The sequence below is a fragment of the Trachemys scripta genome, chromosome 6 (genome assembly GCF_013100865.1).
Source record: "Trachemys scripta elegans isolate TJP31775 chromosome 6, CAS_Tse_1.0, whole genome shotgun sequence".
Classification (NCBI taxonomy): Eukaryota; Metazoa; Chordata; order Testudines; family Emydidae; genus Trachemys; species Trachemys scripta.
This window is the reverse complement of record NC_048303.1, coordinates 46166496-46238584: the sequence shown is the minus strand read 5'-3', so window position 1 is coordinate 46238584 and position 72089 is coordinate 46166496. Positions and strand designations below refer to the sequence as shown.

At 40.2% G+C, this 72089-nt stretch overlaps 1 protein-coding gene across 2 annotated transcripts; it reads right to left on the bottom strand.

Moving 5' to 3' along the window:
• Positions 1–12895: 12895 nt before the first annotated feature.
• On the bottom strand, positions 12896–50419 carry ZNF366 (zinc finger protein 366). Of its 2 annotated transcripts, XM_034774620.1 has the most exons (6): positions 50272–50419; positions 30919–31000; positions 27353–28665; positions 24700–24891; positions 18259–18433; positions 12896–15791 (listed from the first exon to the last, which is right to left on the bottom strand). In XM_034774620.1, the coding sequence occupies exons 3-6, from the start codon at positions 28652–28654 to the stop codon at positions 15256–15258; spliced, it is 2205 nt and encodes a 734-aa protein (XP_034630511.1). In that variant the 5' UTR covers positions 28655–28665; positions 30919–31000; positions 50272–50419; the 3' UTR covers positions 12896–15255. The 2 variants fall into 2 exon arrangements, with proteins under 2 accessions (XP_034630511.1, XP_034630512.1); XM_034774621.1 differs by lacking the exon at positions 30919–31000.
• Between the last annotated feature and the right edge of the window lie 21670 nt (positions 50420–72089).

Genomic DNA, 72089 nt, shown 5'->3' with positions numbered 1-72089 from the left:
CCTGCTTTGTCATGGATACTAACCTTCTAGATGGGTGAAATCAGTAGATATGATATATCTTGGTGGGGGTTTTTTTGTTTTTGTTTTGTTTTTTTGTTTTCTAGTGAGGCTTTTGGCACAGTCCCACATAACATTTTCATAAGAAAAGTGGAGAAATGTGGTCTAGATGAAATTACTGTAAAGTGGGTGCACAATTGGTAGAAATACCATACTCAAAGAGTAGTTCTTAATGGTTTGCTGTCAAACTAGGAGGGCATATCTAGTCGGGTCCTGCAGCAATCAGTACTGGGTCTGGTACTTTTCTACATTTTCATTAATGGCCTAGGTAATGGAGTGGAAACTGTGATTATAAAATTTGAAGATGACACCAAACTGGGCAGGATTGCAAACACTTTGGAGGATAGGATTAGAATTCAAAATGATCTTTACAAATTGAAAAATTGGTCTGAATTCAACATGATGAAATTCAATAAAGACAAGTGCAAAGTATTACACATAGGAAGGAAAAGGCAAATATGCAACTACAAAATAGGAATAAATGGCTAGGCAACAGTGCTTCTGAAGAGGATCTGGGGGTTATAGTGGATTACACACTGAACAAGTCAACAATGTGATCTACCTGCAAAAAAGGCTAATGTGATTCTGGAGTATATTAACAGGAGTGTTGTATGTAAGACACAGGAGATAAGTGTTCCATGCTACTCAGCTTTGATGAGTACTCAGTTGGAGTACTGTGTCCAGTTCTGGGCACCACGCTTTAGGAAACATGTGGACTGATTAGAGAGAGTTCAGAGGAGAGCAACAAATGATAAAAGGTTTAGAAAACGACCTGCGAGGAAAGGTTTAAAATAAATAAATAAATAAATAAATAAAGACCAACCTGGGCATGTTTAGTCTTGAGAAGAGAAAACAGAGGGGGTGACCTGATAAGTCTTCAAATATGTTAAGGGCTGTTATAAAGAGGATGGAGATGCATTGTTTTCCATTTCCACTGAGGATAGGAGACGAAGGGGCTCAATCTGCAGCAAAAGAGATTTAGGTTAAATAATAGGAAAACTTTCTGACTCTAAGGACAGTTAAATTCTGGAATAGGCTTCCAAGGCAGGTTTTGGAATCCTCAGTATTGGAGGTTTTTAAGAACAAATTGGACAAATACCTGTGAAGTCACTGCTGAAGAGATGCCATGGTAATGAGCATTATAGAATTTCCTATACATTAATATATACATCAGTAAAACAACTTGCTCAGCTAGGATGGAAACCTAGAACATTTTTGTAGTTCGAGTGACTTCTACAAGTCACTGCCATAGGGTGACTGAGATCTGATTGTGATTGCTTTTACTAGGAATCAGCCTCAGAAGAAAGCACTGATGACTCGTGCCCCCTGGAGAGCAGTGTTAATGATGTGTGAGACTCTGGGAATCAGGAATAAGACTTCAAAAGCAGAAGAGCATCTCTGAAACTTCAAAACATACAAAGTGGAATTTATTTGGAGTGTTTCTCTTTGTGCCTGAAGAGGAGACCAGGATTATTATTATTATTATTATTATTTTAAGTGAAACAGCACTGGTGTACTCTTGGGATATAGTTCTCTGTGGTATGCCTGCTCTAATTAGGGGGTTATTGAAGGGTTCCCCCCCCTTCTTTTCAATCAGCCAGACTCAATCTTCTTATATACTAGAAATGATGTAGAGAAAAGCCAGAGTGGCTGAAAGGGTAGGCTAATCCAGATTTTATGTGTTTGATTTACATTAGTTTCCCCCAAAATTACAATGAATAGGATATTATAGCTGATCTTGCATGACCATAAAATCAGTAGATTTGCAGTTGTAGAACTCAGTCTGTGTACTACTTCTTAGCGTACACGCAACATGCCTCAGGCAGCACGTACCAGGATTCATAACTGAATTTGTTCTGCTAGTTGGATCACTAGCTTCCCTGGGACAGGAGGGGTACTGAGGGGGAGTGCGACTTGAATGCTGATCCATGGCCCCTGGACTCTGTGTAGCTGGCTGAGACTGAGAAAACGGAGGCCTCACATAGTCCTACTTCTGTTCAGATTTCCTCACTGATCTTGGGAAAATAGTAAGGACAAGGAGGTGGGGAAATAGGATTTATTTATCATTAGGCTTGCTACCAACACAGAAAAACCTAGGATAGATATATAAGTTAGGGAGTGGCAGTTGAAATTAGTAGCCTGCCTCCACAAAAATAGATAATAATTTTGCCCAGGCATGTCACGTAGCCTCCTTTTGTCTGAAAAGCACCTAGCGTATTGTGGTGACTGACAGCACCAAGTTGTTACCACTACTATTAAGGATACAGAAAATTTTGTTATCCACAGAAATTTGCTTATGAGTAGATGACACTCTAATTTCAAAACTAATTAGAATAAAATTAACAAGTAGTCTTGATCATTTGAATTTGGGTCAAACAGCGATGTCAGTCCACTTTGTCAAAATAATTAGAACTAGGCTTGGTCCAGAATCTCATTTGAAGTGAATGAAACTTGGTTGGCTCAGCCATATTAGAGACTTGGGTCCTAGTCCTAGCTGTGACCTTGTACAACTATCTGTTGTTCCTTATGTAAAATGAATGGCTGATATTTGCCATCCTCCTAAGGCAGGCATATGCGGCTTTTGCTCAATAAGACGTGGGAAATATAGAGAATATTTGACACCAGTTGGAAGAGGTGAATTTAGAATTCATGAGTGGGGAGGGCAGTCGTAGGATCCATTTTGTCTGCCGGTCCAGTTCTGTGTGACTGCTTCTGACTGATGCAGGAGGCTCACGAGGGCCCAGGAGAATACACACTGCCGCTGGAAAAGGAAGGGACCAGCCTCCAGCACATTTTGTTAAGCATGTGCAAATGGTAATTTTTCCAGGATGTTCAGTTGGTCAAAAGGCTACTCTCTGATCCCAGGGTGAGCAGGCCGCCCTTAGGCATACGCAGCATACCCAGCTGCATAGGGCACCTGAAAATTTGGGGCACCACTGCGTCTTTAGTGTCCACCCTCCCGGCTTTTCCTATCCCTGTTCTGACCCTTCCTGCAGGCTCCCACCACAGCTGGCTGCTGCAGCCTGGTGAGTCTTCCTCCGGAGGGGATCTAGTAACTTAAAAGTGAAAAAGCCTTCCTGCCTGCCAGACCACTGCACAACCTGCCTGCACAACACTGAAGCTGTTAAAGAGCCATTCAAGTGGTAATGAAGCCATTTAACAGGCATTTGCCAACCCCCAGGTATATACTGTCAGTTTCTGAATTTACTGACAAAAACAGTTGTGCATTACTGTAATATTTACTCAGAACATGTTAGTCTACAGGACCTTAGTTTAAAATTTGCTTTAAAAATATTTCATTAGTGAGTCGGTGAAGATTATAAAATCACATCTCTAAAAAATCCTTGCATAGATTTTTAGATGCACAATCATCTTTAGCCTTAAATGCTTGGATCTCCAGACATATAGTTTTTAAAATAAATCCTTCAAAAGACCACCCTTATCTAAAATACACATTTTAATTTTAATGACTATGGTAAAAAAAAAAAACTTGCTTCCAAAGTCTACCTGTCCTTTCTGTCCATCCCTTTCTCCCTTCACACACATCCCCATATTGAAGAGAGCCCTTAAAGGGACAACACCCCTTTCCTTCCAGATAGCTGGACAAAGAATTTCCCTTTACTTCTGACTATCTGATGAACTAGTTTTAAGAGAACCCTCCAGCAAAATCAGTACCTTAGTAAGATATAAAATCCTTTGTTATGCCTAAAATCTTTGGAAACATATTTTTAAAGTTTGTGAAATGTCATAAACATGTCTATTGTTATGGAGATCACACAAAGTAAATTAGTGTTCTCTTTTTCTAAAAGCAATGAACATTATTATGAACACTAAACCTCTGTGACTGATTAATTTAAAATGTCTTTCAATAATGTCAATCAATCTGGAATAATTACTTTATGAAGGCTTAAGAGTACATTTAAAATATAAAATCAGCTTAGAAATATTGATTAAGAAAATGTAAAACAGAGAAGAGCTGCATCATGTATTCCATAATATTTAATGTTGTATTCAGCAAGACAGCTGACTCGCCCTTACTACAAAGCTTTTGCAAATAAATCTCTGACAAACTTCAGGGTATATCAAAAAACCTGTGACTGACATTTTTTATTCCAAAGTTTAGTGCTTTTAATTACATACCTTCTGCATGTCCAGTCTTCACCATCTGGCATGCAGTAGAAAACATGCTTCATTTTCTTTAGAAAGAAATGGCAGAAGAGGGTTTTTTTTTTTCTTCAAATGTCATTTGCTTCATTTGGGTTCAGGGATTTGGCTGGAAAGGGGTGAACAGGGTGGGCAGGGGAGGGAGACAGTGGGAAGAGGGCAGGGATGGGGCAGAATGGGGCGGGGCCTGGGACAGAGTAGGGGTGGAGTATGGGCAGGGCCACATGCAGAAGAGGTGGGCTGGAGAGCTTCACATCGTCCATGACAGCAGGTAAGAGCCGGTTGGCTCCCGCACACTCAGCATGCACTTGTAGTCTCCTTAGGCAGGGGCCATATTCACAGAGCCGAACGCACCGGCGCTGCACGTTCTGCATGAGGGAGAGGGTGTGGGGGTCTCTGCGGGGAACTGTGACTCTCTGCCGCCATGAGGCGCGCCGGGCGTCTCGGTATCCTTTGCTGCCTCTGTTTAATAATACTGTGTAGGGCCCCATAAATCCTAAGGACGGCTTTGAGGGTGAGACTCTGTCAAATGTCAAGATCCTGCTCCAAATCATGGAGGTGTTATAGCGTTTCAAAAAATGAGTCAAAAATATTAAAATTTGCAGAATGACCTAATTTTTTATCAGCCTTGTTCTCTAAAATAGCGACACCATTTTTGCTCAAACTTTCCACCAAAAAAAAAAAAAATAGTAGTAGTTTCAGGCAAAGATCTAGCATTAAAAAAAATCAGCCTGAATTGTTTGGATTTTGCCAAAGTTATAAACAATTGAAAACAGAGGATTGTAATTGGAAGTGTTGGAAAGGTGAAGCTCCCTCTCCACCAAATGGCCGATTAGCTATTGGGTCAATAGGACCTGTGCCCAGGGGTCCCAGCTAATTTGGGGGCCCCATAAAAATGGGCGCCCCATGCCCTGACCCACTCCATCTGTCTGGTGCACCTGCCAGGGGGCAGCAGGGTTGGGGTTCAGGGGTTTGCTCCGTTCCCCGGCAGGAGCGCTGGGCGGGCGGAGCAGGGCAAGCCCCCAATGCCCCAACCCCACTCCCTGGTAGGTGGGCAGGGGAAGCCCCCATGCCCTGCCCCTGCTCCTCGGCAGGGGTAGTGGGAAGAGACTACAAGCAGAAGGGGTGGGGAAGGCCCCCACTTGTTCTGGCCCAGGTCCCCACAAAACTGTAATCTGCCTCTATCTCCACCTTTAATATAACGTGAAAATGCTTTCCTTCTGTTAGGCTCCGGGCAACCTACCAAGCACAGCTGGCTTGTAGTAGGGTGCCTGATTGGCTACACTGCTTTGTTGGTTGGAAGAGTCTGGTTCTTAAGCCTAGAAGCAGCAGCAGTTCAGTGGCTGCTCAAAGCATTTGTCTATGGCTGCAATAGCTCCTTTTTCAGACCCAGCTTTAGAATCATAGAATATCAGAGTCTCATTCCTGGTAATCTGGCTCTGACCCTTGGCTCTGGCACCTGGCCACTGACTCCAGCTCTGACTGCTAGGCATGACCACCCATATCTCAGTCACTGACACTATCCATCTGTGACACCACAGCAGTTCAGGTGCTTGAACCAACACATTCTCTGGCTCAAGGAGGGAGCATGTTATTTTCAAAAAAGAGACCTTGACACTGGAATTTAATTCACTCCCTTGTTCCAAGAGGCTGAGTTGGCTGACTTTAACTATTTTGCCAGGCTTTTGCCATGGAATGGTATGAATGGGATGTGGGGACAGTTAGCAGCCCTGATTAGTTGAGTGTATTTTATGGTGGATATTAGTCTAGTCTGAATTTTTTGCACAAATTTTAATCAATCCAATTTATGTGGGAATACTGTTGGTGCATTGTAAATGTATAGATCCTTTAGCAAATTATCCCATATACTCAGGTATGGATATGTTAAAAACAAAAGAAGAAATCTTTATAATATGAGCAAATACTACAAATCAAAATCTTGCACTGTGTATTTGTGGTCACACATTCTTGTTCTTTTAATCTACATAGTAAAAAAAACACTCCTTCTAAGTTTCCTAAAAAAATTAAATTTGTGTCTCACTTTAAATCAGAACTAGTTTGCTATAATCTTGGTGCTGGTACTTGAGAATATTGGAGTGTCTCTGTAATACTGTCTGATTGTCCATCACTATTGTGATGTGTTCTCTTCCCTTGAGCGGTACTTTATGGAATTCACATGCAAAGAATACAAATGACAGTGCAGATGTGGGTCAAGAATAGGTCACTTTGGAGTGGTTGTGTTCTACAGAAAGCTGAGTAAGTGTCTCATGCAGCAAACTGTTAAACAGATAATATGAGAAAGTGAAATGGAAAAGGGAAATATTTCTTTAAAAAAGGAACCAGAAGCAGGAGAAATTATATTTTACTATTTTAGCAGCAGCAGCTAAAGACCTGGGACTAATTGCTTACTACCAGTAATTTTCATCAGAATGCAGAAGGTAGTCCAGTGTGAAAATTAGTTACTATATAGATCTTTCAGGAGCACCACAAATACAGATTTAAAATGTTGGACAACTCTATTTTCTAGAAATATATGATTATGAGGAACTGAGAAAAGGAGTTCACTGAATCCTAATGCAAGTCATGTAGATATATTTCTGTCCCTAAACTACATGTGTTATTTTTCATATTAGTCTCTATTACAGCACGTCTTCTGTAGCCACAAAAACCTAGGCATTCTTATTAACCCAGCAGAGTACAGTTTTAGGATGGGTTAATGCTGTGTGGAGATCAAAAATGTAGAAATACAGTTCCAAAGTTAGAAGGACACGCTGGACATATTGGTCCCGATTTCCACAAGAAACGTATGTGTCTAACTTTGGGGATGTGAATAGTCCCAGTGGCTTAAATGGGACTACACACAAGCGTAAAGTTAGACATGTGCTTAAAGTTCTTTGCTTAATCAGAATCTTGGATAACTGATCTAATACATGTTGTCATGAGGGGGTAACTTTGAAATTTTTTGCGTCCAGTAGGATTTAGTTTCTTTTCCAGCTCCCAGCTAATATGTACACGTCCATCTTCAAAAATAATACCATCTTGGACAACAGTTCCTTCAGTATCATTTTAATAGAATTCCAAATAGCGTGCATAATCCTTCTTCAATTTTACCGTGACTTTCCTTACAGAAGGATTCTGTCATTGCTGGTTTTCTTTATATTTATTTGGATGGTTGGGGAATTAATTCTCTCACACAAATATGTGTTTTACACTGAGTTTAAAAATGATCTTGCTCAGGAAAATAAATCAATAGTTATATGCTTATGAAAATGTCTGTAGAGTTTAATAGAGAATAGCTTTTCTGTTGAGTTTTTAAACCAACCTGTAGAATTCCATAGAAAGATATAATTTGTATTAAAATCTGTATGTTTTTCTGTCCTATCTTTATGGATACTCAATGTCCTCTTCCTCCAAACACCAACGTATCTCCACGCTTTTTATACTAATTTCTGTAGTACCCTAACTTCAATAGAATAACTGGTTTCATCATTATTAAATTATATAGTACTTTCCCATAAAGGTATAAACAGCCTGCTTATTATCATCAATCTTAATCCTTTTAGTTTACCAAATCCTATGTCTAGATATGTTAATTAGTATCTCAATTATTTGTTAGTTTTGCTATTGAGTGCCAGCAGTGTACACAACATTTTACATAATAGGTAAGACATGATCCCTGCCCCCAAAGAATTTAGGGCCAAAATCTCTGCTGGTGTGAATTGGCACAGTGCCCGTGTACTCAGTGGAGCTGTGCTAATTTACACTAGAAGAGTTTGCTCCTTAAAATCTCAATCCAACAAGTGACACTGTGGGCAGACCCCCAGTGAAGTTCATGGAGCTTCATGAAGGTGCAGGGATCCCCTTCTGGAGTCTGTTGCAGGATTAGGACATACCCTGAACAGACAATTCATTTCAGACACCCATTGGTAGTGCAGGGACCAAAAGGCTTATTCTAAAAGGTGTTGTTTTTTCTCTCTTTTTTTCTTTCCTCATTTATTCCTTCTTTGGAGGATTTTCATCTGAAAGGTTTGTGGATTGTGGTGAGATATTACTGCATAGGAATCTTTTAGCAATCTTCTCTACCAGGTGTTGCACTACATGCAAATACCAACTTTGCCAACACTCACATACCCTTTGGACCAAATTCTAAAAAATAACTGCAGCCACTGTCACTTTGTAAAAATGTGGGTGCAGCGGTACTTTAACATGCAGCTGTGCGAGAGAGTGGGGCAATAGTGAATGAACATGAAGGAGTGCAACTCTATGTGCATGTTTTGCACATGTGCCGAGATTTAAACCTAGTGAAGCTTTGATCCTTCATAACTTGTAATGACACTGGCAGTAATTATTGCTGTGCTCAATAATGACTATCCTTCTGCATTTTTTGCAATAGCTACAGCTAAGATAGTCAACAAATGCAACTGTTTTTGTTTTAAATAGTGTCCTCACCTTTCTTATTTTTGGTATAAAGACAGTTTCCTCTGACAGTTTTTGTTGTTGTTTTTTGTTTTGTTTTTGTTTTTCTGGTGCTACATGACAATAGTGTAGCTATCCCAGGACTTTTCCCACATTTCACTGCAAACATAGCAACCCCCTAGGGGAAACTAAGAGAAACTCTTTCTCTTTCATTTCCTCTTTATTTGTTTGAAGACACAAATGAACCCAGTTCATTTTCACTGAAAATTACAAGGAAAATTGTGAAAAGGGCCAACCATAATTTTTTCTAAAATATATTGTTGCATATAGCGAAGAGGAAGTGTTGAGAGCCACTGATACTGAGCCACAAGGGAATGAACTAGGTCACTCCCCACCTATCAAAGAGGCATATCTTCCTCCACATGCAGAACTAGTTTATAATGCTCGTAATGGTTACCTACAATTAGAAAAAAGGTTTTGCTTCTGATCTATGAGCTCTCTAGATTTATATTGTTGAATCATATGCATAAGTCCCACATTTTAAGGGATATTAGACTTCTAAATCACCACAGAATAAACTTATTCCTCTGACAGTCAGAACACAAACATATCTGTTCTTGTTTTCCTTCATTGTTTGAACTCTCTCTGTGCATAGCATGACAGATGCCAACTCTCCATTCAAATCACTCCTTAAATAGGCTCTGCAAAGTCTGCAAGCACTAACCCTGGTCTCTAAAAATCCTCTCATCTCAGCATCCCACCAGAAAAAAAGAAAAACTAACAGCCTAGTTAAAGGTTTCAGAGTAGCAGCCGTGTTAAAGTTAAAGTGATGGTTTACAGTATAACCATCCTCTGGGTTTCTCAGGGCATTTTCACTAACCATGCTTAGTCTACTTATTTAGGCCTTGAACCTGAAGAGACTTTCATGCATACTTTAACCTTATCTTTAAGCAAGTGTGGAAATCTGCAGGATTGAACCTTTGATTGTAAATTATCTGGGGGTAAGGACTGGCTTTCTTTTGTGTCTTGTACAGGGCTGAGCATGTTATCAGTAATTAAATAATAACAGCATTGTATAATTTTCTCTCTGCAGTCTGTGATGATGAGGTGCTCCACATATCTGAAGGAATTTTGAAAGTCCTATTCCCTTTGCTCCCCATTTACCTCTCCTCCATTCCTGTAGGTGTCTCATCACAACCATGGTGCTTCTGGCTCTCAGAACAGTCAGAGAGTCTCTAATACTTTCAGTGGCCAGGAGGAGTCACTGTGGAGTAAAGTGAGGCCCTTCCCTGTCAGATCAGGGTCCGAGTACACTATGTGAATTATTGTACAACATAAATGTTTAGTTGTTTACTTCTTGGTGGGTTTCAATGGTTTAACAAGAACTACAGCAGCATCTTCCGTATATCTTTATTTGCTTAAATTAACAAAATACATTTTACATGTTATTTTCAGGTGAACTGCTTTTGCTATCGAGATATAATGCCGCAAGCTGAACATTCACAACTTAAATTGGTTCATTCTTTTGAGTTTTTGTTTTTAAATAGCAAACCAGCATTCTGTAGGAAATAAACATCTACTGCAATATTTTTTCCAAATCCTCTGAGTACAAAATGTTAGCTCTGTTACATCTTGTTCAGCTAAGCAGACACAACTTATTACCAAAAAACATGTTAATACTTTATTAAATACTTTTTGGCATAATAAATACAGTACTTACATTACACTTCTTAATTATACACCAGCTGCACCTGAGTCCAGCAGCACCAGATGAATTATGAGATTAGAAAATTGGCTACACAACCAGCACAGAGCTCTAAAAAGAGGACTGCGGTGGCAGCATGAGAAGACCACTTGGCCTGTCTGATAAACAAGCTATAGCTAACATGTTATAAAAGCCAGGAAGTGTATGGTAAAGCCCTTCTAGGAGATGCTCAGCAGCCTGCAAAATTGAGGCCATAAAAGATGTTACCAAATTCTTCAAGGCAAAGTTCAATGCTTGCTCAGGCAGCAGCACATTATCAATAATGCAAATTTCTTAGTGGATGTGCCATAGCTCTTCATCCTGAGTTTAGTTTGACACCTGAATTTATTGCTTGCTTACTCTGCTCTGTACAGTACCTTGCAGAACTCAAACATCCCAGTGCTGCCCTGATAATAAAACTACCTATTTATAACTTATATGTGTCCTGCCCCCACTCCTGCCCACACTCCTGATGACATTGCCAATCTACCATTCTTCAGTAGACTTCTATGGAGCTCCTTGAGCAAGTGCTCTGCAAAGAATTTCAGTCAAGTAAATTTGTAGACACTTTGAACTCACTATTAATCAGTTCTGAAGGGTGGAATCAGATTCCAATAATAACCAAGGAAACGAGTATGATCTAATTGGATCTATAGCTTTCATGATAGCTGAGCTTTAATTTGACCTACTGTGCCAAAGTGGCCACTGAGGCAGTTTGGGAGAATCAGGTAGAGGCCACATCGAGGCATCCTCTAAAACGTTTTAAAAATTTGATACATTTATAAAGGTCCAGATTATAGAAAATGAATAAAGTGAAGCTTCCTGTGCCACCTTGCACTGTAGGCCTCCTTTATAATCTAAACCTGGAGCAGTTCCATGCCTGTAGGCAGAACAGATGATCAAACTTGAGCACATAGAAATTAGATCTGGAAAAGACCTTCCTTGTCAGGCAATTTTTATTTCTACAAGAAATTTTTAAACTATTAAAGACTCTTAATATCCATTCTTCAAAAATAGCAATGTAAATAATGTGAAGATCAATTAAAAGAAAAGCAAGGTATTTCCCAATGGAGACTCTTCTTAATTTGTTCCTTTAGACCCACGTATGGCAGATTTCACAGCTCCAGCTACACTATATCCTGCAATATGGAGGCATCTACAGATGGACTATTCTTTCTGCATCTCTTTGCTTGTGTCACTTTTTGCCATGCCCTTATCATTATCTCAGTAATCGTTTTGTTTGCAATTCCTCTGCCATTCTCTGATTCATGGATGCTTTATAGATCTAAGATGAATTAGCATGGGATGATTAATGGCTGAGGGAATGAGTAGACTGGGACTGCCTGAGAACCTCATGGAAAGAAAACTGTGGTGGTCTTTGCTTTCTGGGACAGCTGTGAGAAGAGGGGTTTACATCAGGTTTCAAACCATACTGCTGGTTCCCAAATGGTAATGCCATTTTGGAGAAGACTATCCTTTCCTTTCAACTACAGGACTGCATCTCACTGTTGTTCTGAGGGGAAATGGGATTATATGAGCAGGAAGGGGGAAAGCTGATGACAATTAAGGTGTTGTTGGAAGCTTTGGGCTACTCAGCCAGGCAAGTTGATGTAGTTGCAGTGACTTATTTTACAAAGGGCCCACTTGGCAATTGCATTTGGTGGGGTCTAAGACTATGTAAGTTTGTTGAATCCTTTTCCACAGCCAACGTTTTAATGGTTATGTCACTAATTCAGCATCCAGACCTTTGTAGCCAAATTTTCAGAAGAGCTCAGGGCCAGATTTCAGCATTCTCCAGTCACGGCTAGATGTTTAAAAACACTCACCAGCACTCTGGGCACTCTTGAAAATCTGGTCACTTACTTTGGTGCCTACGTGGGAAGTGAGTTCTCTTGAAAATCTGGCTGACTGTGAGTAGTGAGCTATAAAAAATCTGGCCCATCTTGCATAAGATTGTGTTTGGGTGAGTAGCTGCTGTCTTGTATCTTTTGACTGGTGCACTTCATGTGACCTTTTGTCTCTTATCACATAATAATAATAATACCTAGCTTTTAAGTAGCATTCTTCATCTGTAGTTCTTGCTCAGTGTGACCCAGCAGTCTGGTGGTAAAGCCAGGAACAAAACTGCAGTATGATGATGCAAGCCCATTATTTTATGCACTAGGCCATGCTAACTCTGCAACCATACTGCTTTCAAGATAGACACCTAAACCTAAGGCCCCTTTTTGAATGTAATGACTAGAGTGGACTGTCTCACAATGAAAAAATGTACAACTTATCCATATGATAAAAGGGCATGGACCCATCACTGAATGTCTGCAGGTCATACCTGCACAGTCAACCTGTGGAACTCTTTGCCAGAGGATGTTGTGAAGGCCAAGACTATAACAGGGTTAAAAAAAAACTGGATAAGTTCATGGTCCATCAATGACTATTAGCCAGGATGCGCAGGGATGATGTCCTTAGCCTCTGTTTGCCAGAAGCGGGAAAGGGAGACGGGATGGATCTCTTGATGATTACCTGTTCTGTTCATTCCTCTGGGGCATCTGGCGTTGGCCACTGTCAGAAGACAGGATACTGGGCTAGATGGACCTTTGGTCTGACCCAGTATGGCTGTTCTTATGTTCTTTCAAATGTACCTCATTTTGGGTGGTATCATTCATTTTAGTCCCAAAGTTACCTGCATTCCACACAAATTTGGTTTACCCGGGCTTTTATTGTTAAAATTATTCACATCAGAAAGAGTTAATTACACTATAGAAATAGATCCACCATCCTTAAGTTTCCTGGAGGAGTAATATTTTTGTGCTCCTCATTCAGAATATTTGTTATTTGTTGTGTCCCATATATTTGCCTTGGAAGGTGGACAGAAATGACAGCATATTTTTCCTACGGAGTCAAACTGCACAAACCCAGCATGCTACACCATACATGAGTGGTATTTCCCTGTAGTGGGTGACCAACAGAAAGGATGTGAGAACTACTTCCATGAGCCAAGAGGGTATCCTTTAGTGGTAGAAGACTGAGATTTTGAAGCAGATGCAATCAGAATGTGTTTCTAATAACCCATGAACATATTTTCTATAATAGTTGTGTCTCTTGTAACAAATTCATGTGCTGTAGACATCAAATATTGCAGGGGTAAAACACAATCCTAAATTGAGGGCTTGACAGGTAGATAAAGGGAAATCATTTTCATATATTTTTCAAAATATATGTATCCATATGTAAATCTAAACATATTAGGTTATTGATTTTGAAACTCAACAGGACACAGTTAATTAAAAAGGTATTAGAACGTTATCATTTCCTTTTCAAGTGACAGTATGGCTTTGGGCTCTTTGCCATATCTTTCAAAGTTACAGGAACCAGGGCACTGATTGGAAAAAAAAAATTCTACATTTAAAGGAATGTGCATTGAGAAATGCTTTTACTATTGACCAGAGAAAAGGACATAGGGTGCTCTGTCAAAGTACTCCACGTATACTACATGAATACCTACTAATACTGCTTAAAAATAAAGTGCTCCCTGTCTGGGACCTGATACAATATAATAAGACATGAGTCCAAGGATGAAAATTTGGGACTGAGTTATTAAGAATAGCCCGAGTAGCACTCTATTTTCCATTAATCACCTGAAAGTGCTGGATCCTATTGGTCAGTTATATTCATGGGAGAAAGTTTATGGGTCAAATCAAGGGAGATTTGAAGTACAACAAGACCCCAGTGATTTTGTGGGGTATTTTTGGGCAGGGCAACGGGTATTTTGTTTTGATGTTTCTTTTAAAACAAAAGCAGTTCAGATATTGGATTTCAAAATAGCACAGCTCTCCAAAATCAAGGTGAGAGATTAATGGGAAAAATTTACCATTGTGCTCAACTAAATTAATTCTCTCTTATTGCTTATGTGCAATTATAGCAAAACTTGCAAATACAATGTGCTGCTGCTCCTCAAATGTATTGGCCTGAACAAACAATAAAATAAAATGTCAGCTCAGTCCATGATATTTAATTTCAAGAATTGTTAAATGCTCCCATGCTGATAGAGATGCAGCAAAGCATTACTATACCCTATGTCACAGAAAAAAGGCCTCTAAATAGGGTGACCAGACAGCAAGTGTGAAAAATCGGGACGGGGGTGGGGGGTAATAGGAGCCTATATAAGAAAAAGACCCAACAATCGGGACCGTCCCTATAAAATTAGGATATCTGGTCACCCTACCTCTAAACCAATTCTAGTCCTTTCACAAGAGTGTGAATTATAAAGTTGTTGCCCATCTGACAAGACATTAGAGTTTCATCTTATTTTGTTTCCCATTTCCCACTGTAAACATATGCATTAAAGCAGTCATTTTCAATAACTCAGAACCTCTTGGTTGTGTTAGTTCTGAGATGAATGACAGACAGTATTTTCATCATGCATATTTAAAATACTTTTGCATATGCTGTAAAATACTTAGCATATTTTGAGCTCTTGAAACCTGCAGAAATAAGTGTTCTTATTTATTCTTTAGTCAGCTAATACCTCAAACACTACAGTACACTGCTTTTTGATAACTAGAAAATTGTGTATAAGTTGGTATTGTCCTAGATAAAGGAAATAAAACCTCGATTCCCACCCTATTGTCTGCTTATATATCAAATGAATACATATGAAAATGTTGATGTATATCAGAAGAACAAAGCAGTCAAATTACACCAGAAAATACAATATTCTATATTTTTTTTACCTTAAAATGATCTGTATTGATTTGGCTTGTTCATCCTGAAAGACTTTTACAAGCTGCCAATCTTTGGCAATCACAATTCATGTTAAGAGCCATGATTGTACTGCCTAGTTCTCAGTTTCCAAGTGTAACTTAAAAATTGTCAATTTAGATGCCTATAAGCATTGCTTGTTTTTCCATTTTCCTTTCCAGTAATTCTTTTAAACTGTTCTTCCTGTGTTTGAAGTATAGGTAATCAGAGAGAGAATGGCTGAGTCTGGCTTTTTCAAAGGGTCTAAAGCTCAGGCATTCCTTGTTATTCGCAAAGCCTCTCTCCTCTTGGTTCTCTTCTTTGTCTTGATTTCCTTTCCCCTTCTCCAGTCCTACTTCTCTCAACATTTCCTCCTTCTCATCACAGTAGGACTCTTTGAAATCTTTCACCACGTAGTCTGGTTTGCTAGACAGATCTCGGGGCATATATAGCTTGTTGTTTTCATGATGGTACATGACAGGACTGTACTGCTCTGCTTCATAGCAGTTGTCTTCCTCTTCCTCCTGACATGAGCTTCCCTTGGCACTCTCACCATCAGAATGAAATGAAATTCCTTTCCCTTGGCTTTTCTGGGAAAGGTCAAAAGGCTCTTCCTGTTCCAAGTTTCTCAAGACACCTGTTTGGGACAGTGTAATTCTTCCTCTTCCAAAACCTTATGGTGGTTTTAAAAAAAAAAGTTACAATTTATACATAACAAGTTTATTTAATACTGCCTTTCTAGTCAAAGCATGGTTTGGGCTTAGATTTAAAAAAAATAAAATAATGCAATTTGTGTGAGATGGCAGAATATTTAAACATTGAGGGCCCTTACAGAGTATCCTTCACCCAATTAGCTCCAAGCTCTTAATAAACATTGGTCTCTTGGCACCCCAAGAGTTACTGTAGGAAAGCACTATCTTACCCTTTTACAGATGAGTAAACTGAAGCACACAATAGATTATTGAACTTGTCACAGTCGGTCAGTGACACAGCTAGGAACAAAAACCAGTAGTCCTGACCTCCAGTTGACTACTTTTGCTACTAGATTTACCCACTTCTTTCCCCTTTCATATTTTTAACTACACCTTGATCTTGATTGTCTACATCACAACCAAAGTTCTAATATCTGCCCATTCATTGGGAGGAAAAAAGGTATAAAAACCTGTTAACACATTTTATGGCTACTCTGTTTCCAAGGCAATGCTATTAAAATGGTAGACCTTATCATTTCTAAATAATACATCTCCATTTAGTTTGCTCTTCCTCATTTAGTGGTGCTGAAAACCTGCTATGCATTATTCCGTACTTCTGCTAAGTTACTGGGGAAATCATAATCAGATGATATTTTTGAACTGTGTCTTAGTTTCTTTCTCTCCATAACAATACTCATATTTGTCTTGTCTCAATATTTGCCTGAGCGTCTGCTCTGTTTGTTTCTCTTCTGCTTGTTTGAAAACAGAAGTGAGCCCAGACTATAACCTCAGATCCAAAAACCCTCCAACTGTGAGGAAGCTCAAATCAGGATTCCAACTTTGCAGTTTGGACCCATCTTTTTTTTTTTTTAAATCATTAAGTGAAATCCTAGTCCGATTGAAGTCAATAGCAAAACTCCCATGGACTTCAGTGGGGCCAGTATTTCACCCATTAGTTTTATTTCCTCTGTACCTGGCAACAACTTCCACAGAATGCATGCAGCAGTTACTGTGTGACTGGTTTTGTTTCTTGAAAGGGTTTATCGCCTGGTGGAAACTCTTATAAATTCATCTGTTTCATGGCTGATAAGCCTGAGGGGGTGAAGAATCTGTATGCACTGAAATGCACATAACCTGCTTATAGTTTTGGGTAAATTAAACTCCATTGTACTGTAAGAGACAAACACGGGGGAGAAAACCCTGTACCGTAAATATCAGGTCAGCTAAACTGTTGCATGTTAGGACCCACTTCTGATTCATTTTAAGACATTATTAAAATCATGTATTCCAGGCTATAGGCATCCTAGCAACTATTAAAAACACACTAACAAATTCCACCTAGCTCAAAAAGCCAGTTAAGAAAATCTAACTTAATAAAATCTCTCTGCCACCCAGATTCCCAAATGAAACCCATGCCCCAACCACCTCAATTCTGCCCAAATGCCTGTTTGAAGAAATGGGCTTTGCAGCATGTTCTTCAAGAGTTAACTAACGAGGATTGTTCAGACCAAGGTGGGGAGTAGATTTCAAAGGTGTGGGCCCTAATGGAGAAAACTCTCATGAATGCTCATTTCCTTGTAAACTCAGGGAGCTCTAGCTTGATCTCTGCCCAGTTTGACCCAGCTGTCTCTCAGGTGGGAAGATTCTAGACCATTTGGGGCTTTACAGGTCAAACCTGATTCTTTGGAAGCCAATAAGCAGTCAGTGGGGATCATGGGGCACTGGTGCCCAAGGCTTCCCTGTGAGATACTGCAACAAAAAATCTGCTATATCTTGTACCAGTTTCGAGCCTCTGAAGGATGTAGCCCCTTATAGATCACCGCTGTAATAACCAAATATTATAGTGACCAAGATATGGCTCATGACAGCATGGTCAAAATCTGAGAGGAAAAAATTGCAATCTCCTGACCACATGAAGTTGGAACAAAGTCCACCTGGCCACTGCTCCGATTGCATGGTCTAAAAACAGCTGGGAATCCCACCAAATGAAGTTGCAAATTTTACTAAAAAATAATGGAACTATACCCTCAATCAGGAGGGTCAATATAATCTCAGCTATGTCCTCCGATTGTTTCTTCAACCCACCATGATCACCTTGGTTTTATCAGGACTGACTCCCAACCAACTTTCTCCCATCCATGGCCCAAACTTATCAGTGAGAGAGAAAATCTACTGCACTATCTAGGCTCGACAAGATGGAGATACAAGGATGATGGATATTGGAGAACAGTGACAGGTCAGGCTGTGGGTAATGTTTAGAAAATATTGCTGTGGTTCAATAAATCTCTCTCACTCTAATATAATCTCCCAGCAATATGAGTTCAGTAACTTCTAGTATCAAAAGCAGAGAAACAACTGTATCTTCTGAGATCTATGTTACTGTGTCCTTTACAGTGTTGTTATGTGCATTCAAAACATTGCAAGAACAACCTTCTTGCTAGTTATTACCTTGAGAATGAAATCCTCTTTCCATGACCCCGTGTTTGACTTTCATGTGTCTGGTGAGGTTTCCCTTCAAGGTGAATTTGCTGGGACAGTAGAGACACTTGAATGGTTTGCTGTCTGAATGCAAGTGCATGTGTCCCATTAAATTGTGCATTCTGTTAAATTCCTTCCCGCACAGCTGTCAAGAATAATGGAAATGAAAATGATTTATTTTATAGATGCACCTACAAGGCAAGCAGGTAAATACAATCTCCGCTTGAGATGAGAATGTACTGCAGCCCAGACAGCTTCTGCCAGGAACTTAATTTTATCATTCCAAACTGTGTCCAAAGAACAAAAACAAACTGTCACTATAGGAATGTTTGCTTGGGCTTATTCTGTCCAGACACATTCATACACAGCTAAGCAAAGACTTTTTTTTTTTAATGACATAAGAATCAAAATCAAGGCCCCTTCAGAATCAGAAAGCCCATAGAATGGGGATAAGAGGCTCAGTTCTATAGGCACAAGTGCAAAATTCTGTTCAGTCAGGCCATATACTTTCTGCTTTTTTAATCTAGACCTTAATCAGGAACAATACCATACCATGATGGAACGTGGAGAACTTTTGATGAAAGATCAGACAGGTGCAATGTATCAGTAAAGCAGTGAACCTGTGTATATCTTCCCTATCCATGGACTTCAAATAACAGAAGCTTTTAGCTGAAAGATAGTAAAAGCAATTCCTTCCCTTCCCGTCCCCTCCATTTTTCTCTGATCCTCTCCTCTTCTGTGTACTAGCTTCTGTATTTTATGCCTGTGATGAGTAAACTGGAGTTTAGACAGTCTTGTGGCTGCAACAATGACTCAGGTTTCCCTGGAGCATGTTAGTGCCAGCTCCAGCCATTGATCCAGCAGGTTTCCCTTTGATGAAACAATATGTTGGGGTTTTGTTTTGTTTTGTTTCTAGATGTCTCCTTTCATTACCTCTTCCCCTATAAACAAAATGTGCTCTCAAACACACAGGCGTTTGTTAGCCCTGTTATAGACTTCTGGACTTCCAATCCCTGATAAGGATGTAACAAGTAACTTTATTTCTTCCTTTCAGATTGGTGTCTCCCCCAGTCAGGAATGTTTCCAGCAGCTGTAGAACCTGCTGCATGCTGTCCATTTGAACTCCTTTTTGGAAGAATTTTAGCCAAAGACTTTTCCAAGTTGAACTGATTAATCTGCATCTTTGTATTACATGAGCCCAGGGGCTCCTTAGCTAAATATAGTGCTTTCTATAGGAAGAAAATGCTAAAAGAGCATTTCACTAGATTTAAACTAGAAACCTTGGTTTCATTTGAATTTGGATTTAGATATTTAACATAGTTTTGGGAAATCTGCTATACCATTGTTTGAGGGATTATTCAAATTTGTCAAGCTGTCTACCAGAATATCTGCTGTTGTGGGGGAAATTTAAAATTGTGGGCTGATCATGAGTAGAATACTCTTCCCTCTCTTGCCCCACCTTTTTTTGACACTATAACTGCTCCCCACTTTCCTCAGAGAAAAGTTAATTGGACTATTAAAAACTGCATGATATCTGAGTATTATTTTAAAATCTACGATGATAGAGTTGAATGAATACTGAAAAAATCTGAAAATAGTCACTTGCATTTTTAAATGATTTGCTTCCGCTGTGTTAGTCCTTGTTTTGCCTTCTGCAAATATGCTAGCAAGTTTATTGGCAAAAGTGTTTACAGAAAAAAACAGTTTTAACTAAATACTTCAGAATACTCACAGAAAATGAATTATTAGTTTGTAACTGTGAGTATTCACACAGGACACTTGATTCTAAAAGTTATTCATCCAATTAGGAAACCGGACTGTGTGTACTATGCATCCAAGAAAAGTAACAAACCTTATGGGTTATATTTCAAATTTTGATTATTGAATATTTGCAATGAACAGGCTATGCACCATTTATAGTCAAGAATTATTTGTAGGAATTGTAACAAATCATTTCAGACCTATACATTCGACAGTTATAAACTGTTCATAGACAACTGACTCATTTTCTGCTTGTGAAATCTTGTTTCGTCAATTGAATAGTTGCCCACTACTTGACCACCTCTATTCACAGCAGATTGTATACAGAAATAATAACATATGCAGATTTCACCATGATCTGGATCTCTTCCATCCTCAGATTGCTGTCTGATGCTTTTTTAATTTAGTTTTTTGCTAATCTTTTGTAGTGGTAGTGACTGCAGCAATTGATTTACCATAATCTGTGTGATCAAATACTACAGGATCAAACTCTGCTCTCATTCACATTCAGTGAGCAATCCCTATTGAAATCAATGCCTCAAAAAGCATCCTAAATATGTTGGGAGGGGAATGGAGAGGCAAAGGAGTGTTGATTAGCTTAGTAAAATCTATGAAGGGCAATAGCTGCTCTTGACAGCAGCTGGACCAGCCTATGATATATTGATGGTTCTCTGAATTTAAAAACCCCTCATAGAGATGAACTGTGTTTTGCCAAACAGATATTTTTTAGCATGAGGTCAACTATTGTTCATGTTACGGCTAATCTGTTTCTCAGCCTAGTAGATACTAGTACCTATACATCTAAAACACTAACCAAAGAAATGGAAGTAAAACACCAGTCTGGGTAATTAAAGTAGTTATTGTATCTAGGAATCTTTATAAGATATTGGGTGTAAAAATGAGTTCTGTAAGAACCTTTTTGGCCAGTAGTACATATTTTTGCTTTCTTTACTCTGGAGGAAACAAAAGGGCATACAATATGGCACAACATGGGTTTTAGTTTCTGGACAAAGAGGACAGGGTTTCCATTTCCCTAAATCATTCACAGTTTCAGGGATGGAACACAGCTAAATTTGCTACTGACCCTAAAGCCACTTTTAGCTAGAGCTGAGGAATGTAGTTGGAATCTGAATCTGTGATGGGGGGAGGGTGGGGGAATGATGCCAAGAGAAAACCCATGGGAGAGGTGCTACAGGAAAATAAAACAAGGGAAATAAAATTATATCTTTTGGGTAGAAGGGGTGGCAGTGAAGGGCACTATTACATGGTGAGCTGGTCCTCTGTGGGGTTTTGGGCTCAGTTCCACTCTCTGCCAGGCTTAGCCTACCTTCCCAACTGAAGGGAATAAGTTCCAGGGTCACATGGTAGAAGATTGTGACTCAGAGTCAGATCTGTGGGGATATAAATGGCAGCCTGAGTTCAGGGAACAGGCCAGAGAGAAAAAGGGAGCAGAAAGGCTCTCCTTAGGTCCCAGACAGACAGCCTGGGAGTGGAACCCTGCTGGGAGCCGGCTAGGAAGGCTGGAAGACAGTCTGTTGGAAGAAAACTCCATCAGAATGTAGTAAAGAGGCTCTTAATTCCCAGGCAGTGAGATCAACAGGGAGCAGACAGTCTACTGTGAGAGATCCCAGGTCAAGGGAAAGGACATGGTTTACATGTGGAACTTACGTTAAACTGGTTTATTTGTGAGAAATAAAACTCCGTCCCTGACAAAAAGGAACTGAACTCCTATAGCTGCTGAGAGAACTGCTGCTTTGATGCACTGGCCAGTGAGTTTGGCCCACTGGCTTACAGGTACTTCATTACAAAACTTTGAGTAAGCTGAGCCATTTGTTCATGCTGTGCAGTAATCCACAGCAGAAAGCACTACCCTTAGAATCTGTCAAGCATTTTATGGGTCTATACAATTTTTTTATAGCATGATTTCATTGTCATTGGCTACTGGTTTGAAACAATGCTCTTGGATGTAATGGGGAAGCTTGGTATACACTAGCACCCTCCTGGGCAGTCTTGGAAGAGAAGCCAGGGACTGAATGAGCATGAATTAATCTCTTACTCCAAGATGGAAGCTTCCAAGTGTACTTGGCAGTATTGGAGAGAAAACCATATTGTTCTATATTAAAGGTCCAAATGCTATTGATTTCAGTGCCGACGGCAAACTTCCTATTAATTTCAGTAGAAGCCGTCCTCACATTTTACTATAGCAATAGTGTATCATTGGGAGCAATTGCTGTAGAATACTGTAGTATTTTTTTGTTAATAAGGAAGCCTAGACTTTGTTTTTTAAAAGCTTGCAAGGATCTTCACTCTTCAGAGAGCGAGCCAAACGAGATTACAAGCTGCAGCTGGGTGAGGAAACACAAGGCACAACTATTTTCTACTCCCTAGCACCAGATAGTCTGTGCGTGACTGTGATTAGACATATAGGAAAGCCTTGTGTTTTCTTTTGCTATGAGAAAAAAGCCATGAAAATTGCGGCCTGCAGTGAGATAGAAAGGCCACTGCTGTGCTGTCCTTCCCTTACATTCTTCTTCTTTTATTTTTTTTTTCTTCATAAGAAGGGTGTTCCTTTCCTCACAGAGAGAGAGAGAGGGAGAAAGACTGTAAACTGTCCAAAAGGACCGTGAGAAAACAGGAAACTTTGAAAAGTACAAGAGAAAGCAAGATGAAATCTATTTGCAGGCGGTTCCCTAGGGACATATGAGCCATTGTTAAGCAGGCAGTTCATGCAGCTATATCCTTCCTTCTGCTGAGGAGGAGCTTGGTGCCAAAAGGCTGCTATCTGGTCATTGCCTTAACCCTCTGAATACCATCCAAAAGGGCTTGACTAATCCAAGTTTCCTTTGGGGATTCTGCCAGACAGGCAAGGGAGATCCCAAAAGCTAGGGCCCCAATATACTCCTCACTTACAGCAGTACAACTCCATTTGATTTTAGAGGCATTACTTCTGATTCACACCAGTGTTGTGGGAAGAATCTGGTCCACTTACTTGTTTCTGTTCTGAGAGGGGACTGGGTGGAGCTAGGAAAAAAACAGGTGTTCCACTGAAGCTTTTGCTACTAGCTGAAAAACATGTTGCTTACTACTCCAGTTTGTTCTGAATCAGAACGAAAGGCTGAAAGTTTTGAAATTTCCCATAGATCAAAAATTTAGAAAATAATGTATTTGGTACCATCAAAACATTTTGTTTTGATAAAGTAAAAACGTTTTGTTTTGGTAGTATCAGGACAATAGAATATAACATTAAATACAATATGCTATAATGTTAAATATTACTGTAATAAAATAATATTGTAATATATAAAAATATGAACAAGCAGAATTGAAATGAAAGTCAAAACAAAATGTTTCAACATTATTGAAACAAAACAAGAAAGTTGAAACAATTTGTTTTGACTTTTTTCCATTTAAAATTTTAATTGAAATAATTATATTCCTGTAAAACATTTTGATTTTGACGAAACTGCAGTTTCCAACAGAAAACTATTTAATTGAAAATTTTTTGATTAGCTCTACTCTTGGTTTCCCTTAAGAACCAATCTAGTTCCAGACTGTTGAATGAAGAATTTACAGAGATTGCATCCAGATCCATCTCCAAGTGTTTATGCAGGAACTGGAAAATATTGCTTGCTAGGCATTTAAACTTCACTCAGTTACTGTGTGCGTAATAGTTACCCAAGTGAGAATGAAACATGCAAGTTTGAGAATTTTAAGATAAAGCTATATTACTGAGTCAGGTGGTCAGTTAAAAGAAGTAATACATAAAAGAATAAAAAAGGATGATTGTACAGGCCAGCTTTAAGCAGGAAAAGAAACTTGAATAGCGTCTTCCCTATGAATTAGAGGTGGGTGTAAACCAGAACCACAAATCCAAATGGCTCCAAACTTAGGGGAAGTTCAAATCTAGGTGTGTTTTACATCCCTTTAATTTCCTGTGTGCTGTCTTGATGGAGGTAGCAATCCTGCCTAAGATAATCCTATGTTATTTGGTTGACACCACGAATAGGCAAACAAGTATTTTTCAGAAGGCTGTTTTGTTAGAATACTAATGTCCTGGCCAAATTTCAGTTGTAATAGGGCAATTACATTTGGCCTATTCAAAATCTCCCTGTAGTTCTGTTTTGCTATGATGTACTTTGTGTCCTGCACCAGCTATGGTGTAGAATTATGGTGCACTGTTAACATTGGTACATTTCTGTGACTCCCAGGGTCAATGCCTTGATCTGTGTGTTTAATGGGCGCATCAGGTTGTTGAGCACTTTGTCTTCTTTTAGAATGAAATATGCCAGATAAATGTCAGGTATTTTTATTATCATCAGACTAGCAACTACATTAGTACTCACTAAGGAAACAATACAATTTCAAGATTGAGAATACTGATAATATTTAAGGGTGTGTGTGTGTGTGTGTGTGTCGGGGGAATGAAAAATAATCTGGAAGTTCTCCTACCCCTTTTTTTGGATGTTATTCCTGCCCTGAAACTACTTGGCTTAAGAAAAGAAACCAAACAATTATTTTGAAAAGTGAATTTAAAAGAAGATATAATATTCTTTTAGGCATTGCTTTTCCAATTGCATCCGGCCACACGTAATGAAATCTCGGGAGCATTCACTGATGATGTACCTCTGCAAACTCATGAGAAATGCTTACCTTGCATTTAAAGGGCTTGACATCAGAGTGAACAATCATGTGTGCCTTCAGAGTCTGTTTCTGCACAAAGCTCTTGAAGCACAGGTGACACTGGTAGGCTCGGATATTGGTGTGGATCAACACATGTCTCTTCATGTTGGCTAGCAGAGTAAACTCCCGGCCACAGATCCCACATTTGTGCTCTTTCACACCCTTATGGAAACAGAGAGTCAGAAAACTGAATAGGTGTGCCTGTTTCAGTCATTTATTTTCAAAGCCGTTATATGAATATATATTCAAGCTGTGCTAGTGAAACCATGAATAAATTCAATTCTTGTTAATATCACCCTGCTGAAGTGGTAGATATTTGGATACTTTTTTCTTCTGGTCAATTTCTGTAAGATTCTAAAAGGTGTAAAAAGAAACCATAAAATGTCTATACCACAAAACAGTATAAATAGGACTGAGGAACAATAAGTGTCACTTCCCTCAATAAGTTTTACAGAGCAGTCATATCAGGTTATTCTGCCTCAGCTTTCAAACTCTGTTTAGCTAATATTTTGCACTTCTATGGAGCTTTCATCCAAGGATCACAGAGCACTTTATGAATATTAATGTAGGGGAGCATGTTCTCCATTTCACACATGGGGGAAAACCAAAGCATGGGGAAGTGAAATCACTTTCCCAAGGTCCCACAGGAAGTCTGTGGCAGAGCCATTAAACTGAACCCAGGTCTCCTGATTTCTGTTCTGTGCCTTAGGCACAAGACCACCCTGTAGGCTATAAGAGCATCATGTGATTTTGTTAGTGGTGAGAAATGATTATACAACACTGCAGGGAAAATTTTCAGAAGTATCCAACTCAGTGGTTCTCAAATTTTTCTGCTGGTGATGCCTTTCACATAGCGAACCTCTGAGTGTGACCCCCCTTATAAATTAAAAACACTTTTAAAATATATTTAACGCCATTATAAATGCTGGAGGCAAAGCGGGATTTGGGGTGGAGGCCGACCCCCAGTCTGAGAACCCCCAATCTAACTCCTTTTAGAAAATGGGTCATAGTAGCCTGTCGCTTGCTTTTGAAAATTTTACCCTGTATTAATATCATTAGGACACCCAAATGACAAACCAATGGCAAAATTCTGCTACCCTACTGTATAGCTTAACTACCAATTGCATGTATACCAATAGCATGTCAAACATGTATAAACTAATTAAGTGAGACATAAAATAACTTGCCAACATCTGATAACATTGAGCCTGGGATAATCTCTGTTGAAGTCATTGGTAAGATTTTGACTTCAGTGGGTATTGGATCAAGCCCTATGTAACAAAGAAAGAGCCTGCCTCTATTTTGAAGAAAAATATGGAAAAATAGTACCTGCTCAATTTTTGTAAGAAGCAAAGAGTCATGCAATTAAGCAATAATATTAGTGGCACTGGGCATTTCATGGGGATTATTGACCATCCCTGGGGATAAGACATTAACTGTGGATACGAATGATAGCTTTGAGATACCCAACTACCTGATCTGAGGCTGCACTCAGGCAGTTAGACAGCTAAGTACTTAAATTGTGCTCACAACTGACCTCACCTGACTAATTGTGGGTGAAAAGTAGAGGCTCTTTCTTGGGCAAGAAGGTGTTGCATTTTTTAATTGCAAGTTTTTATTAGACTTTTAGGTAAGTTTAAAATTATAGAGTAAATCCAAAGAAGGGTTGATTCTACAGAAGCGACAGTAGGGGAATTGGGAAGAAAACCAGAAGTGAAAATAGAGATTATTCTTTAAAAAATTAGCTTATAATACTTAAATTTTGCAATTTTCTGTGTTCTTAATGTTTAAATTTAAACATTAACCCAAAGTAGACCCCTGGGGGAAAAAACACAAATCTGAAAACAATTCTTCATAAAACATATGGGTGTATTCGTTAGTTTATCAGCACTAGTCTATTAAAATGCATTTTGATTGTTAGATTAAAATTGATCTTTACAATATGTTTGTGATGTTGGGATAATTCTGATTTCAGTTGTTACACATAATGTTGAAAACTCTTTTTTGTTTTAAAACAATCTTCAGTTATTCATTCCAAATTATACACTTAATCCAAAACCTATTGACTCCAGTGCGAAGGCTCCCATTGATGTCAATGGGCTTTGGATCAGGCCCTTTTTTGCCCAGCTCTAGTCACTTGTACTCTGGATTATTTCTACATAACATGGTCCAGGTTGGTTTGGTTTTTCTAAATATAGTGCAGAAGCTGCTTATACAAAATCTGCCAAGCAGTAATATACTTGTCTATGCACAGGTATAAAAAAAGTTCTGTAGAAGTTTCATTGCTAAAGATCATTATACAAAACTATGGTTTTCATGAAGATAAAAACCAAACTGGAGCAGAGGATGTGAATTGAAATTTGGGAAGTAATACAAGCAACTTGATTGAACTCCTGGTTATGGTCTTTTTCTTGCATTGCCTTTGTTAAGACTAGAGCCAGTTTCTGTTATTGGCCATACTGTTCTGGTTCTCTTTGCATAAAATTCAGATCCATACAAAGGGCCTCTACAAGGGCCTGTATACCATGTCAGTTCTTTTGGGAGACTTAAGTGGGACTTTAATGGTGCATAATCCTTCTGCTGGCCTTCAGAGCTGGGGCAAATTTAATCATTAGTGACTTACCTTGTGGGTTAAAGAGTGTTGCTTGAGATGGTGGGGCTGTACAAACTCCATGCCACATTCAGTACAGATGTATGGACGGATGTCTTTGTGCTTCATCATGTGATTTTGCAGCTGGCTTGGGTACTGGAAAGTTTTATCACATTCTGTGCAATTGTATTGTATAGGACCTCGATGGGTTGTTAAATGTCTCTTCAGCTGGGCCAGGGTTGGAAAGTCAAGACCACATTCCACACAAATGTTCTCTCGGCCACTCTCATGCTTGGACTCATGGGCTTTCAGTTCACTTGGATAGGCAAAACCTCTGCCACAGATCCTACAGTTGTAGGGCTTGATGTCACTGTGTTGCATCATATGTCTCTTCAGGTGACTGGTTTGGGTGAAAGCCTTGTGACACACCTGGCACTTATGTGGTCGAGTGCCCTGGTGTGTCAACATATGAGTGTGCAAGTGACTCAGCTGCTTGAAAAGCTTGCCACACCGAGTGCAAGCATGAGGTTTGATGCCGCTATGTCCCAAGATGTGGGTGACCAGGTTGTACTTGGAAGTGTAGGACTTTTCACACATTGGGCATTGCCATCGTTTTTGTTCTCCCCCTACATCAACATAATAGCTGTCGTCAATCTGGAGGTTGACATCTACTCTTTCCACCTTCTGTTTACTGTCACCACTTTCCCTCAGTTCAGTCCTCCTGAATGCTGGCTCCAGGGGTCTTTTCAGTTGGAAGGAATTCCTCAAATGGAAGTTTGGGGGCATAATAAAAGGAAACATCAAGCCAGGGTGGACTTTTGGGTAATAAGAGTAAGGAGTCTGCACAAATGCAGAAGTGTTGGGCCACATCATGTTGGGCTTTACTGGTTCTTGTTTAATGGGCTTGGCTCCAAAGTGTTCCAGATTTCTGTAGAACTGAAAGCCAATGTTACAAAGATCAATCATTTGGGAGTTGTATTTGGGCTGTGTGGGTTGTTGGTACATCAAAGAAAGACTGGGGGAGCATACGTTGTTGTTTTCAGATCCATGTGATGGTGATGTAGGATCTCCTGTGGGGATAGTGTGAGGCATTTTTGTGGGCATGCTTTTGCGTTTCCGGGACCCTCCTTCTAAGGATCCATGAAAGGTTTCTATATCCCCCAGGGAAGGACCATACTGGAACTGTGCAAGCTGTGCCCTGAATTCTTCACTGAGTGGTGCAGTTCTGTGTGACTTCACATCAGGGTCCATTGGCTGCAGGCAGTGTGATGTGTGTGTTTTGTCAACATTGAAACATACATCCTCATTTTTCATCGTATTTAATTCCTTCTGCATTGTCTGCCTTCCTTCAAAAATAATAATAAAGAAATTCCTTTATTTTTTCTCATGTTCTCCTAAGGCCGGTATTTTATTGTGTAGTTTATTTTTTTTAAATTAGGCATTTATAAAATAGTCTCATGACCAAATAAGATACCAGTTTACTTCTGCTATACAAAATCTGTCTGTTAATGGAAACTAAGAAGCTTTGAAATTAGTGCTTTAAATCAAGCTCGGATCAAACATCAGCTTTATGATCTAATGTACTGTACTTGGATACATTGTTCAGCATATATTGTAATATTGCTGTGTAATTCAGCCAACCCACTTGTGGGCCAAATCCTCTCCTTGAATGTGCACGCACAGGCACTAGAGTTTGACTCTGTAACTAAAGGATACAACAATACAAACAAGAATGCCTATATTGCAGTATTGTTGTGACATAAAAATTCAAAGCCAAAACGTTTGAAGGTTGAACTTCTTTATATCATTAACTCATGCTGCTGTGGAGAAAACAATGGCAAAGTGAGTTCAGAACACTGTGTACCATCAGCTTCCACACTGGATTTCCTGGTTCCCAAAAGGTGGAGATAAACATTGTATGTATGGTTAGGGAGTGAGGGATTCTTCTGTTTTTAAAAAAGAAAAAAAGCTAAAATGTTGAATGGAATTCATGTGGGCAATATATATATATTGTTTTTTTACCTGAAGCTTGTCAGGTAAGTAATGCAGCATTTAAACAAAGAAAACATATTTAACTTAGAATAATATCAACTACCTCTTCAGCTTTCCAAAGCAGCTGACAACCTGAGTTTGCTGGCTCTACTTTGGCAACATTTCACTGCCTTTTCATGCAATAAAGTCATTAGGCAAAATCCCGAAATCCACGTGCAGTTTTTATGCTATTGACTCCAGCAGGAGTTTAGCCTGAATAAAGATATAGTAAAATATCAAGGATTTCAGAATTTGGTCTATTTAAATTAGATCACTGGGATCTCATATTGATCCTACAATGGTACATGTTTTTTTGGTGTATTGCAGTCTGTCCAGGATGAGGTTAAAAGAAAGAACCAGACACATTTTGGCTTTGCCACCTATGACATGCTGAGGCAAGTTAATTTGATGACAGCTATTAATAACCCCATTCTTGGGAGGCGTGGAGATGGTCAAACAGAGCTAAAGAAGCTCCAGTTTCTTTATCAGGAAGCTCCAGTTTGGCGAAACTTGCTTGTAAAAATAGATGGAAGATACATGGCCTAGATAGGGTGTGGAGAGCAGAAGATATCTAAAAGACTTGGTCGCAAGCAAATCATTTAAATCTTTTTAGGATATACAGGAGCAAAATCTGAGGAGTTCTGGGGAGATATCTGAGCCAAAAGGCTAGGTGATGCTACTTTTCAGACACCCGGCAGATAAAACAGACAAACTTTTAGGATAAGAATCCTCACTGATGGTAGTAGAACTAACGGAAATGCCTCAGTTCATGAAGGAGGAACAAGTCCTGGGGCCTCTAGACTTATAGTTAGTAAAAACAGAATAGTAATAGCAGAATCTAAAGTTCTAGTCTGAAAAAACTCTTTAAGACAGGGAGTATAGGGGCTATCATCACCTAGAGCTGAATTCCCACCCAAATCCAGTCCCTCTTTTGGGAACACACAATGGTTTGGTTTATAAAAATGGGAAATCCTTTGAGACCCAAGAGGGACTTAGATGACTCCCTCTCCCCACATTCGCAGGGGGAAAATGTCAGGCAAATTTGAACTCATTTTAAGTTATTCTAAATGTATGTAATTTTAATTTGAAATCCACCTAGGTCTCAAAATGTAAATCTTCCCTAAACATTATGGGCCAAACCTCTGCCACAGATCTTACAGTTGTAGGTCCTGCTCCTTGTATAGTCATTTACATCTGTGCAAAGTACGTAAAATGTTAAACAAGTGTCAGGTAGTGGCAAATCAGGCCCTGCCGTCATTATTGTAATGCTGTCAAGAATCTATAGAAGCTAAATGAGTAAGTGCCCTGGTAGGTGCTCATTGCTCTGTTGTCTCTATGCTGCCTGCTTCTCTCAGCTTTCATTATCTTCATTGGTGTCTGGGGATTTCAAACCATCCTGAGACTGAAGTAGTGGCAGAGTGTTTGAGAGTCTTTTCCTTGAGGTAAAAGGAGCATTACTGGAGAGGAATCCTTTTATTGCTCAACAAAAGTATTAGTCACTTTCACAAAAAGCTTATGTCATATTATCCTATAATGGATTACCATATAAATCATCAGATCAGGTATACCTGGGAAAGAGGGAGTTCAATTATTCAAGAACCACCATTAACACAGAGGTTGGGTGTAGTCAGACTGAGGTGAATGAAGGACCTGAGGTGGGAGGGAGAATAAAAAAAATCAAATAAAATATGCCTGCAGTACCACTTCTCATAAATAATAAAATAGCATTTAAGGGCCCCAAATCAGGATCTGTGACTCTTAGACTCTGTACAAACATAGGGGGAGACACACCCCTGACTGTATACATTTGCAATCTAAGTTTTGCTATGGATCATCTTGTCATTTCTGGCTTATTATTATAGTTCTGTTAAGTCTGATACTATAGAAATCAAACCTTTTTATTGTTCAAGACAAGCAACAAATCTGGGGCCTGCTCCTACTGCCTCTGAAGTCAATGGCAAAGCTCCCATTAACTCAATGGGAGCATGATCTGCCCTTGGTTATAATCTCACTCCATAAAAGATTGCTAAACCTTTCAATGGATGACCAAATTATAGAAGGGACTCCAGACCTGATAACAGATTTAAGGATTAATTCCTTCACAGACATAAGGTGTAGTGCCTTCTGCTTTAAATAACTGTGCTAGAAGACATCATGTTACAGTACCTTTTAAAGAGCATATTTCCTCATTACTTTACTTTATTTCTCTTTAGAAGATCCCTAACTGACTCTGGAGTTAGGTCCCTCTTTTACTCTCAGCAGCTTAAAGAATTTTTTTTATCACCTTCATCTTAATTATTTCACAGATGTCTATCATTTTTAGCATGTAATCACAGCATATCTCCTTTCCTCACTCTTCACCTAAATATTTGTGTTCTATACATAATAGTGATCAATAAGCTTTAGAAATTAGTTTGGTTTAAGTCTGGATAAAAATCTAAAAGTCTAAGTATCTGAGCTATCTAAGCTTCTTGAGTCTGAAAACACAGTCTGGAAATCTCACCAGGACAGAACTTCTTATGCTATCTTGGCACCTGAAAGTTTTAAAAAACATATACTGTATCAAGACACTTCATAGCTTAAAAAAGGTTCCATTTCAGTTGGAGTCTTGAAATAGGTAGAGAGTTTCAAGCGATTCTGTTTCAAGCATCTTTACAGTGAGTTGGGAAAGCTGTTGAGGTTTTTCCCGAACAAAGCTTCTGTACCGCTATTTATAAGTAATGTTGTTATTGAATTAACTTCCTTGAAAGAGGAAGAGAGTTTTTAACACAGAAAATGAATCACCTCTTATTTTCTCGTTTCCAGGCATAATATTTCCCCAGAAGAAAAAAACCAAACTTGTACATATATCATGCAACTCATTGTAACACCATATATATCTTTAGAGTCCCATGGGTGAGATCCTGATCCTATTGAAGTCAATGGCAAAACTCCGTGTATGGAAGCCATTACCAATTATTTGGCAAGGCAGAAGGACACCAGTATAAATGCAAGTGGTCTAAATAGCTCCAGCTTAGATTGTAACTACCCCTTTGCTTCACAATTGCTCTGCTGCTGCTACTACTCAGCAGAGATGATAAAAATAGAAATGAGACCAGAATGAGTGAGAACTGAAAAATTAAAAACCCTTTAAGATAGGAAACCCATACTAGTTTGATGTTCGAGTGGAGCTTGGGTCGAAGATCTGGAAACAAGCATGAAATGGAGGCTAGTGTGGAAAATATAATGGTGGTCGATTTGGGCACAGCTCCTGTTAGCACTAATAGGAACTGTGTGTTTAAACAACCACAGCTGATTCAAAAACATAGCTGAATGTACCATGTCAATTCATTCCTGCTCTCCCCGTGGGGGTTGAAATACTGATGCTGGAATTTGGGGGGAAAGAATGAATTGTAACTGCATTTGTTTACCATTTGATTACTTTGTTTTGTGTACATTATAAAGAGGGTCAACTGACAAATAAAATACTACTATACTCCTTCACTCCAGCTGAGCAGGTGAAAGATTCGCAGATCTCACTGTGCACACATCTGCTTTTCAATAGTGGACATTTGCAAGCAGTCATTTTAATGACCCAGTTATTGCTGACTCACTAGGTTTCATGAGCCTCTCCTTTACATAACTTGCCCCTAAGTTTTGTTTTGTTTTGGCCAAACCCTGAAGTCCTTACTAGTTTTTAATCATTAATCCTTCTATCTACCTTAGGATTCGACTGATTAGAAATTAGACCTGTAAAAGACCCATTTGGTCATTCAGGCCAATGTAGAATTGTTCCCTACAGCATATTAGCAAAATATTTTGCTAAGTACAATTTGAATCAGTGAAAGTATTAAGAGTATTCAGACAAACGTGAATTTGTGTATTACCATCGGCTACAATCTTTCATTTAATTAATGTGAATGAATTTGTAAAGCTCTGCCTGAACCTATGTATCTGATCTTGCCTCACATTTCCTACTCCTCCTTTGCTTCAGCAACAATGACCTCTTCATTTCCTTCTCCCATTCCTACCTTCATGCTGCCTCCTATGCATGGAGTAACCTCCCGCTCCCTGTTTGCCTCTCTTCATTCATATCTCTCCTAAAGCCCCACTTCTTCTGCAAAGACCACAATTGGAAAAAAAAATGCAAATAATAAATGAAGGTCCAACACATTTTCAATGCTTAACTAATGAGCATAATTTCAGGATTCGATGTTTAGTATTTCTCACTGCATGTGTTGCTCAATACTTGGCTGTTTTCACAATTCCTCACGCTCTTTTAGGCGTACTATTTACCTCATTTCTGCTGCATGCTTGAGGGAGCTGTAGTAAGCAGAGATAGGTCTGAGGTGCAAATTTAGATCCAGATCTGAACTTCCCTAAGGTCTGAGGATGGTCTCATCCGATGTGCCAGGTCAGACCCCTCTGTAGCTGTAACTTTGTAAATGTCATGTGTTCAGTATTTCTCCCCCACACTCCCTCCCCCAATCATCTCCCTTGATGTACAAACAGACACAGGTGCTATTTGCGCCTAGCTAATGTGGAGGCGGCTCATCTCTCTGGAACCCAAATGCCAGATTATCAAACCATTGCTCTTTCTCGTCCACTTAGAGCACAAAGCTGTGAAAAAATGATGGTGTGGGCTTCAGATACGCCACTCACTGGAGAAGACAAGGAGCAACTGTAACTCCAGTTCCCCAGTCCTCTTTCTGGTATCTCAGATCTTCTTGCTGCTGCCAGGCTAATTCACTTTTGTTTTATGCCAGCTATCTCTCTTTCACCCCTGATGTCACATTATTTCATATGCGTGGAAGGTACAGCAGGGTGCACTTTCCGTCTATGCTCTCCTTGCTGAAGTAACCACACATGCGAGCACATGAATATGGAAAATGGGCTGTGGCAGCCTTGTTGCTGAGTGAGTCCTGTTTCTCCCTAAAACACTTGTGGTGTAAGCCTGCACCATGTGGACTGAATCTAGAAGAGAGATGTTTAATGTAGAACAAAAGCATTTTTTCCTACACTTGGCGGGGGTGTGTGTGAGAGAGAAACTGTGTTATCATCAGGCAGAAGTGAGGGTGGGGTAGGAAACTCCTCAAAAAACATTGGACGTAGAGATGCATTAGGGAGTCATAAAATCGGAAACCTTGGGGAATGAAAGGGCAGAGTTGAGAAATGTAAACTTTCTGGAGCTTTAATAAATCTCTTCTTTTAGTACCAACTGCCCTTTCACTCTCTCCCTCTCTCTCTCACATACACACCCTCCTTTGTCTACAGGAGGTCCATAGGACTTGAGCAACAGCTTAAATTTAAGCATGTGCTTAAGTGCTTTGTTGAAGAGGGCTGTTTTCATGAATTGAACCTAAGTGTCTTGCTAAACTATGGATATCTTTAAGATACAAGACGGGTGGTCACCTTAGCTAGTTTATTTCTCTTCCCTTTTTCTGTTTGCTGTTGTTAATGGCATTGGAATTGGAAACATGTAAACAGTTGCTCATGAACATGATCTGGAATGATTTGAAATCAGGAAGTGGACAGGATCAGGTTTTTCTCCCTGCATGAACATGATACTGTTGAGAGGTTTACTGTCTTTTCACTTCTCCCTGGGAAATTACCTTCATGTGCTGATTAAGGGCTGCAGGATAAAACTTCTTCTTTCCAGCAAGAAACATTTCTCATCAGCATTATCCTGTAAAGTGGAACTGATGATTTGGCAGCTCTTTTAGAGCCTGATCCAAAACCCATTGAAGTCAATGGAAGGACTCCCAATGACTTCAATGGGTCAGACCCTTAATGATTTTCCATGTAATTTGTCACAAGGCTGGTTCTCCATTAGTACCTTTTCTTTTTAAATTCACTTGATTCACTGTGATTTAGATTTAACAGATGGCATTTTTGACATGTCACTTAACATGTCACTTAACACTTTTTTCTGCAGAAGAGCCGCCAATAATTTTTCATCAGTTACACGCATAAGCCACTCAGCTGAAAAATTTTATTTTCTGAAGGATTTGAACAGTTTAACACAACACACTAAAAGAGCTCTAATAGAAACACGTGGGTTTCATTTATAGTTGTATGGAATTAAATAATAGTTGGTTTCTTGGGATTATATAACACAATACTGTATTCCATGTTAGTTTCGCTGGATCTGTTTTTAGCACATACCTGACTCACTTCAGGATTGATGCTTAAGCTTTTAAATTATTTCTCAGGCTCTCGGAGCTATCTCCACAGTCTGAGCATCCCAAAGCAGCACAGCTGCATTTGTCTCACCTGTGAAAATGATGCTAAGAATGAGAGACAGGTCATCTCTAGTCAAACGGAAAAGCAGGTTTTCATTACTTGAGCCACATCTCTGTTGTTTCACTGCACCTTTAAAAATATTTGTTTTATGCCAATCAATCACCCCTCCCCCTATGTTTGCACTATACTATCTGGCTATACAGATTGTAAAGTTTCTGAGTCATTTTGGGCATGCATGTCCATTATTTGTTTTTCATACCCTGGCAGACAGATATTTGCTAAAAACACTTTGCGGGGTACATTTATTTTTGTCACTTTCTATAGCAGGGAATTTTAAAAAGTCTACTCTGAAATAAATCATTGTACCATTATTTTCATATATTTTTAAATAATTATTAAAGATGTAGAGCCAGATTCTGAGATCATTCCCACAGGTGCATATCTGGAATAACTCTGTTGTTTTCACTGTCAGAATTCAGGTAGTCTATGGGCTGAATCTGATGCCTTGACCTTCCCAGAAAGCATGGTTATGGCATAATTTGGACTTGGATGGTGCTAGCGAGTATGTTAAAAGAAAATTGTTTAGATGGATGGCTAGGTGTGCAGGTCCTTATGTGTTATCACTGCTTTTCTGCTCTTTTACTCCCTTGCTGTTTTTCTCCTGTTCTATGCTGCAGTTCCTTTCCTCCAGAGATGAGTAGTTTTCCCTTAATTTGGCAGAATGATTCATTATCATTCCTATTACACTTTTACATTGTTTCCCAAGGCAACTGGGTACAGGACACTGTGCAGTGTAGTTTGGTTCATTGAACACGGTGCTGTGGACTCCTATATAAAGCTTACATTTGAGCTTTGTAATCTTATCCCCAATGCACCTCTTAACATGACTCTACCCCTTATTGGGAGATCCTTAACTATCTCCAGCCACTTTAATGTGTCAGTGATGGAAAGTGGCCTTTGCATTCAGTTTAGGCCCACTGCTGTTTTTGCCCTTTGTTTCTCTCCTTTTCCCCATCCTTCTTTCTCTGCTTTTTCTTCCTCTTTGTTTGTTTCCTCTGTTCTTCCCTCTGCATATCTGAAGAGGTTCACTCCTAACCCCTTCCCCATTTTATCTGTTAAAATGATCAGCAATTAAATAATTAATGTTGATAGTGAAGTGTCATCACTGGGCTTTATAGCAGACACTCCAATTATATTAATGGGGATCAGGCAGTTCAGTCTCAGAACTATTGTTTCAGGCTGTCTGCAGATTCAGGAAGATAGTTCTGCACTGGTTACACCTAAGTCACATTTGGTAGGTTTTCTTCACAAATTTGAGGGCTAGAAACTTTGTTTTATTAAATAAAAGCTTAAATTATGCACCATCTGAATGTGTCATGCAGGCCATAGTTGTACCTCAAGTAAACTGAATACAGTGTTTGACACTTCTGCATTTTCTGGATATTTATTTATATTTTTGAGAAAGCTCCTGTGGGGAGAGGGATGTCTTTGGAGATGGTCATCAGGAGAGGAGGACTAGGCTACAAGCTAGTAGTCCATAGGAGTGTGTGTGTGTGTGTGTGAGAGAGAGAGAGAGAGAGAGAGAACCTCTGATCTAGTACTATAATACTTATTCCTAATAGCTTAATCCATATTTATATCTATTAATCAAAATTATTAGTATAAATATGGATCCAGATATCAGGATGAAGTGCTTTATTAAACAGTTACACAAATTCATCATCCTATATATAGCTCATTTGAAATAAATGAAAATACTCTGGGGAAAATTTGGCCCAATGTATATTATTTACTATGCTTTCCCTTATGTACCAATACTGCAGCCTTTCTGCTGTGTGGGATCTGTCCATCTTTCATTAACTTATTGTTAAAATTTGCTTGGATACTTTGCAGTATTTTTCCCTATGAAGCTTTATATTGTGTCGAACAACTTTGTGAGTATGTGTGAAAAGCCTATACAATCACTAATGTGTAATGGACCAAATTTTGCCCTCAATTCCATCTATGTTTCCTCATTAGAATTAGTGGACTAGTATAGCTATAATTGAGGGCATTATCTGGGCTTTGAGAGCAAGTTGTGATCTGATGTCAAAAGGATACATTCCTTCAGACTCTTACATAAAGAATCATAACAGTACTCATGTCAAAATCTGGAACAAGGAGTTTGTCACCACCTTTATAAAATGTACAAAATAGTTTTTTAAATCACTGCTTATGATTTTAAATCACCGCTCATCTCATTCCATCCTTATTTCCTGCCTACTTCCATATATATCATTGGCAATTGAAAACATCACACTTTTGGCACCAGAGCTATTATACATACCAAACAGTTTTCCTTTGGAATATTACCAAATTAGGTTAACAACTTTTTAGGAAACTTTTCTCCAGGAACTAAAGTTAGTGAAGATAAATTGAGGGCAAATAAATGACTTAAACTTTTGGAGGAAGAGGACTTCAGTGATAAAATTGCATCAGTTGAGTGCAGTCTCTGTGGTTTCCTCAAAGGAAGACCTCAGACAGAATAGTGTCATTTACCAAACATAACAATTACGTACTATATATATGAAATTCCATTTACAAAATCATCTTGGACTGTTTAGGATTTTGAATTTTAGATAAATAATGGAGCCCTGCAGAGAGTCCAGAATGAAAAACTAACCTTGGCTAAACACTTCTGCTTTAGGGCTTTGTTGCAAAAGTGAACCTTTCACTGCTATTTATGGACCTTTCAAGGGGACATAGGTTGGCTTAAGATCCTTCCTTCCCACCATAGTTTCACTCCTGCTACTATCTCATAGAGGGCCAGGGAGTGGCGTGGTAACCTCCCATCTCCCCAAGTCTTAGTAGCTGGTAGATGGGGACTCTTGTCCTTGATCTGCAAGCTAGCCAGCTAGTTGGCTTGCTCCCACATCATGAGTCTTTTGGCCCAGACAGTCCATCTCCTGAATGCTTCATTTGCACATAAACAGATGCCTAAAAGAAGAGATCTCCAGGTAAAGTGTGTGTGTGCACGGACATGCGTGGAGGGAAGTCATGTGAAAAGAAGGGGCGCTACTGTGGGGATACTCAGCTGAGTTTGATCAGTTTCCATATGTCACCTCCAAAATGAGATTTTAGAAGAAAACCTGGCCCTATTGAAGTCAGTGGGAGTTTTTTGCCATTTACTTCACCCTTTTTTAAAGTTTTGCTTTGAATTTTTGGGTTCACACAACTCAAAGTGAAATTCAGAGGTGCTGAAACCATGGGAACCAACCTACCACTAAGATTCTGTGGAACTTGTGTGAACTGAAACAGGAGGACTCATGAAACAGGAGGACTCAACTCCACATACTGACAGCAGGAGATATAACCTATCTACTGCTCACATCTGTCTAATCTCCAATTCCTTAAAAATAGTTTACAAATTATGCATCCCTCATCATTATGACGCTTAGGTGGATTTAGTTGTGTAAACTTTCAGTTATGAACATGTAGCTGAAGTTTGATTCAATCTCTTCTGGAAGGTCTGGACATTTATTTTTAATATATATTGCAATTGCTAAATAGCCCATTGACTTTTTATAAGAGAGAGGTTCTTAATACAGTGTGCTGGCCAAATTCTTATCTTGGTAGTTACCTACAATTCCCTGGCTATTTCAATTAGATACATTATTACTCACTTTAGATCTGATTGTGAGCGGTTAACTGCCTTCAATTCCCACTGACTTCAGTGGAGTTACTCTTGTCTTACATTTAGTGTAAAGGAAATCAGGCCCTTTTACCTTTTAAAAATAACACTTTGCACGGTGGCAGAACAAGGACAGAACTCAGATATCCTGAGACCCAGTTTGGCACTTTAACTGCAAGACCATACTGCCTCCCAACAATTAAAACTCCCCAAAACAATTATGGTCAACTATTTTGAAAAGTAGAGATGCAATAAATATACTTGAACAGGTTCACTAAAGGCTGCCTTAAGCTGGTCCTTAAAATGATTTATTGAAAATAACTCATTTGAAAAGCATGATTATTTAAAAAATGCCACTTTCATTTTTAAATAAAATGATACAGGGGAGAGACTGTCAGTATTTTGTGGATTCCTCTCATTTTGTATTAACCATTATTCTGAGAGCTAATAGTACCTTAGACAGGTGAGCATTTGTTAGTTGCCTACATTTTGGTGAGAGCTACAGTACTCCAAGGTGCTGTTAAAAATATGACTATTGGTATGTGTGCAATTGAGTCTAAACATTGAACCAATGATTAGTTTTTTCATGGATCACCTTGGAATCCCACTTGCCCACACAGACATTAACAGAATAGTGTTCAACGTGTTGTCATCTTCAAATCATCAGCAGAGGAAAAGGGTATTAAATAGTGGAGAGTCTAGGCAGGGTTCTAAAAAGAAAAACCTGCTTACTTTTGAAAATGCTTTTTGCTGGAGAAACTGCTTAGCTGAGAAGGCTAATTACTTTTAACTTCTATGTTCAGCTTGAAACCAGCCTGGGCCAACAGTGACTTAGTCAATTACCCTTTAAACAAATGTGTGATGGTGATCTCAGTCCAGTTCCTAGCAGGCCACTGTACATATGGCAATTGACATCTTTTTGGCAATATCAGCAGAGTCCAAGGACTAAATGGGCAAAACGACTGAACTACTGAACTCACTCTATAAATGGCCCCTCCAATTTAAGGCAAATTGGTGGGGCAACGTGAGAAAATGTTATGTGCTAAAGCTGTCTGCTAAATAGAGAACTCTTGTTTCTAGGGCCATCCATCTACTATCTTTCACAACCACTAAACAAATGCAAAATGTTCCCAATCAATATAATTTTAGAGTACTGTACTTATCTGAAGATGAGTAGAAGGGAATTGAGCCAAAGCAGCCAAAAAGTGTATATCTTGAATGATTAATTATAAATTCCTGTATTATCTACTGGAAGGTATAAAAGAGAATTTGGCTCTACACTATTGAAGGGATGTGGCATGGAAGATAGTCTATGCTTACAAAGTATCATCTGGTACTGGCAACAGTCAGAAACAGGATAGTGGACTAGCTGGACCCTCAGTCTAATCCAGTATGGCAATTCCTATGTTCCTATTTAAAGTTCAGGGTAGAGCTGAAGAGGAGGTTAAATGAAAAGTTAACATAGGCCTTTTTTGTGTTAGCTAGTTTTCCTAGACCATACTGGTGACATTGACAATAATACAGTAGTTTAGCTGTTCTCTCAGTCCAGAGAAAGCCCTCCAGAATTGGGTGCATTGTATACAAGCCTTACCCCAGAGCTTAACTAAACTTCCTTTTCTCCCATTTTTAAGGGAAAATACTTCCCTAAGCCAAGCATATATCATGGTAAGACCACACTGAAACCATGTTAAAAATTGTAAAATCTTCATAGAATATAAGGAAACTAAAATACAAAGTTAAGGGCTGTATTCTCCTAATTTCTGGTCCATGTGTGCTTCCAGACACATGCATATCCGAGGGCAGACTCTAGCCCTGAAATTTGAACTTGGAGTTTTCTCTTCATCAGCAAAGTGTGCTGCCTAATTCTCAATGCGAGTAAACAAAAATGTGGGTGCAAGAGATGCGATGAGAGTATGTAGCCATATTGCATTCATCCCAAAGTGGCCTTGCTCCTGTTCTATTGCTTGTATTTCTTTAAGTAGGTGTAAGAAATACAGGCTACAAGTGTACAGAAACCATTCTTATTTGAAGCAGTTCTATCAGAAAAAGAACTTACATTACCAGATTCCTGCCTCATCTATATGCAGGTGAAGGGCAACATCCTTGGTGCTTTAGCTCCACCTCAGAACAATGTTTCTGACTGACCAGGTCAAAAGCTCACAAGAAAGTAATTTAAGATAACTTCCTCTCTGCTTTTTTCCCTTCCCCTGTGATCCAAAAGTTGAATCCTGTAATTGGTTGAGTAACAGGCTATTTCCTCCTTCTGATCCACTGATGTACATCCCACATACAACGTTTAATTATTATTTTACTAACTTTAGTGATTGCAAAAATTAAGGTTTTAAAAATAAGCAATAGTTAGTTGCAACAGGTCAAAAAGCACCTGAAATTGGCACCATAGTTGTTGTTTGGTTGGTTTGGGGGGGGGTTATTATTATTATTTATTATTATTAATAATAATAATAATATTTTATTAATTTATTATCATATCAGAGCTAAAGTTCAGCTTCATCATTTTAATCCAGTCATAGGGCAGAAATGCACTATGGCTGACAAGTTTCAATCCAATACAATTTTAAATGGCATTGTTACAAAACTCTGAAAAAAATGAAGCCCAAAATGGTAATGGCGACTTTCTCTTAGCTTAGCATCACAAACATTATACTATAATAGTGATTAGAAGTTGTCAAAAAGGGGGATGTGGTTTTTGAAAAAATATTCACAAAAATTGCATCCAGTTTTTAATCAAAGTTTGAAATTTCGTCAAAATTTTCAAGCAGCACCAATAATTATTTAGCGCTTCTATTAATCACTTTTAATCATCAGTCATCCCAAAGGCCTCATTTAAAAAGTGCTTTCCATCACAAGAACAATGCTCAAAAAACTGACACACCCTTATACTCAAAAACCTCCTTCCAACCAAAAAAACCAATCAAACAACCGACTGCTAAAACAAATAAACCTTGAAAAAGACAAAGCAAACAACAACAAAAATAACAGTAACTTAATAAAGTTAAAAAACAAAAACCTTTCCCCATGCAGAGTTTTTGTTTTTTTCCTGGGAATGGAAAACTGCCAGAGATTCCATGAAGTCCCCTGGGGACTTCACTGTTGCTCTTGCCTTTATGTGGAAGGTGCACATCTACTACAGTGATGGACATCTGTCTAAAACCCGAGGATAGACAGAATTCTCATGCATTATTTTGACTTACAGGTTTGGGCATGTTGCACCACTGCACAAAATATGTTACGCTTGCTCATGTGTATCGTTGTTGCCAGTAGTGGATGACTAGTGGACTTGTTCATTAAGGTCATCAGATAGAATCCTGGATCATGATTCTCTCCCCACAGGATACAAGTAACTCCCATTGAATAAAATTTCTTGATTTGTGACTTATATTTAAGTTGAGAGGTGTTTCTTATCTCCTAGGATAGGAGAATGGCACCCTGTATACTGGGAGTCAGAAGTTTCGAGACCTGTTCCCAGTGACACACAGTTGGTTGATGCTGGTATCTTTATGATTGCAGGTAAAATTCTGCCTTAAGATCTGTTCTGCTTCTTGTAACTGGAACAATTTAATGTTTTGGATTCAGCGTTAATCAGAGATACTTGGTGATAATTTGCATGGTACTCTGAGTCTCTATATTTTGAAGGGACAAATTGTGTGGCCAGAGTTCTTTTCCCTTCACTTCCATAAATACTTACTGTGAGATGAGCATCTCTTATTCCTGTTAAACGTGGGAGCAGTTAGATAATTCATCCTCTACCAGTGACCAGGGCCGGCTTTAGGAAGTGCGGGGCCCGATTCGAACAGTTTCGACGGGGCCCCGACAGGGACGAAAAAAAAAAAAACCACGTTAAAAAAAAAAAAACACGTGGGGCTTGTACTCACCGGGCTGCGCTCCTAGTCTTTGGCGGCGGGTCCTTCACTTGCTCCGGGTCTTTGGCGGCACTGAAGGACCCGCCGCCAAAGTGCCTCCAAAGACCCGGAGTGAGTGAAGGACCCGCTGCCAAAGACCTGGAGCGCCGCCAGGTGAGTAAAAATTAAAAAGGTGCCTCTAGCCAGGGAAGGGATTCTCTGCCACTTGCCCCCCACTCTGGGCAGCCCTGCCTCTGGCACGGGGCCCTCTTAAGCACGGGGCCCGATTCGGGGGAATTGGTGGAATTGGCCTAAAGCCGGCCCGGCCAGTGACTTCCCTGTGGTTTACTTCAATTTCCACAGGAGAACTCTAATCCTGTGTTGGCTTCAGTAGACACAGCACAGTTGCAGAAATCTGCATTAGTGAATTGCAATATGGGATAGGGGGCCTACACATAGGTTGTTCTAACAAGTTTTTTATTTAATTAGAAAGAGAGGGGAAATGTTGCCCTCCAAAAAGAGATCCATAAATCTAAATTATTTTTCAATAGTGCATATTATTTTCATTAAAGCTACAGAGTGCATCAATAAACCCATTTACGAAACATGTGCACATGTAGAAAGAGATACGCTTATCTTCTGGGAGACCTGCCATGAGGAAGACATCATTTTCAAATGTTATGCTTCTTCATGATTTTATCTGGTGCCAAGATACCAAAGGAATGGGTGCTGCAGTAAATATGTGCATTTTTAACGTCCTAGATTTATACTATTTAAATGTTCCTATTACAATTTTATGTGTGGAGAAAATATTGTGAAATACATAAATACTGCAAATTTAGCTAAGGGTCAATTGACTCATTCAGAAGGGCCCAATCCTGCTTCAATAGACGCATAGACTTTAAGGCCAGAAGGGAGGTCGGTGGGTTTTTTTTACCATTTACTTCAATAGGAGCATGAGCAGGCCCAGTATGAGATATTAAGAACATATTTTATGACCGAATAGGGCCCACAGACTCCATCAAATTACAACTCTGGTCATGTGGGGACAAGCAGAGACTGCTTAGCCAATATTCCCCCCACCCTGCAAGCAAGTGGGTAGTGAGAAAAGGCATAGGAGTAGTTGTGGCTTCCCTTACCCACCCTTTACTTGCCAGCCGGAGTAGTTGTTCAGGTATCTGGGTAGGGATGAGTAAGTTGCTCTGTGAAAAGGGGTGAAGTAATTTACTCCCCTCACAGAATAAGGAGAAAATGGGAAAGGAAATGGAACATTTGATGGCTCATAATTCATTCTCTTTTCTGCTCCTGGCATAGTGCAGCTATGTGCTACCCCATTACTCAGAGCAGACTGTAAAATTACAATCTAACCCAGAGAAATTATATCGTTTCCATCCTTGATCAATGAATAAGGAGAAATTATTGCTCCAAAGTGAAAGATCAGACAATGGATACCTCATTGCTAATGTTAGCGTACTTCTTTAATACAGCCTCACAAAATAATAATAAAAACCCATGGTATGATCTCACTGCCACTTTGCTTCTGATTTCAAATCCATGGCACTTCTTTCTAATCCAATAGAAAAAAGTGGAGGGGAGAGTGTTTTTCAGTGAAAAACAATCAACCTATACTAACTGAAATCACCTTACTGCTTTTGTAAATTCAGCATTGTGAACCATCAAGCCCAATGAACATTTAAACTTTTCATTCCTTTTACAGCTTCCAAAATCCTACTTATGTGAAGTGGTGCCCTACATTCACAATAAGCATGGGCCATTGAAAACTAGGGCAGTTTTAATTTTAGTTGTTTACAAAAATTGCCAGAAAAAAAACAAAAAATTGCTATCCAATTAATGAAAAACAAAGTTTTCCTAAATCATTTTATAAAGTGGAGTTTTCAGAATTGGGATCAAACTATTGTTGGCTTTCATCTAGTGTCTTTTCTGAAAGGTGAAAGTGAAAGGTATTTGCATCTTTTGTTTTTCAGAGTAGTTGGGAAACAGAATAATAGCTGTGTTACTGCCTGATTCAAGTTACTGACTGCCACTGAAAACATAAGCTTCTAAACCATGCAGCAAGAAACCAGGAGCAAATGGTGGAAGAGGGGAAATTAAATCATCAGATAGTGAATATCATTGCAGTTTAAAAACCTTTAGAAGTATCCCAATTTCTTTTAGTACAAGACTTATTTAAGGTAACCCTCTTGCAGTACCTTATAGTTGTCAATTTAGAGGAGAAATTGCTTTGTTGTGACTGTATTTATTATTATTATATGGAAATATACCTATCTTATAGAACTGGGAGGGACCTTGAAAGGTCACTGAGTCGAGTCCAGTTCCCTGTCTTCACTGCAGGACTAGGTACTGTCCCGGACAGATATTTGCCCTATATCCCTAAATGGCCCCCTTAAGGATTGAACTCACAACACTGGGTTTAATAGGCCAATGCTCAAACCACTGAGCAATCGCTATTCCTCCCCTTTCCTGTACAAAAACCACAGTAGCACCTGTGTAGTTCCATTTCTGTTACTGCATAGGTATAAGTTCCCTGGGCATCAAATGAAAGCATTATCTTCTTTCAAAAATGTAGGATTCTTTCCTAGAATCATTAGTATTTTATACACTGCCAAATGGATACAAAGGCAAGTCAGACATCCTATACAGCACTAGATCTTAGCCATTACAAAACATATTGCATAACTATTAGGTATTCACCCAGTCAGAGCTTTTGACTGGATGAACATTCTTAACCCTCATGCTGAATGTTATCCATTTAAAAAAAATGGTATTGTAACTTTTCCAGCAGCAGACAGCTGCAGGCTGAGTTTCATAACTGTCAACTTCTCAACATGAAAATGAGGGTAACATCAGGCTTTTCCAGTGTCTGCTTCCTCTCAAGCAAATTTTTCTGCCTTTTGCCTTCTTTTTAAAGGCTTACATTCATTTTTTCCTTCTAAAATCCTTTCTCGGAGACATTTTTCTTCTCTGATCTGACTACTCCATGCTCAGTTTGTCCTCTTGGATGGGAAGTGGGAGTGGAGAAGCTACTAAGTTTTAAAAATACATGGTTCATTTCGTTTAACAACACTTTTCAAAAAGGTCCTTAATACAGATGTTCAGAACACAGAATTGTTAAAGGTCTGTCAGATAATTAATACATTTATCTCCGGCTATATTTATCTTCTTTTACATAGGACTATTGCTATTGTATTTAAGGGACCAACCTGCAAAGGGATCTGCATGGGTTAAATGGTCTATTCATGCAGATTCCTTTGCTGTATTGGAGCCCCGGTGATATACGTTCAATATGATCTGCCTGGGATAATCAATTCTCCAGCCTACTTGGGGTCTGTCCAGGACTACTTCTAGGAATGTGGTGGTCTCCACTCTACTTCGGGTTTATCTTGCGTTACTGGTTTGAAGCTGCCAAGAAGTTTTCTTCCATTCTAATTCTAGACAATTAATAGGTGTGCCAACACGTCTATCTTCTGGATATACATTCTGCAGTGCCTCAAAAAATATTCAGTATTGTAGGTACAGCTTTAGAACTTATCTGTATCCACATTATGCCCAAGTTGCCTTAAGAACAATTAGGCCAAGACTTTTCAAGGTTTGTATGTAAAATACCTGATAATTCAAGGTAAAAATTCTCCCATTGCCAAAAAACACAAACAACACAACAGCTATAAGAGATGCCAAAATGTGAGAGGAAATAGTACATTTTAAACATTTAGAACCCAAGAGCCAAATCTCAGCTGGTGTACATGAGCATGGCTCCATTCGCACAAATTTGTCCCAGCAGAAGATCGTCTTTCTATCGAAAGAATCCTATTGACTTCAATGGGCTTTGGATCAGGCCCTTTCTCCTGTGACTTCCATGGAGCTACTCACAGAAGTAAGGCTGCAGGACTGGACCCTTACCCTTATACTAACTTATATATTGGCTAGTTAGTACATAATAGTTCAAAACTACGGCTGATCAAAAATTTTCCTGCTAAACATTTTTTGTTGAAATTTTCAATGAAAATTTCTCAAAATGATTCATTTAGATAAGGTTGAAATATTTCATTTCAACTTTGTTTCAACCTTTGTTATGGTCTGTTATAACTGATAAGATAACAATGTAATATAATATAAAAAAGTTGAAATCTTTTGACTTTTATGTTATATAAAATTATATAATTATATATCATAAAAGTCAAGTCAGCTAAACTTGAAATGAAAGGTTATGACCTTATTTTAAAAAAAAGATTTGACTTTATTGAAATGAAATATTTCAATTTTTCCAAATGAAATTTTGGAATTTTCATTTCATGGGAAATTTCAAACTTTCATTCTAATTTTGGAACAATTAAAAAATATATATTCAGAATATCCTGTGGAATGGGAATTGGGGATCCAAGCAGCTCTATTTAAAATTACACTGTAACTATGTTTTTGTTTTTAACAAAGGCACCAATAAGCTTTTAAGTAAGATTTAAAAAGTGTGTCTCTGGTAAATACCTGTTTTATTGCCTTCCATGAAAACAATGTTTCAAATAATATAGAAATTAATCACTAAAATATATTTCACAAGCATTAAGCTTATGCTATAAAGTAACAAATACTATAAATTTAAGGAGGCTGGCATTCATAACCTATGATACTCTGTCTATAACTTTTTCACAACAATACAAGACAAGGGCAAAACTTGATTTCCTAAACTCTCAAAGAGAAGTTAGTTTGTTTGTTACAATTGTATTATTATATAAACTCATGTTGTATTGATTTTATAACAAAAAATGCACAATGTAAAAGACATTGCAAATGACCAACAAAAATGTATTGTATCAAAGAGAAATGTAACTGAAAGGTATAATCCGAGAATGAAGTACAAAGCTCAGGGCCTATATTTACAACTAAATTATAAACTATCATTCTGCATTGCTATTTTATTTAAACATTAATAGAGAACTGAGTTTAGAACTGGTACTTTATTTTTTGATTAGCTACTACAACAGCAAGTATACACACTTTTTTGCTTCAGGATCATAGAATCCCCTCTTTTCAGAGTTCTCAAAGAAAGGATATGTAGTAAACATGGGCCCAGATTTCAAGCATACATGAATTTGTAGATATCGTCAAAACTGAAGTCTAGATCTAAATTTTGCAATTGGCTCCTGTCTTAATTGTAGATTGAACCTAAATGCTGGATCCAACCTTCCCAGAACTTTGGGGTGTTTGCAATCCAGATCAAAATTTTGCAGCTTGAGCACATCTTTACTATGGTAACAGCAGTGGAATAGAGAAATTCTGTGGCCTCAAAAGCTGTAGACTGAGCAAATAGCATACTTTTTACGAGCTAAATTAACAAAACGACTTCTCTATTTATCTTATTTAGCATATGAATGGGGGCCCAATTTTCAAATGTAGTCACCTAAATAGATGTTCAAAGCCCACATTTGGTTATCTGAATCAGTACTTGGTCACATAAAATGACCTTTTGTCCAACTAAGTGCCAAACTGGGTATCCAAATAAAAAAAGTACACATCTCATTTTCACGTGTGCATTTGAGAACTGGTCTCTCTACCCTGGTAACCTTAAATACTTCACCTACAAAATGTTATCATCCAATGCTCATGAATTGCACCAAAACTAGACAAACTTGATACATTTCACTTCAAACCACATTAAACAATAAATTGATTAGCTCCTTCTATTTATTAGCAGTTATAAAGTGCTGGAGAAACATAATTTTATCAGAAAACTTGCTAATTTGGGATAGATCACTCCCTACCATTGGGGTGGGGGAAGGAAGCTATAGAAAGGAGCCACAAGGAGGAAAAATGTATTTGTTCAGTCATTGGGGAAAGATATATCCCCACTTCTGAGAAGGAGGCTCAACCCCCAGAACCCATGGATTTCAGAGGATCCACCAGCAGCCAGAGTTGTCTATACCAGCTCTGGGGTTCCCTGCCCTGCATTTGGAGCTGTGCTGCCAGGACTTGCATGTCCCACAGAACATTCTAAAGCTCAGAAGGTCTCACTTGCAAGTTAATGTAGGCTCAAGAGATGTTCAGGCTTCTCTTTTGTAGAAATGTGACCTATTCTACTCCTCATCCGCACCGCACCTTCCTGTATAAAAGTTGCTATTTCTGTTGAGTTGCCTTACAAAAATAAAATGCATTCTTAGATCATACTCTTTGCTGACAGTGCAGTCAAACTTTGCTAGCTTAACATGTTGTACTTGATACTTGGAAACTGTAGCTGACCAGCCACTGGCTGATAAGGAATATAAATAATTAGCCAGCATTTTATCATCTTACTGACATTGGTGGTTAATCTTAGTATTTGTGACATACCTTGTAACTTAGTCTTTTTAAAATGAAACTGGATCTCACTTAACTGGTCAAATGTCTCTGCCTTCAGACTGCATATGCCAAAGGCACTGAGATACAAACACTTATATTCTCTCACACACACTACACAGCTCCATTTAAAAAACTCTAGTAATTCTTTCTCTTTTATGGCACAGGTTGATGACAGCTCAGTTGCTCAGTGTAACACTTGAATGAATATGTCTGAAATAATGAATTTATTTGGGCATAAGCTTTCGTGAGTAAAAACCTCACTTCTTCGGTTTTTACTCACGAAAGCTTATGCCCAAATAAATCTGTTAGTCTTTAAGGTGCCACCAGACTCCTTGTTGTTTTTGTAGATACAGACTAACACGGCTACCCCCTGATATCTGAAATAATGGTCAGAGATGAACAAACTATACTATCCTATCAATTACGAACCTACTTATCCTATCTCTGCCTTTGCGAGGTCACAGTAAACCTTGCTGAAACTTTCAATATAAAGTCAGTGAAGTCTAAAACAAGCTACAGTGGCTGCTGGAAAGATAAAATCAACTACTCAGCTTCATATGAAAGAATTCACAACACTGAATACTGCAGACATTTATCAACCTCACTGAGAAACCATTCCTCAATATTGGTTAAATCTCATACTATTAATGGCAGTATCTAAAAAGCTGATTATAGATATTTAAAAAGAAAATATATACTGCATGCCAACACATACAGTCATTATCTTTTATCTGGTAGTTGATAAATGTCTTTCCTGTATTTAAAGGTGTATATATTAAAATAACAGAGATTTAAGTAAAATGCTTTCTTGGTTAACTTACCAATTGTTGAAGTGGAATGAGCTAAGCTCTCTACCTGCTTTCCTGTTGGCAATCTCTCTTGCTCTCTGTGTAGAGATTGCAGTAAACTTAGAAAACTAGCAAGGACAATGTTTCAAATGACTTAAGAAAGAGAACAGGAACAATCACTTCGTTCTCTTTTTTCAGATGAGTACAGTACCTTCAGAAAGAAGGAAGGAAGGGAGGGGAGAGGAAGTCAACAACCCTTTGCTTTCCTGCAAAAAAATAAGGAAACAGTAGATAGCCATCTCATTTTCACTCAAACAAAATGTTTGGAAAAATAAATATAATTGAACCAAAAGGAATTCCTCAAGTATTATATCTGAATTATTGGCTTCATGAGGACTAATTTATAGCTCTCTGTGTGCAACTACAACAAAACAAATGAAGTTCTAAAAGTAGTGTCTAGGATTAAAATGCCCATATCTCATGTAGAGAACTCCATTAGCCAAAAAAGTACAGATAACATAATCCTACACACCAAACAAGGAGAAATCTTACACGTCACAATAAAAACATGCATTTTGAAAAATCTCTTGGTGTGTTAAAAATAATTTAACAAATTTAACTTTTACAGAATGTTATAGAAATGAGATACTTTTTGAGTCTCAGAGATAAAGTGTAGGGGTCATATTTATCTGAAGTCAGAATTACACCAGAGATTAATTTGGCTTTTCTAAGACTGGAAAAGCATAGGATTGTTGTAGAGTGCACCTTAATATATCAAAATTATAATTATTTATCATGCTCTAGATATATTTTCATGCTTCTTAACTGGAAAAAGAAGCAGAATTGAGTTTGATATCCCAGCCAGTGAATGACCATACATATGAGTCAACTCACTATGAACCACTTGACATTTTTTATAACTGCTTACTTTTATCAAACTCCAATCTCAATAACAACCAATAGAAAATTACTTTTCTTTCACAGATTTGTGAATTTATCGACATTTTTAGTCTATCTAGTACAAACGTTGATGCCATTAAGGGTTTCAGGTTTTTACCTGGATTGTGTCTTCAGCAAGCATTGAGAAAAAAGTAATCTCTGTGCCTTGTTAGTTTACCTGTGTGATAGCCAAATGTGGAAGGCTCTTGGATGAACAACTACATGTCATTCTCCATGAAAGATGAAAACAAAATGCTGCTTCAAATGGCCTCTCAGAGAAAAACGTAAGGTTGTATTCAGCTCTCAGTTATAAGGATATAAATTTAAATGAACCTTATAAAAGTTAATGGAGTTATAGTGGTGTAAATCCATTGTTAATGAGAGTAGAATTTGGTAAATTGTCCTATATCAATAATAAATTGCTATTTCCTTTACAGTACAATAATGAGAAGTGATAGATGGACAGACTATCTGAGAACATGCAGCTCTTTACATGCAACAGTTCTTCATGCAGAGAATGAGCACTAGTACTATTTCCAGGAGAAGTAGAGGAGGCAAACCAGTGACTTGATTGTAAAGACCTTCAATTTGTATTCTGAACCACTTAAAACTTTAGTTATGGAAGTCAGGCTTTGACACAACTGGGCAGGTGCTAGATGTGATGTTTGGAAGTATGATGCAACCAGTTGTTTCCTGTTGTATGTGGAAGGGATGAAAGAGTAATGAGGGGGCAAATAAAAAAACAAAGGATGCAAAGGGTTAACTTTAAATATATGTGCCATTGCAGATGTATTTAGTCATTCCTCAAGGAAAGAGTATTCAGCCAAATGGAGTTTCCGCCAAATACTGAGCATGAGGAATGTTAGAGAGTGTGCTAACAGATGATGGAGGCATATTATGCACCAGTTTAGCAGTCAGAGTAAAATTTGTATTTATTTTGAAAAACATTTCCCAATAGTCCTATATATAAGTCCCAAAATATGACAACAGCTTCCAGCTTTTCAAGCTGTTAGTGAGTTATTTCATGGAGATCCACCTTGTATACAGGATTGCTAGGTAGCCCAGACTACTGAAAACAGTGATCAAATATAATCATTTGGTTGTCCCCCATTAGGAACATATTGCAAAACTTAGTCAAGAGCTGATATAGACAAAATTAGGAATATTCTCACAAATATCAAGACAGGCATATCTGAGTCACATTGTAGTTCATGATGGACTTAAACTTCATTGTGACTGAAGTCTTACTCTTCAAAGAGAGGATTTATTTTTTTCTTTTGAGGCTTTACAAAGCTAAAACATGCTGTGCTGTAACCCACAGCAGTGAAAGAGAATCCTGGCCCTTCTATCAAAACATTTCCTTGGGGGTGGACAAAACATATGTTTTTGATGCCTTTAGAAATGAAGCTTAAGAAAAATCAGATCTATGTACTATCACTGAATATAAGGACTCCAGATTCACCAGGCTACAGCATGACTTCAGTACTTTGTCTTCAGACAGAGACTGAAAAATAAAAAAGACTCATTATGACATCATTATGTTAATATGTAAATTGACAGTCTACTAGACTGCTTTATACTTCGGTTTCTGAGTGAGGAAGAAGAGGAGAACACCCTACTTCAGTAGTTGCCTCTTAAATTACGATAATCCAATCAAATCCACAACAAATGGCAGTGTGCATGCATATTTAACAAAGCTTTTCACTACCATGTGCAGCTGTCTTTTAGGATATATTACTGGCGGTGGAAATATTCTTCTCATTGTCCTGTAGTGCTGCAGTAGTGGAATACACGTTTCCACAATTAATTTATCAAAACAAACCCATTCACATATATGCAGCAAAGTAGAAGCTCCTGGCCCATCAGCCTATTCGCTATAAACCTGAATGGGAATCAGAGACACAATATATTCATGGACAGCATGAATGGAGGACTTGACTAATGCTGTCCTGTATGATCAGATCTAGATTTGAACCAGATGGACACTAACTATGATTAATTGGGTATTGGATTTGTTTTGCTTGAATTTGAAATAATTTTTTGTAGATTGTTAATTCTGACCCAGCCTCAGTCTGGTGGTAGCAGGTACATTTTAATTTACACTAAAGTGAGTACACAATTTAATATATCAGACCAAGCATGAGTCAGACATGCTGAAAACAACAACAAAAAATTAAAATATGAAACCTTGTCTCAGCACTCCACAACAAAGCAAGCAGAATGTAGAGCAATGCCTTTAGACAATCTCACCAGCAACAATATTTCATTTTAATTTGACAGAATGAGACCACAGGCGACAAATTTGGACAATCACATTATCTTGTTGGACAATAAAATTAAATGTCTTAGTTGCCTGTGGCCAAGTGCATCAGAACACTTTCCTCCCAGCTTCATGTATGTTGATAGCACTATTTAAGTAATACATAATAAGAACATAAGAATGGCCATACTTGGTCAGACCAAAGGTCCATCTAGGCCAGTATCCTGTCTTCTGACAGTGGCCAATGCCAGGTGCCCTAGAGGGAATGAACAGAACAGGTAATCATGAAATGATCCATCCCATTGCCCATTCCTAGCTTCTGGCAAACAGAGGCTAGGGACACTATCCCTACTCATCCTGGCTAATAGTCATTGATGGACCTATCCTCCATGAACTTATTTAGTCCTTTTTTGAACCCTGTTATAGTCTTGGCCTTCACAACTTCCTCTGGCAAAGAGTTCCACAGGTTGACTGTGCGTTATGTGAAAAAATACTTCCTTTTGTTTGTTTTAAACCTGCTGCCTATTAATTTCATTTGGTGACCCCTAGTTCTTGTGTTATGAGAAGGAGTAAATAACACTTCCTTATTTAGTTTCTCCACACCAGTCATGATTTTATAGACCTCTATCATATCCCCCCTTAGTCGTCTCTTTTCCAAGCTGAAAAGTCCCAGTCTTATTAATCTCACCTCATATGGAAGCCATTCCATACCCCTAATTATTTTTGTTGCCCTTTTCTGAATCTTCTCCAATTCCAATATATCTTTTTTGAGATGGTGCGACCACATGGATTTATACATAATAATAAACCCTTCACCTAACTACCATAAAAAATCTAATTGTTTCTTGTAAGTCAGTGTCAGATATGCCTCTCTCACTTTTTATTTGGTTTAAATGTTTGCTTTAGGCTGTTTTGGAGTGAGCTCTCAGAATGTGAATATGAACACAGAGACTCAGACTTGAATCCAAAGGACTTCCCTTCTAAAATTCCGGTGCATGAAGAATGTCACATTGAGGCTTATGCTAATATTAATATCAAGTCAGTTAAGTCTAATTATGACTCTTGCATTGTCTGCATACCATATGCATACATAATATATTTTGGATAATAATATGATCTAGTGTCAGAGCTATTCTGTAAATATTTTAGTTTGTTTAGCTGAATAGCTCTCATAGAGAAAAATATTTGAAAAGTTTCATTCCACCTATCTATCTCTCATAATCAGACTATGATCAAAGTATTCTCACTACTATATACATGTACTGACAGATATAATACCTTGGGATGTAAATCCTTTTTATATTTATTGAGAAAGGTAACATCTAATCAGCATTTAATAGGGTATTCAAGTTTAATCTTCAAGGCACCCACAGTTTGTTAATTTACTGTCTTGGGGTGAGGTGAGTAGAAATAAGTACTCAAAACTATTAAAGAGTTGTATTTCCTGGAAATAAATGCCTCGTAATAATTTAAAGGTGCCCTCATTCAGGATCAAATTAATTTCTTGTGAACTCCATTAACTACAGTCATTTCAAAGACAGACTTCCTAGACCTTTTATATGGTCACTACAATTACCTTTATTACAACAATAGCACCAAAAGCTTACTTTACAAAAATGGTATGATGGATGTGTGTTTTCAAGTGTAACATGAATGAATTCATTACACACTGCATATGCACAGGATAATGAGCCTCACTAAGTCCACAATGAAAGAAGATATGGTTTTGTTCAATATGTCTGAATTCACTGCAGTGTTTGCAGATCTATAGCACGTGGAAATTTGCCAAACTCTCTGGAAGTTTTATAAAAAATCAACAGTTACCAACCAAAATATCCTATGTGCATACTGCAGTTTTGCTATACAGTTAGACTCAGAAATTAATGTGCATCTGGAGTGGTCACTTTTGGTAAACGTTGATATTTCAGTGGTAACCACTCTACATTTTTCTTTAGTGACATGTTCACAGTGTACTGTAACATATGAAATTCTCCCATCTACCTACCACATAGTACAGGAATGTCATATTGTAAAAGGTGTTGTCCCTGAAAAACTTATTCAAATGATCATTACTAAGCATGTTTATCCTATGCAATGATACCTTTTACACTTTTTCCAGCATTACTATAATTTTCTCTGGTTTATGCCATAAGTCATAAAATAGTATTTCTGCATTTTCTCCCAGAAATTTAATTTGACAGTAAATTTCAAAATTAATAAGAATTTAGGTAAATTATTTTAATCTGCAATTCATTCATTTAGTCCCTCAATCAGATAATCTGATTAATGTGGAGTCCTATTACATGCTTGCCTACTAGTTATGATTTTGCGGTAAATGTTTCTGGACCTCAGTTGGTAAAAAGTTAGGATGTGATGTTCAAAACCTCTCAGCATTGGCCTAATTCTGCTCCCACTAAAGTCAGTCCAAGTTTTACCATTCAATAGGAGCAGAGATGGGCTAATAGAGATTTCTTTTGAAAATCCCACCCTTAATGTTACTAAACATTGAATTAACAATATAATCTCTGGTTTATAATTATCATAGGTCACATACTTGGGACCATGTTCCACTCTTGAAAATCCAGTGGCATTACTGTACACGTGTTAACGAGAACAGACCATGCTCCTTTGTCTTTTTCAAATTCCTACATGAGTAGCTTTAGAGAAGGGAGGATTTCCTTCATTTTCTCCTCTTTGGCTATGTAGAGCACCTACCATTTCACTGTCATGTAGTGCTCAAAGTGTTAAGTCTTTCAATGTCAATAATAAATGCTATAGGTGACCGAACCAAGGGAGAATGTTGGACACAGCAGACAATTTAAACAAAGGATGGTCCATACTCAGCCAGTAGTACCACTGACTCCAACAAAAGCTTTTCCTGAGTAAAGATGGCAGCATTAGGCTCAACGTATTTTAAAGGTTAGAAACAGTAGTTTTGTTGTCAGATCCTTTAAATTTAACATTTGCTTGTGGCAGAGTATATGGTTTGTGGTTCAAAGCAGTTATCAGTGAATAAAGAGTGAGCATCAAGAAAGCTAACTAGCCAAAAATAATTACTTAGGTGAAAAGAAAAGCAGAACTCTTAGGTCTGTTAGATTTCCTCTGTTCTACAAAAAAAAAAAAAAGGAGATTGTGGTTTATTTGTTTTGTTAAAAAGGAAAACTTTTGCTTAGACTAGTATTGTTTAGTAGAAGAGCAACTGATTACAACTTAAAGCACAGGAAAAACCCCATTTACAGGAAAAACCTCAGACTGGCCTAGAAGTCTTGCCATTGGGATTTCTTCAGCTGTACATTTCCCCTTTATTGTCAGGACAAAGGGTGTCCTAAATAGTATTAATCTGAGATTAGACAACCTTATTGGCGACCATCCTCTTTATATGCAACTCCAGAATATCCCAGGGCATTAACACTCAGAAACAGGAATTCATATAAACTGATTTATTTTAGTGTTGCCTATTCATTTGACAAAATACCTGGACATTTCTGAAGAAATTGTGGTGGGAGAGGGAAGGGTTACAGGGTTAGTTTGTTTGTAAAGGCTCTTGTCTGTGTTTTAAGAAAAAAGCACAGTTGTGATTGGCACCAAACACAAGTGTTTGTAGGATAGGCCCTACAAGCACTCTGCACAGCGGTGTGTTATAGGATTGGACAACTGCTAACAAGGAAGATTTTCACTGGCCCTTTATTTTTAAGAGAGAATCTACCACTATTAAAACTTCATTGGTCATGGTGCTGTAAGTCTGCTTCTCCATGGCTTTGCATCTTGAGCAGCCATTTACACCAGTCCAAATCAGAATGGCAGCGTTTCGTCCTCCTTTTGCACCAGTGTAAATGACCACACTAGGTGCAGGGCAACAGAGAATTGGACCGTTAGTCTTCTAAGTTTGTCATTTCCATAATGCAACTGCTTTCTACTAGCTTAAGGGGTCCAAAATGGGCTCCCGAATCTCATCCTTCCTTAGGGCAGCACATGCCATCAGACAAGCATGATGGTCACGTTTCAAGTCTATTTGTCACTATTCTGTTTCATTGAAACCACCCACATTAGAAAGATTGTTAGCTTATATAACAAGGCAATTTACACTTATCAGAGAGTGAACATGAAAAGAGAAAAAAGCTTCAGTTCTTGACAAGCATCCCCATTAACAAGAGTTGCACCTGCACACTGAGATCAGAACAAACCCAAATGGTTCCAATTAAGTGGTTAAAAAAACCAGCAACCACCAGTTGTTTTTATAGACATCTCCAAAGCAATATTTTGTGGAGTAGTAAGTGAATCAGTTTACTTAAGAAAATACTGTAAATAGCTGCAATTGGTAGTGAATTCAGTTTTGCTCTAGAGTACCTTATTGCTTCTATTTAATTTTAAACATGTTAAATCCTGATGGATTTAGATTTTTATAACACATGAGAAGAATAATTCCAGCATACTCTCTGAACTTCTAACTATGAGCTAGATGCTTATCTCAGTTGTGCAGGTGTAAATCCATTTAAGGTAATTGAGTTATTTTGGATGTACATCAATGTATTTGAGATCAGAATCTGGTCAGAAATGACTGTGGTATCTGAGCCTTGCCAAAATGACAAATCACCAACAAGATCTTTGATTCTCTTCACCTTCCAAGAACATACATCACTTTTGTTATCATTATTAATCTAGGAATACTGTGGAGCAGAGAAGAGTTTTATATGTCCTATTGAACATGATAAGATTAATCATTATTCCTATTTCTTCTGTAATGGTGTTTTCAAACACTGGACCAGACCCCAGAAAAGCTACAGTAATTAAAATATAGTATATAAAGGAATACTTATATCTGGGTATATGGACAATAAGATTATGTAAAGGTAGAGACAGATTTTAGATAGCAGATCTGAAATACAATAATACATTTTACATATACCTGGGTTTCCTATGAATATTGAATTGATTGCATTTGATAGGAAATTGCTGCATCAGCAGTTAAATGCAGTGTTGTAGCCTTGTCAGTCCCAGGATATTAAAAGACAAGATGGGTGAGGTAATGTCTTTTATTGGACCAATTTCTGTTGGTGAGAGAGACAAGCTTTTGAGTTACACAGAGTACTTCTTCAGGTATGGGAAAAGCAATCAGAGGCCTTGGCTACACTTGCGAGTTACAGCACTGTAAAGCCGCCCCCAGCGCTGTAACTCACTCCCCGTCCATGGTTGCAGCGCTGCATGTACTCCACCTCCCCGAGAGGAATAACGAGTATTGTGCTGCTGCTGCAGCGTTGCAGTGCCAGTGTGGCCGCCCAATGCGCTGTGAATGGCCTCCAGAATTATTCGGCAGTATCCCACAATGCCTGTTCTAGCCACTCTGGTCATCAGTTCAAACTCTACTGCCCTGGCCTCAGTAACCAACCATGTGACCCACCCTTTACATTCCCCGGGAATTTTAAAAATCCCCTTCCTGTTTGCTCAGCTCGGCGTGGTGTGGAGTGCTATCAGCGAATCTTTCCAGGTGACCATGCCTCCACGTGCCAAGCGAGCCCCAGCATGGAGCAATGGCGAGTTGCTGGACCTCATCAGTGTTTGGGGGGAGGAAGCTGTACAATCCTAGGTGCGCTCCAGCCGTAGGAATTATGATACCTTCAGGAAGGTATCAAAGGACATGATGGAAAGGGGCCATGACCGGGACGTCCTGCAGTGCAAGATTAAAGTGAAGGAGCTGCGGAGTGCCTACCACAAAGCCCGCGACACAAACGGCCGCTCAGGTACTCCCCCCGCGACCTGCTGATTCTACAAAGAGCTGGATGCGATACTTGGGGTTAACCCCACCTCCACTCCGAGCACCACCATGGACACTTCAGAGCCAGTGTGGGGGGAGGAGGAGGAGGAGGAGGAGGAAAACAGGAGTGATGGTGGTGGGCCAGATGGAGACACCCCAGAATCCCTGGAGCCATGCAGCCAGGAGCTCTTCTTGAGCCAGGAGGAAGGTAGCCAGTCGCAGCGGCCGGTACTTGGTGGAGGACAAACAGAAGAGCAGGTTCCCGGTAAGCAGGGGTTTTTTTTCGGAAAGGAATTTTTTCGGTGCGGGCTCTTTGGGAGAGGAGGGGTAGGCATGCATGCGTAGATGTGGAATAGTGCATTTATGTGGTTTATCACATCATGGTAATCGGCCTCGGTAATCTCTTTGAATGTCTCATCCAGAATGTGTGCAATGCGCTTGCGCAGGTTTATCGGGAGAGCCACCATGGTCCTTCTCCCAGTCAGGCTAACGTGTCCGCGCCACTGTGCCGCGAGGGGAGGGGGGGACAATTGCTGCACACCAGCAAGCTGTATATGGGCCAGGGCAGAAGCCGCATTGCAGTAGAAGACCCTCCCTTGCTTCCCAGGTCACCCTCAGCAACGAGATATCGTCCAGGACAAACTCCTGTGGAAAATGTTGGGCCAGTTTTCAGTGTAGGTGCTGTTGGGATATAAAAGAAGGTACTAACAGTGATTCCCCCAAGTGACAGTGACCCCCTCATAATTTGTCCCCCACACTTTAAAATCCAACAGTTTCATCAAGTACAAAAATCTCTTGGGTCTTCTGTTAAAACTTGTAAGCTACTGTCTGTAGAAACCATTGATTGTATCTATCCTGTGAAAGATACTTTATTACTATGTAAGACTTACAAACAAGTTAATTGATTTTGTTCTTGAAGTAATTGATACAATGTAAACAAACACTATAAGCTGTTAAGTGACTTTCATTTCATTCAACGGCTCCTAGGATAGACCCACCACCCTCTGTGATTAAAGGGCCGAGAGTCTCAAATGAATTAGCACACACCCCGAAAGTGGTGGAGACAGTAAATTAAAATATGGTTAAGATATGGAATGTATGTTGATGAATGCTTGATGTACATAAATGGTTAGGGAGGTGCCAGCCTAGAAAGGGAGTATGCATGGGCCGACTAATGTGTCAAGTAGGACCACCAGACAACCCCCTGAGGGTAAACTGGGATCCACCCCATCACCTGGAAGGATGAGAAACACAAACTTTGGACAGTGTGGAGCCACCAGGAATGTGCCACTTTGGACAGGAATGTGCCATCTGCTGATTGAGTCAGCAACAGCAGGATGAAACAGCTCCCATAGACTAACATAGGAATTAATTCCTATAAGAATGGACTCTAAAGACTGATGACTTTGCATTTCTGGTTCTGCTGCCAGCCTCCAGGAGCATCAGGTGCACCTGACACAGACTCGGCTCCATCCTCATGACCAAGATACCTGGCCAGTAACTTGGCATGAGCAACTTCTAGGCTGGTAACTATAACACCTATACAGAACTTAAATAAATAATTGTGTAAATAAATATCTCTCTCTCTCTCTCTCTCTCTCACATTTTATATATATATATATATATACAGAATGTGTATGTGTATAAGAAATAAGTAGTCAAACAGCGTTGTTTACTTTTATCTTTTGCTTTACCAGTATATTTACAATAAATGTGGCATCTTTGCCTTATCCCTCTTAATAAGATCCTGCTGGTTTTTATTCTATTGGTATAACAGTGCCCCTGAAGCTGTTGGCTCTCCCCAAGGTACAGAAACCCAGAGGACAGTGCAGCCCTGAAACAATCAGTCCCCCTTACTCACCATTTTGAGGCTCCCGTGGGATATGTGTGCTCTGTTTCGGACGCGAAAATTATGCTATTGTGTAGACCCTGTGTGTTTTCTACTCCTTAAGTGCGGGGGGAATCATTACTCTGTCTGGTATAAACAATGCTGCCACTGTTAAATGTTGCATTTTGCCTATACAGCTGCATCAACCTTGAGACCTCAGCCGTCCCTCTTATCGCCTGCTCAGAGACTGCAAAGACTCAGGAAGAGACCGCAAAAAAACGAAAAAGACATGCTGCAAGAAGTGATGCGGCAATCTATTAAAGAGAATGAGAAAGCACAGGACTGGAGGGAGAGAGAAAGCAGGATCCGCCAGGAAAACGCAGCGCACCGGCGGCAAAGCATGGAGCACCAGCAGCAAAGCATGGATAGGCTCATAAGCATCCTGGAGCACCAAGCAGACGCTATCCAGGAGCTCGTAGCCATGCAGAAAGAGGAGCAGTACCGCAAACGCAAACGCCACCCCACCGCCACAGCCCTTGCCCCAAAACTCTTTCCGTTGTGCCCCACTGTCACCTCCAACCCACTTTCCCCAACTTCCGTGTTCTTCACACCACCCACTGCCTCCAACACCAGTATCTTCACCATCCAGCCCTGAAAACCACGACCCTTACCCTCTGCACTCAACCCCCATCACCATGCAGTATAGCTATCCTGAAGTGCAGCACTCACTGCACAGCACACCAGACAGGACATACGCAAATCTGTGATTGTACTGTTCCCCACTCCACCCCCTTGTTTCTTTTCAATAAATAATTTTTTTTTCTTTTCAATAAATGGATTTTTTGGCTTTGAAAACATTCTTTATTATTGCATAAAGTAAAAGACTCCTTAGCCCAGGAAATAAACAGGCACTGCAAGTCTGCTTGTCTGCTTATCAAACACTGATTCCTAAAGATTGGAAGTACTGCACTTCACTCCCGTGCAGGGCACCAGATATCACTGTTGGTTTTCAGCCTCAAATTGCTCCCTCAAGGCATCCCTAATCCTTACAGCCCCGTGCTGGGCCCCTGTAATAGCCCTGCTCTCTGGCTGTGCAAATTCAGCCTCCAGGTGTTGAACCTCGGAGGTCCATGGCTGAGTGAAGCTTTCACCCTTCCCTTCACAAATATTATGGAGGGCACAGCTCGCAGATATAACCGCGGGGATACTGTTTTCGGCCAAGTCCAGCTTCCCATACAGAGATCGCCAGTGCGCCTTTAAATGGCCAAAGGCACACTCCACAGTCATTCGGCACCAGCTCAGCCTGTAGTTGAACCGTTCCTTGCTGCTGTCAAGGCTCCCTGTGTAGAGTTTCCTGAGCCACGGCATTAACGGGTAAGTGGGATCTCCAAGGATCACAATGGGCATTTCAACTTCCCCTACCGTGATCTTCTGCTCTGGGAAAAAAGTCCCGGCCTATATCTTCCTGAATAGCCAAGTGTTCTGAAAGATGCATGCGTCATGCACCTTTCTGGGCCAGCCTGTGTTAATGTCAATGAAACACCTACGGTGATCCACAAGCGCCTGGAGAACCATACAGAAATATCCCTTCCAATTAACGTACTCAGATCCTAGGTGGGGTGGTGCCAGAATAGGAATGTGCATCCCAGCTATTGCCCCTCCACAGTTAGAGAACCCCATTTGTGCAAAGCCATCCACTATTTCCTGCACATTACCCAGAGTCACAGTTCTTCTGAGTAGGATGCGATTAATGGCCTTGCAAACTTGCATCAACACGATTTCAACGGTTGACTTTCCCACTCCAAACTGGTTTGTGACCAACCGGTAGCTGTCTGGAGTTGCCAGCTTCCAGATTGCAATAGCCACCCGCTTCTCCACTGGCAGGGTAGCTCTCAATCTCGTGTCCTTGTGCCGCAGGGTGGGGGCAAGCTCCTCACACAGTCCCATGAAAGTGGCTTTTCTCATCCAAAAGTTCTGCAGCCACTGCTCGTCATCCCAGACTTCCATGATGATGTGATCCCACTACTCGATGCTAGTTTCCTGAGCCCAAAAGTGGCATTCCACAGTGTTGAGCACGTCTGTGAATGCCACAAGCAATTTCGTGTCATACGCGTTACGCGGCTCGATAGCATCATCGGACTCCTCACTCTCACTGTCACTTTGGATCTTAAGGAATAGTTCGACAGCCAAACGTGACATGCTGGCGAGATAAGTCAGCATACGCCTCAGCAGTTCGGGCTCCATTTCCCGCAGACAGATCACGCTGCACAGAAACCATTGAAAGATGGCGCCAAAGGTGGACGGAAACAAAGGGATTTCTGGGATGCGAAGCGATGCATCACGGGGCGTTGCGACAGGACCCAGAATGCCCCGCACCCACGCCCCCTTCCCACAACCCACAGCGCCAGAATGGGAAGAGGTGCTCTGTGGGATAGCTGCCCTTAATGCACCGCTCCCAATAGCGCTGCAATTGCCGCAAATGTGGCCACGACAGTGCTCTGGGCAGCTGTCAGTGTGGACAGACTGCAGCACTTTCCCTACTCAGCTGCACGAAGTCAGGTTTAACTCACAGCACTGTACATCTGCAAGTGTAGCCAAGGCCAGAGTGTCACAGCTAAATACAAGGCCAAACAGATAGTTTAGCATAAGTAGTTAGCACATACTCTAAGGGACCATTCAGAATGAAGTGGCCCGTTAACACCCTGTAATCATAGGACAAAATGGGTGTTAGTGGGTTACAGATTGTTGTAATAAACCATAATCCAGTGTCTTTATTAAGTGATGTGTCTTTATTAAGTGATTTTTAGTGTCTAGCAAGATTATGAATTTCAGCTCCCAGGCTTGTCTTTTGAAAGTGTTGTGCAGGTTTCCTTTGAGGATGAGGACTGATAGGTCAGATATAGAGTGATCACTTTGTGAAAAGTGTTCACCCATAGGTTATATGGTGTTTTTGTCTTTTATCATTTTCCTGTGTGAGTTCATTCAAGAGCGTAGTGATTGTCTTGTTTCACTCACATAGTTGTTGTTGGGACATTTAGTTCACTGGACGAGCTACACCACATGTTCTGATATGCGTGTGTAGGACCCATGGATCTTGAAAGAGGTTTTTTGGGGGGTGGGGTGGATCATCTGTTGCATCTTTATCTTTTAAGTCTGAAAACTTTTACTTGCATCAGTGGAACATATACTACAACTGTTAAAACTTAAAAATCAACACTTCAAGGGCTTCTGAGAACAATATGTTCAACCTCTGTAGCTGCTAGTTTAGGCAGCTGTGCTGTGGACCCTCTCTACTTTGGCCAGACTAGCTGGGCACACTGAAATAGCTGTTTCTGGTGCAGAATCTACCTTTCAGGATCAGAAACAAAATCACAGACTGAATTTCATTCTGGCTGTGTCTTGATTTCCCTAACCGTAAGCAAACAGGATGATTCCAAAGACATGTTTCTCAGCCTCAAACCTGGAGACCTAATAAATGTCACAAGTCAGGAAAAAACTATTCCCTCTGAAATGAATAGAATATCTTTATTTTTGTTTGAGAGAAACAAAAAGCAGGCAAGTTTTGAGTCAGTGTAGTGAGGCGGTGTGGCTCCCCGCCGCCCCAGAGCGGGACAAGCCCATCCAGAGGCCGGAGTGGGCAGAGCTAGGGAGCTCTGCGCCCGCCCCTCAGAGGGTCAGGCAGCAACCCGGAAGTATAAAGGCTCTCCCTCAGAGCTCAGTAGGGCCCCAGCCACCGGGGAGGGCAGATGCCTCCAACTTAGCCCGCGACTGGGAAACCCCCGCTGCCCAACGTGCCCGCCAGGACTGGCCGGACCTGCCCTGCAGCCGCTGCCCGGAGGAGTTGCGGGACCTGCCCTGTGGCGGCTACCCGGAGGAGCTGCCGGGCCTGCCGCCCGCCCACTACCTCGAGGAACCCATGGTGCTGGACCCCCCGGAGGACACCACTGTGACTCAGATACCACAAGAGGGGGAGGCCGGAAGTAGCCCAGGCGCAGCTAACCCTGGTCTGGCTGCAGCACTGCCAGAGCCCATGTCAATGTGTTGTGGCCAGGATCCCCACTGACAGCAGCAGGTCTTCTGCCGCTGCTAGGGGACGGGATCTGGATCTCCTCCTGCAGGAAGGTATTTGTAGAAATTGACATTTGATATAATTCAGTGCAGGCCAAAGGCCAAAAATAATCTGACTACTGGAGGAGAGAGTGCTCTTTAGCAATCTCTACTGGCATATCTTCCCCAAGGAGCCATTACACATTGCCTGTAAATCACACCATGGCTGAACCAGCCATTAGCAGCCCCAGGGTTCAGCACATAGGGGGCAGAAAGTCACCTGTGCTCCCATTTCAGGTGAGCCAAACAGTGCCCCAGTGCAGCTGAAGATCTGACCCATATAGATAATTATACACATACCACAAATTAAGATTGCTGTATTTGTGTTACTAATAACACCTCCAATTTAAAAACAAGCAAAAGCATTCTTTTAAAAAATCCAGTATACTTATCATTTCTTCTTTTTGCTTTTCAATCAGCTTGGACAATGAAAATTTAAGCTAATCAGGTTCACTGCAGTTTTCATAAATCAGCTTTTGTGTCACTTACTTGTTCTCATGTCCTGAAAGAAGGCTCAGTTGTATGACTGAAATATATAAATCCAAACCAAAAACTGTTTTTCAGTGACATTTTAAAAATAAAATTAATTAATTGATGAAATATTTCTATAAATATTAGGTTTTGCAAAACCTAATTTTGGCCTTGAATTACTTGACAATTTGCCTACAATATTTTCATTCTGAGTAGCACAGGTAAATACTCTTTACTGTGCTAAAAGAAATCCACTAGTTTACACAGAATTTAAGCATTGTTCCCTATGGTTTGTCTACAGTGTAGATTTACTTTTCTTCCCCTATTGCAGCAGCAGAAACTAATCCAGATGGATGAAGAAATCACTAAAATAAAGATCCTCTAGAGTGTTAGCACTCAATAACTTGCTGCTATAAACCCCGAAATAAACAGTCCTCTTAGTCTCAATTTTTCTCTGGTGTGAGTCTGATCTTCTTCACAAGCTTAATGAAAATATTGTACCACCAAAGGATAAGACTTGTAATACTTTGCAGTTGTAAAACAGATCATATCAGATTAGAAAATAAAGCAGAAGCTAAGCACTTCATAAAGACCTCTCACATTGCTAGCAGAGACCAAAAATGTACTGTTTTCGTTTGGCTGGTTGTTGATTATTGCTATAATATTTCTGGCTTTGAGGATTCCCATCCTACTTCCTTTGAAGTTACTGGAAATTAAAGTTTTGCTATATAGTATACTTCAGCAAAAGGGAAGCCTGGCCCAATTTTTCATAAGGAGAACAAATTAATACAAAAATTCTGCAGCTTCCTCTGATCCTGAGGCCTGAGCTAAGACTCCACAGTTTCACTACAGTGGTAAAGGATGGGTCATCAGAAGGCAGTGGAGAACCTGTGATGCATGGGGATCTGGGCCCCCAGACCCATTAATCCTGGCTAGCTATGCAGAGGGAGTTCTGCTCCATACTGTCTAGCAGGGCCGGCTCCAGGCACCAGGGTATCAAGCAGGTGCCTGGGGCGGCCAATGAAGAGGGGGGCAGCACGTTCGGCTGTTCAGCGGCAATTCGGCAGCAGGGCTGTCACTCCGTCTTGGAACGAAGGACCTGCCGCCGAATTGCCGCCGTAGAATGAAACGGCGGTAGAGCTGCCGCCGATCGCGATCGCAGCTCTTTTTTTTTTTTTTGCTTGGGGCGGCAAAAATGCTAGAGCCGGCCCTGCACTGTCTAGCCATGACATAGGGAAGTTACAGTTGGTGCACTGGGAATTAATGCTGGCTCAGACAGCACTAGCTTTCTACAGATGTACCTGTGGATCAGCCACAGTTGGAAATTGAGCCTACCATTCAGTGCATCTCCTCTCTGCCCTCGCCCCTTCACTCATGAGCCCATCCTCTTCTTCCATGCAGCATGTTTTATGAAGAGTAGGGAGCATCTTGTTGAGGAACAATTAAACATGTAGGCCCTAAACTGCATGAAGCACCTCAAAATGCAACAGGCCAAATGACCGAGAAGGCTTTTTAATGATCTATAAGCTGGGGGCAAAACTTTAAGTGAAAAGTTCCCTCAAAAACCCATCTTTGGAAAAGAGCAGAATATGCTGACATTGGGGCATGTTGTGCTCTATAACTTTCCTACTCACATGAAAAAATAAAGGCTGTGGTGAGGGGCTCTACAAACCCCATATTACACAAAAAAGGGTTACAAGAACATAAGAATGACCATACTGGGTCAGGCCAAAGGTCCATCTAGCCCAGTAACCTGTCTTCCGACAGTGGCCAATGCCATGTGCCCAGAGGGAATGAACAGAACAGGTAATCATCAAGTGATCCAGCCCCTGTCGCCCATTCCCAGCTTCTGGCAAACAGAGGCTAGGGACACCATCCCTGTCCATCTTGGCTAATAGCCATTGATGTACCTATCCTCCATGAACTTATCTAGTTCTTTTTTGAACCCTGTTGTAGTCTTGGCCTTCACAATATGAAGGTTAAGGAGCTGCTCGGGGCTCAGGCAGCTCCACCCCACCCCACCTGCAAGGCATGCACAGGCTGGAAGAGTTGGTGAAAAGGGGAGCAGAGCAGCTCACTTGTGGGCAGACAACAGATGTTTAGGTCTCAGTGCCTGAGGAAAGGGCTGATTGAAGGCAGGAGCTACCCCAATGACCACTGCCTGAAGGCCCTCCCTTAGGGAAGGGAGGGCCAAGTTCTGATGCGCCCAGAGAGGGAATTATTCCCCTCTCTTTCTTATCAGTTTATTTGTGTTAGTTCCCCTTGATTTTTGTTCATGGACTAGAATGGAAGGGGAGATACTTATAGTGACTTGGTTGGAGGGCCAAGTCACAGGAGGAGGTAGGTCACCACAGAGACAGAACAGCCATTGGCAGGAGCCACCCAATGGGGAGAGAGGTGCCATAAGGAGCTGCCAGTGGTGAGTCAGCCTGTTCAGGCATTCAGAGGTGACATGTAACTGTTGATAGTGGAGGGGGGCACAATGTAAAGGTTCTGGGGTGGCATGTGACCACCCCACACATCGCCTCAGGATCTAGAACAGAGGTTTTCAAAATGAGGGAGCGTGGAAGAACACTTGTGAGGGCCAGCGGCAATGCCAGGCAGCTTGGACTGGCCCCCATGGTGTAGCTCGGGGAGGAAGTGCAACCTTCACCCCCTGAGTCACATCAGCAGGCCACCCAGCCTGTCTCAAAGGCCCAAGCACTCCCTCCCAGAGCACTGCTGCCTGGTGTCACCGCTCGCCCCACCTGAAGTTGTCTAAGACACAATGCTTTATGCTGATTGGAAGAAAGATCATGAATATGCAGCATGGAAAGATATTTTAAAAAGAAGTGAGCAAGGGCCCAAGTTGTATAATTCCTGTCCAGAGATTGAGATGATCGTTGTTAAGCGGAGAAGAGCTTCCCGGTACCCTGGAATTTGGTGACTTGGGCCCCTATTTATTCTGTTTTAGCTGTTTTATAATAATTTCTGTATATATAAGAGAGAGAAGCGACAATGATTCTGTCTGGAAATGTATAAATAAAGGTGAAAAATTGAGGCACAAATCCTCCCAATTTAGGCTTAATCAGTTGCCCTCCTTACAATCTGGTATCGACACTTTCTCTCTGTATGACCCCACCATGACTCTTCCATGGACTGAGCCCTCTCTGTAGCATGATAGAGAACCTAGTGGAACATGTTTGCAGGATTGTGCTCTCTGTAATGACTGCAATTGCTTCTTTATGCAAATAGATCCCTAAGAGATTGTAATAGCTGGCTCATTTCAGGGCATGAACAGCACGGAGAAAGTTGGATAGTTTAATGTTCCCAGGGGGATATTACTAGAAGTTATGGGGTGAAACTGAGGGGACAAACTTCAGGAAAATCAGAAAGTATACTAACAATTGTGCCTATTAGCTGGTGAAAAGGCCACTGCTTGAGTCTCTTAAAATTTATACTGAAGAGAATATTCTGCTGAAACATTTCTGCACTGACAGGGAATTGGACTAGATGACCTAACAAATCTTTCCCATCTCTAATTTCTTTGAGTCCATGATCCTATTGTATTGGCCTTAGTGGTAAATTAGGAAATACGGTTTTAATTTATGTAGTGGTCCCTCATTATGCAGCTGTCAGGTATGGGCAGGGCAGGTGCAACCACTAGGTGAACTAGGCAGTGGACTGGGTGGCAAGTGGTTGGGGGCGCCCAGGGCTGTCCTTAGGCATAGGCAACTGGGTAGGGCACCTGAAAATTTGGGGCACCACTGGGTCTTAGTGTCCACCCTACTGGTTTTCCTATCCCTGTTCTGACCCTTCCTGCAGGCTCTGAGTCTTCCTGGGAAGGGGATCTAGTAGTTAAAAGAGAAAAAGTCTCCAGCCTGCCAGACCTATTAACACAACACCGGAACTGTTAAAGAGCCATTCAAGGGGTAATGAAGACATTTAATATGCATTTGCCAACCCCCAGATATCTACTGTCAGTTTCTGAATGTACTGACAAAAACAGTTGTGCATGACTGTAATATTTATTCAGAACATGTTAGTCTACAGGACCTTAGTTTAAAATTTGCTTTAAAAATATTTCATTAGTGAGTTGGTGAAGATTATAAAATCACATCTCTAAAAAATCCTTGCATAGATTTTTAGGTACACAATCATCTTTAGCCTTAAATGCTTGGATCTTCAGACATATGGTTTTTAAAATAAATTTTTCAAAAGACCACCCTTACCTAAAATACAAATTTTAATTACATAGTAAAAAAAACTTACTTCCAAAGTCCTCCTGTCCTTTCTGTCCATCCATCTGTCCATCCATTTCTCCCTTCACCCCCTCTCCCCCACTCCCACCCCCACTGAAGGAAGCAACAGCCCTTTGCTTCCAGATAGCTGGACAAAGAGTTTCCCTTTCTTTACTTCTGACTATCTGATGAACTAGTTTTAAGCAAAATCAGTACCTTAGTAAGATATAAAATCCTTTGTTATACCTAAAATCTTTGGAAACATATTTTTTAAAGTTGGTGAAATTTCATAAACATGTGTATTGTTATGGAGATCACACACAGTAAATTAGTGTTCCCTTTTTCTAAAAGCAATGAAGATTGTTATGAGCACACTAAACCTCTGTGACTGATTAATTTAAAATAATGTCTGTTTCAGTGAGTTAAATATGTAGTAATCTGGAATGAGTACATTTAAGAGTACATTTAAAATATAAAATCAGCTTAGAAATACTGATTAAGAAAATGTAAAACAGAGAAGAGCTGCATAATGTATTCCATAATATTTAATGTTGTATTCAGCAGGGCAGCTGACTCACCCTTACTACAAAGTTTTTGCAAATAAATGTCTAACAAACTTCAGGGCATATCAAAAAACCTGTGACTGACATTTTTTATTCCCAAGTTTAGTGCTTTTAATTAGGTACTTTCTGCATGTCCATTCTGCATGAGGGAGAGGGTACAGGGGTCTCTGTGGGGAACTGTGACTCTCTGCCACCGGGAGGCGGGCCGGGCATCTTGTTGTTCTTTCTGCCTTGTCCCTCCGCCCCTGCCTCCACCCCCGCCGGGCTGCAAGCTCAGGCTGCTGTCGGATGTAGGGGCACCAGTTTAATAATACTGCATAGGGCCCCATAAATCCTAAGGATGGCCCTGGGGGTGCCAAAAAGTGGTGCCCTGGCTCGGCAGGGAGGAGCCACCTTCCGGAGGCACCAGAGAGCCAGAGTGTCCTGCTTGAGGCCACGGCAAGCCCCAGCCATGGAGGAGCCAGCGCGGCGCAGGGGGGCAGGAGCCCTGCAAAGGCGGTGACGCCGCTAGCAGGGAGCAGCCGCGCCCCCCACCCTTCCTGCCCGGACTGTGGCCTGGCACCTCCCCGGGGGCTCCCGCAGGCTGCAGAGGCCCCCATGCACCCCCCAGCTCTCCCCTCGCCACGCTCGGGCTCTGCGGCTTCTGGGCATGTGAGGCACCACTGGGGAGCGGGGCCCTGAGCCTGCTCCGGGATGGGCAGCGGCGGCAGCGGCTCACGCTCCCGGGAGGCGCAGAGCCCGAGGAGGGAGCTGGGGGGGCGCATGGGGCCTCTGCCCGCATGCATCTGCTGCAGGAGCCCCAGGAGCCCCCAGAAGGCAGCTCCTCCCTGCTGAGCTGCTGAAGCGGCCCAGATCCAGCAAAGCCAGTGAGTGGACTCGGGGTGGGGTGGGGAGGGCTTATGCGGGGGGGGGCTGTGCACCCTCCAGGGGAGTTCAGGGGGTGGGGAGGGGGGAACCTGGTCTGGGGAGCAGCCCCTGGGCATGGCTGGCCCCTGGGGTCTATAAAGGCTCGTTGGGATTTGCCCTTCAATGAACCAATGTTACCAGGGGAGGGGAGGAAAGGGGGGCGCAAGGTGGAAATTTCGCCTAGGGCACAAAATATCCTTGCACCGGCCCTGGGTATGGGGCTATCACTTATAGAGATCTAGTTCAGTGTTCCCTCTGTCTTCAAATTGCATCAACATCACAAGTGCAGTAAGTAACACATACTAGAAGGTGTGATGGGGTACACAAACCACACTAGCCAGGAAGGGATTAATGTGAGCCTGTATACCCAGTCAGTCCTTCCCTGCTACACCTGTGAGAAAGATCAAGCCTGGAGGGAGGAGTAAAAGGGGCAAAGCCCAGTTCACTGGTAGTTGGCTGGGGCCCAGTGGACAGCCAGCGAGTGCCTGAAAGAAGGTGCACTGAGGCTAGGATCTTACTGGGTGCTGAAAGGGTAAGTCTACATTGCAGCTGGGAGTGAGTCCCTGGCATGATAAGGTAAATGGATGTTGTTCAAATTAATTATTTCTTTCTGGGTTCAATCCTGCAGTCTTTCCTCATGCAAAATATCCATTCCTTTCTTAAATGTTTTGTATAAATAATGACTGCAGGATCAGTCCCTCTGGCCATAGGATAGGTTTCAGACTGGCAACAGGGCACCTATGTTTTATCTGATGAGCCCAGTTTTCAAATATGAGGGCGGGGGGAGGGGCAGAGAAAGATGTCC

Coding starts and splice junctions, on each gene's coding strand:
- ZNF366 (XM_034774620.1), bottom strand. CDS start 28,654: ATGCAGAAGGAATTAAATACGATGAAAAATGAGGATGTATGTTTCAAT. Junction 24,892..27,352: donor AACACTCTTTAACCCACAAG/GTAAGTCACTAA, acceptor TGTTTCCATAAG/GGTGTGAAAGAGCACAAATG. Junction 15,792..18,258: donor AAGAGGATTTCATTCTCAAG/GTAATAACTAGC, acceptor AACCACCATAAG/GTTTTGGAAGAGGAAGAATT.